The sequence below is a fragment of the Eucalyptus grandis genome, chromosome 2 (genome assembly GCF_016545825.1).
Source record: "Eucalyptus grandis isolate ANBG69807.140 chromosome 2, ASM1654582v1, whole genome shotgun sequence".
Taxonomy (NCBI): domain Eukaryota; kingdom Viridiplantae; phylum Streptophyta; class Magnoliopsida; order Myrtales; family Myrtaceae; genus Eucalyptus; species Eucalyptus grandis.
The window spans coordinates 22,063,881-22,135,969 of NC_052613.1; the positions used below are offsets into that span (position 1 = coordinate 22,063,881).

The window sequence follows — 72,089 nt, forward strand, 5'->3', positions numbered from 1 at the left end:
GAACAATTTGGAACAAAGTTTATTTATAAACTTTTCTTCAGAGTATGCACTTATAACTATGTTCAGAATGTTTGACTTTACTCACCACGAACAAAATTAAATTGATGAACATTTTATGATAATGAGAATTGAAAGTCAAGTGTACACTTTATTTTAAAAAAAATAACAATAAGGAAAATTTTGGTACGAACTTAAAATATTTATTCCGTTCAAAGCAAATATGATCAAGTTTAGAATGTTTGTTTTCACTTAATATGAACAAAATTAAATTGATAAGCATTTCATGAGAATGATAATTTAATACCAAGTTCACATTTTATTAAAAAAAAAACAATTGGAAAAAATTTGGAACAGAAATTTTGTACATAACCAAACGTGTTTCTGTTCTTTTTCTATTCCAGAAACAGAATTTTTTTACGATTACCAAACGTGTTTCTGTTCTTTTTCTATTCCGAAACAGAAATTTTATACGATTCAAACGCGTTTTTGTTGAAATTGTTCCCAGAAGAAACACTTTTTTCTATTTCTGTTTCTGGAACAATTTTTAAACAAAACGCAAACAAACGCGCCCTTATTGTTCTCGGGAACAATTTTTAGAAATAAGTTATTTTCTTTTTTTTTTCTTTTTCCTTTTCTTCTTCTTTGTCGGCTGCTACCCCCAACCGCCACCGACTACTACCGCCTATGATTGCACGACCGTTGCCACTGTCGATGATGCTGCCAACATCGTCGCCCGCCACCATCAATGAAGGCAGTTGGTGGTAACGGGCGGCGACATCTACGGTCATCGTCAACAGTTGGTGGTGACGATAAGGAAGAATAAGAAAAAAAAATTAAAAGAAATTCTACATTACAAATTTTTTTGTAATTCATATCAAACGCATTCCTATTCATTTTCCATATCAAAAATAGAAATTTTGTGTAATTACCGTTCTTTTATTGAAAAATTATTTGGGGAAATAAAAATAGAAAAAGACTATTTCTGAAAAAAAAAAAAATTGTTTCTCGAATAAAAGCATTAGCAAACGAACCTTCCTTCTCTGATTTCTCTCCAATAGCAAACTATTGCCCCTCTGATAGGTTGTGTTGATCTTTCACTGTGTGTCAATAAGAATATTCAGGCAAATGTCAGGGCGAAATGTCATCATCATCAAACTCTTCGCCCCATTCCGTGGGCACAATATCCTTGAAATTTATCCTTGGACTAATTGAATTTGAATAATTCACATAATAATCAAATTTGCCACTTGATTCTCCAAACATACCAGTTTCAGGATCTCCCTCTTCGTATCATTCTTTAAACAACTTCTTTTTGGGTTCTTATCAGGGATATCAACCCTCTCATACACAATTGCTCGAGGAACCTGGACCATCCGCGATTGAACATACCTTGCAGGCGTCTCCAATTTGTGGGACCTAAACCACTTGAGGTGGCATGTCATTCAGGATGATCTGACCCTCTCTTAGTGTTATTAGATTACCTTCTAAAATTAAGTCGAATATCTCATTCAACTTACATACATCAAATGAATATCTTTGGTTATCTTTTGCCTTGGCCATTATAGTTTCCTTGACGGGGCAGGTTTTAAGGTTTGACAAACATAAAGTTTATCGAGCATCACTATAGCAGCAACTATTTCTAGTCAAACTCATTATTAGAATCATCTTCACAATCAAGTTACATTATGTTTATAACCTTTATAGGACTTATTGTCCTTTTCTATTATAAGATTCTTATACTTTGCCACCATCACAATTGACCGGAACAAGTCGTTAAAGTGTTGGCCTTCAAGTCGCTCTCTTTGGTGAGTTGTCTAAAAGATTCTTCCCTTTGTCCTCGGGATGTTAAGCCACTCATCATTGAACGTATTGGCCTCTTGGCCCTTTTTGACAGCTTAGAATTGATCATTTTACCCCGCAATTCAAATAGATTGGTAGATTGGGTTATAAAGACCTTTAGATGTAGAACCTTCCCCTAAATTGGCTTTCTAAACCCCCTTCCCCTCTTTGGGAGATCCTGTATTTTGATGCCCCTTATTCTTGTGGGTGAGCTTGGGTTTAATGAGATGATATCTCTGTTTTGACCCCAAAAAAAAAAAAGTCACTCTCTTGCAGCAAACTTTAACCCATTGAAAGACACCGAGGTAAACTTTCTTTCATCAAGTGATAACAAACATTGATTTCTTTTATTTTTTTTTAATCGGGCAATTTATTGGTCCATAGATTCATTGTTGTACTGCCTGAACTAGCCAATTTGCTACTGTCACTTCAGAGACTATTCTATAGAAATTGGGCATAAGACAGTCTCCTCATCTTATCCCAATTATGAATTAAGTTAGGAGGCAAGTTAGAGGGAGTAACCTTAACTTCATGCAACCATCATGATTAGCATCACCACATTGAGCAAGAAACTTGCCAATGTGCTCTACTGTTGATCAATTGTCGTCACCAATAAACACATTAAAGTCAGTTATCTTATAACCTCCTGGGTACTGGACAGTGTCAACCTAATCTGGTTATGGTTTTTGGTACATGGGCCTGACAACACCTCCATCAAGGCCCATACGTTGCATTACCATGCTGGCCACTTGTTCAATTATGCACTAATCCCTTTTGAGAATCTTGGGCTTGCAAAGCCTGACCATCCTGCCCCCTAAGCAGAGAAGGTGGTCTTGCCTGATTATCCAACCGACAATTGAGGCCCGTATGGTATGGTCCCAAATTCTACGGAATTGCTACACCACCAGGTGGTAGAATTGTATTACCAAATGGTCTCACGTTGTTGGCGCTAGGTACCGATCCTACTAGCCTTTGACTTTCAGCATTTGGCAAAGGCACATTTTTAAATGTTCCGGATTGCCGAATTGTTATTACTTCCACTTGTGTTAGCCTGAACAAGGTTACTTTAATCATTCCCATTAACAAGGCCAACTATATTGGAGTTTGTAGCCGCTGGTGACCTCAGGCCTCTGCTAGATTCTCATCGCTGGCGGCGGAACCATTTGACCTAAATTACCAACGTTATTTAATTGGGTAGAACTTAGAAGAAGTTGAAGGAACACACCCCATCATCGCCCGACTCTATTGCATTGGAAACGGTTGACTTGATGGCCCTGGCCTTGAAGTTATTTCATTCATCACATTAACAATCATAGGCCTAATCACTCCGGCATGGTGATTTACCGCATGGTTGACTATGTCATTCTGTGGTTCCTCGACTACGTCACATAGTTGACTATCGAATTTGGTTCCAACTTCCTCCTCTTTTCATAGGTGAGATTTCTCGAAATGTCAACAATATTCTCCCCTTGGAACGGCTAATAACTCCAATTAAGCAAACCTGTAATTGTTGCATTATGGGGACTATTATCGTCACCAACGAAATTTCTAGGCTCTTGACTCCTAGACCACACCGTTGTGCTTACTCAAATCGAACCACTATGGCCCTACCAACCATGTCAAAAAGACATTACATCGCAGTCAACGAATACATTTCTTCAAAGGTTGGATTTCTATTTTTTCAATGAATCGGATTCTATGGTGATTCGGATAGGAAATAATTTGCGTAACAAGGATCATTAACTCTAAATAAAGGTAAATCTAAAGAATTTGAGGATAAAATTTATAAATCGATGAACTAAAATTGAAAAATTCTGCAAGTGTATATTGATTGTTGGTCCTTATACAAATTTCAATTGTCCTTGAAATTTTTGGTTATCTTCAACTACCTTCTCCATAAGCAGTTACGATCCCTTGAATATCATCCAGCTCAACCATCAAGATAATATTCTTATACGGTCCTCACTTCACATCTTTTATGGTATGATTGACCATTTACCATCATATATCAACAATCGTTTTCGTCAAACGTCGCCTATATGATAGTGTTGGTGGTAACATAACATCAGAGATTGGTGGTTTATCAATTTGCAACTATACTTATCGATTGCTCTATCGACAAGTCAATTACGAACACCACATCGATCTACAAGGACTTGAATTATTCTTATTTTTGAATGTCAGCAACTTTGTCCAAAAATGTGAAACTTGCTTTCTAGTTCTGTTAATTATTATAATCTGTGCTGGTCAAAGAGCACAAAGACCATCATAAGCAAATATATTGATCGAGGAACTGAACCAGACATAGCTTAATATATTCTGATGCAACATTTTACGGACTCATTTTGTCCTCAATTCGAACTCTAGAAAAGAAAGGGGGCCCTCAGGCCAGAGAAGAGCGATGGTCAAGTGTTAACTCCCGATTCAAATTGCGCACAGATTCGCAGATGTCTAATGCAATCTATGACGCCTTGACAATTAAACTTGCTCCTCCAAACCATCACATTGGCAACGGATCGACCAACAGAGAAGTCACAACCTCTTTCATCTTGGTTCCAGCATTAGTGTAGTGATCTGTTTCACCAGTATACATCATGTGCAGGGCTTGTGTAAGATTGAGAATTCGCACGAGGATTGGCATGGGGACAACAGTTGGACGGCACAGCTCTTCATTAATGTCCTTCCATGCATTGGTCACTTGTTTACGGAGTTCCTCCTTAGCCTCTTCCTCAGTAACTCTATATTGTTTCATGAAACACTCCACAGCAGATGCCACATGACCTCTCTCTTTCTCAAACTGTGGAGAAAATCAATTAGATAAAATTTGGAAAAACTAATGTTGTTCGCTGGTATATCTTTTACAAACCTGGTGTCCGGCAATGTCATTCAAGAGCCGACCGATTATTGACGAAGCCTTCACCATCTTGGGGTCGTTGAATAAAAGCCAATCAAAAACATCTTTTGTTACAATATCTCCCATTCCCAGAAATGACCATGCCAATATCGATACAATACCAGAGCTGGGTAATGCAATGGACATGTACTCCTCCATTGTCGGTACATGGTTTTGGTGGAAGCATTTGGCTTCGACGAGATATGCTCTCGCTTGATTTTTCATCTGAGAATTCATTCCCGAATGTAAATCTACGTCAATATTTGAATGTTTAAGTGTTTGGTGGACTAAGATATATAATAGTCTCTCATCCTTATCTAGAAACCCGATGTTTTGTTATAAGTGGACAAAATAAAAATTGTATTTGATTGATGTAGCATCAAATGGCTTACCACTTCTTTTGCATAGAAGAGGCGATATGAACGTCCTTTTTGGGAGAATTCATAGCCAATTTCATCATACAAATCAAGAACTATCTTGTAACACTCTTGCATGTACTCTGGCAATCCATCTTTGGCATCAACATCCCACCTAAGTTCAAGTTGTGACCGAAGTTGACAATCCATCAAATTAGAATAAACAAGTTTGGAATTGGTAAATTGAGAAAAGCATCCAAGCGCAAATAGTACCTTTCAATTGCTTCCGTGAATAGTTCTAATTCTTCCCATGTTCCATAGACATCATAGATGTCATCAATAATGGAACCAACGCTGGACAATTTGGTTAGTATTTCCCTCGCGGCTTCATGCTCTGGCTCGTAATATTCTCCTAACCACCAGACATACATCTCCACGAGCCTATCTCTAGCAAATGGAAACTTCCTTTGTACATCTAAACCCTTCCACCACCTACAGCATACCAACAAATCCTATTTTAGGCAAACATAGCATTGACAAAATTTTGAGTTTATATATAAAAAGAACTTTAGACTGATGATCCAAAGAGATTAATGCTCCTTGTCACTTACAAACGATTTTTTTTTTGATGAGAAATTTAAATTGCATGAATCAATCTATGAAAAATTTGTTTTCTTAGAATATATAGCTACTTCAGACATGTCATCATGAAATTAACCTTGTAAGGTTGCCGAGTTCCTTTCGGTGTTGCTCTTGCACTAAGTTGAAATCAAGCTTAGCCAAGGACAGTAGGACTTCATTATGCGAAGGCTCTTCTTGGTAGAGTGGAATGTAATGCCTCGCCTCTAGCCTTGACATTCCCTTATGGATTGGCTGATTTAGGGCATGACTTACTTTTTTTCCGAGATGAAGGCTTGCTTTCCTTTTATCAACTGATTCAAGGTGAGTTGTAGTAAAGGCAAGTGCATCCTCCAAATTATCATCGCCATGATACCTCAGATGGCAAGCTTCAAATAGACTTAGTAATCCTTGCACGTCGGCAATGAGCGATTTGCCAAAATTCCCATCACCGTCCTTGAACTTGTTAAAGATTTCTGTATGGCCAAATGGGGTGTGGGAAAAGATGCTATCATAAAATGCTATGAAAAACATCTTGTTCAATATTTAGATCAACTAGAAATGATGAAAAATTTACATACTAAACGAAATTAGAAGGAGGGACTATTCACCTTTTAAAGCAAAATTGAAGAACTCGAGATATGAGAATCATATAGAGATAAAGGTTAACAAATGAACAAATCAAAATTAGAGTAAACTAAAAATGTTAATGATGTTTGTTTTTTTTTTAAATATGATCAATAAAATAAATCATTAAACTTTTGTCAGCAATATAATTTTGCCAATTGATCGATCAATGAGAATTGAGCATCACATACCACATGAAACACGGTAACCACGCTGTCTCAACAATCGAAAGAGAAGAGCAACCGTGTCTAGGTCATTGTCGTTATCATCACAGTGATACTCAAAATAACCTTTGCGGATTTGTTCCAGCTCCTTATCTATCTCAAGTTCAAAATGGTAGGTGATTCCTAGGCGTTGGATCTGATCAATCAAGTTCAACTTTTCCGCAGGCTTATACATTGCACTTGTCAACATCTTCCCCACTTCTCCTTTCAATCTCTCAATTCGTTCCTCTGCTATGACATGAGGACGCTACAGCAAATATAAAATTGTAAGTTCAAAACAAATTAGAGGATAATCACTTAAATTTAGTTCAACGGGAACTTCTTCTGTTTCTTTATCAGATGTAGTAGGATGGTGCAAAATAATTCAAGATAATTGCGTTCTATGCTTTTTGTATTTAGAAAACATAATGATCGAAAACATTTCAGAATACAAACCAAGAAAAAGAAAAATTTAAATGCTACCATTGAGTTGGAGTCGGAAGCATATTTGAGAAAGTAATCTCCCCATATGCTTGGATGAAAATTTGCCGATCGGCGTCCTTCAACGCAGCCCGTTTCTTGAGGAAGAGAAGAAGATGGGATTACTGAAAATCGAGCAGACATTTACGTTTCACTATTTTCTAAATGTAGGTGCCTGACGAAATACAGACGAAGAACACAAGAGGAGAGGATAGAGGCTTTTCTGTGAGTGTCTCAGCCTTACTGATGGGGGTATTTATAGGCTGTATGTCATCCTGCGTTTGAGAGAATAATGAACAGAAAAGACAACAGTCTATTTTATTAAAGCCCGCTCTTCCCCCGTTTCTCACGGGTGGGCTACCAAGGTTGAAATAGCTCGTACCTTCAGAGCTAATGCATGTGTCTGATTGTGCACGAACCGAGGCCAGCACTAGCTTCAAATGGCACAAAACAAGTGAAGTTCATTTCGGTAAGAAACTTAGCGATAGTAGTGCCGCCTAAATTAGTTTAATATTTTTAAGGAATATGAGCAATAAGAGTCCTAAAACTTATTATGATAGTATAGTTAAATTCTAAAATTTACAAAATATACAATCAAATTCTAAAACTTATTAAATTGGTGCAATAAAATTATTACATTAACTTTGTCCAAATTGACTAACGGAAAATACAACCGTGATTTTCTTTAATATTTTCTAATTTCTACGTGACGATGACTTGACTAAAACACAAAACATAAAGTTAAAATGACGTTGTTTTAATCTGAATATGATTTTTAATTTATATCCTTATTTTTAAAACCTTTCTGAGGATTGAATTACCTAAAAGATAAATTTCTTGTTCTAATTGCGTCCTACTTTGGTAGTAATTTATTTATAACTCGACTAGGCTCTGATTACAAGTTGATTCGACATGCTTTGCCTTCTCTTCTCTTTTGACTATGGCTAATGTCCGTATCAATTATTTTCGTGATTGCTTCGCCAAAAACCGTCAACAAGTACCTTTCAAGCTAGGGAATGATGATTTCGAGCAAAAAAAGAAACATGAAAAGAGATATGGAATGATTCTTTGTCGGAAAATGTACGGAGAATAAGGGAAAAAAGCTTATTTTATTACAGCACTTTCTTCCGCGTTAATGTTTTCCACGTGTAGGCCACCAAGGTTGACTAGCTTGTGAATGCGACGATGGAACTAGTTCCTGTCAATCCGAGCTAATGCGGGTGATTGTGCACGAAAATGATGATGGTGGAAGTAAACTAAAGAATGAGGCCAGCACCGACTTGGAAAATAGCATAAAACAATTGAAGTTCTGGATCATTTCGCATTAAAAAAATAAAAAAAAGATACTGGCACAGCCATATGATTTCGGAGAGAAAAAAGGATAAAACTTAGGAATACTAGTGCCGCCTAAATTAGCTCAGTATTTTTTTAAAACCTTTCCAAAGATTGAATTAGCTAATTTTTTTCTTGCTCTAATTGTATTTAACTGGGTAGTAAATCATATATAACTCAACTTAACTTGAGTTGGCTCTAATAATTAGTTGGCTCGACATGCTTTGCTTTATCTTCCGTTTTGGTTAGGGTTATTATCTATATCAACTGTTTACGTTATAGTTTCATCAAAAAAAAAAAAAAAAAAAGTCGACAAAGCACCTAACCTATCAAAGTATGGATCAATGAACCAATCAACAAAGGATGTGAAGGGTCCTTTATGTTGGCAGGAAACTTAACTAACAAGAAAATTAAAGGTACTAATTCCGTAAACAATCATGTCTAGTCATGTAAAGATATTGAAAATACAAAGATAAGCCGGAAGGTAAAAGTCAATAACTGGTGTTCATTAGTTAATTGACGGTTCCGTTACAAATGGTTATAAAACAAACCCACTACTCAATAGTCATTGCGTCTCCCCCCTCTAATGCCTAGCCTCATCACTTACTTCTAAAGATTGTGGTTCCACTTCAAGAAAAATTTCAACTACCCATGTTTCCCGGCCCCTATCATTAGGGCTCCTTCCATGACCTATTGGTTATGTTAATATTATAGCTAAATTTGTCGGCTCTATTACTTAGGGTGCATTTGTTTGGCGGAAAGTATTTTCCGATTTCTAGACCTTTACCTTTTTGGTTGGTGAAAAATAACTAGTCAACTGAAAACACTTTCTAGTCAACAAAAATATTCATGCATAAATTTAGGAAAGCAAATTCATAAATCTAAATAAGTGAAAACACATTTTGGAATTGTTCATCTTGAATAGTTTATTTTATTTTATTTTGATATTTTAATTTTAATTTTGCTTTTCTATTTTTTTTTTGTCATTTTCCTTCTTCTTCTTCAGCCAATCATCGGCCACAATTAAGGTTAGCAGCCGGTCACAGGCAAGCTCAGGTCACGCCATTTCCAATGAGCTCGAGCCTTGCCAATTTGGCAAGATTCCAACTCACTAGCCTCAAGCGAGCTCGACCTCATCGACCCGCACCTGTGGCTAATAAACATTAGATTCTTCAAGGAACCCGAATGAAGATTGGGTACTTGTGGAGTAAATGAAGATTTATCATGTACTCAAGATGCTCTACTGCACTGATTTGTAAGTAACTACAGGTACATTCTTTCCTTTTGCATCATACCTTTACATTAGCATTTCCATGCATCATATAAATTGCATTTTAAAATGGAATTTATTTTCCAACAAAAAAATCATTCATGACATGTGCATAATCAAAATTTAGGTCTCAATTTGTTTTTGAAGACAACCTTTACGAGCTCACTTTCAAAGAATGGCAGCTATTGACACCTAAATTTTGGCAATCCAATCATTTATTGCATAGAAAATTCGAGATTGCATAGCCTTTTTTTATTATTGCATTGGACTGGTGACATATAGGTTTGAATTGGTGATTCTAAGCTTTAATTTGACGAATTGGGCTAAGCCCATGAAGAGAGAGAATTAGCCCGAGCCCATTTTTTTTATGATGACCGAAAATTAACTTATGAGGAATGGCGATTTAATATTTTTGATGATATAATGGTGGATTTTTCGTATATCCGTGCAATCTATTCATATATTCTCGATAAGGACAGGCGTAGGAATGAGATATTGCAAGCTCATCTTTGCAAGATTCGGAATCAGGAAAATTCTATTACGATCAAGAACTTTTGGTAATATTCGGTCAATTTTTGGGTTGTTGGATGATCCAATGGAAAAGAATTTTTTGCTGATCCTGTTAATGTAAACGCGCGGCGACCAATTCTCTTGTTTGTGGGGGAAGAAAAGAAATAAAGGAAAGAAAAGGATGCGGATGGGTTACAATTTTTGCATGGTCAAAGGTGGAAGGAAATTGAAAAAGAAATTGTGTCTTGACCATGTAATATGTGATTTTGTTTCTTTCCTTGGTGGGCTCCTTTCCTTTGCATATAAAAGGGGTGCTCTGTTTCGATCGGGAGGGGGGGGCCACACAATTCCATACACGGCCACGTTGAGAATGCATTGAGAGACACACATGAGAAGGGAGGGAGGGGGACCTCTCTCGACCAAGTCGTGAGACTCCCCTGCCGCACAGGACTTGTGCCACTTGCCATTGCGCCTCTGCCATTGTTGTGCCTCACCGCCCGTGACGCTACTTTAAGTAGCCTGCAATTCGCGATGATTAGTTGCTGATCTGACGACGCTGAGCAGCTGCCTCTAGCTACACGTCCCCTATTGCTGCCACTCACCACCCCCATCGTCGTCCGTACTGCCGTGTCTAGTACCCGAGCTATCGCCTTTCACCACTACTGCTCACCCGACTGAACCGCGAGCTACCAACGACACCGCCCCTGCTGTCCAGACGAACCAGACCACCAACAGATACCTTTATCAACGACCTCAGCCTCAACTACTTGCTGTTCAAATTGTGCCATCGATTTTCTTTGCTTTGCGGGTTGAATTGTGCGCCGGCGAACACCGCATCATCGGGGCCGCACAACTCAAAAGGACATTGAGAAAGCCACGAAGTTTCTCCTTTCCTTGGGGTTCGGGCTTCACGGTTCCCAGTTTGGTCCGGTTCCATCCAAAAACCGGGAACCGGACCGAGATGACCCGATTCCCACTTTTCTGGACTATGGACTGAACCGGTTGGTCTTGGAACCGAGAACTGGACTGGACCAACCAGTTCGGTCCGGTTCCAATAAACCATTACTTGTTTTCATTTCATTTAATAAAAGAATAAATGGTAATTACTAGTAAAGTAACGCACGATATTATGATCCAGTCAGATTTTCTTATTCACTTTGTGACCAACAAAGTGACGCGTTGTTAAATTATACACGTCAACTTTGTGGAAACATAAATTAAAATCCTGCATCATACCCTATGTCATTGCACTGTTATGAAACAAAAAAATAAGCTAAAGATCCACACAAATTTGAAATATCAGAGAATTTTTTCTTTCCAAACATACTTCACACACTCATCTTCATTCTCATGAACATAAATGTTATTAGAGAGGCAAACAACAAAGAAAAAATAGAATCTAAACTCAACAAAAATTCAACACACAGTTTGGCCATTGTTCAATACCATCCATTGGCCGTCATAGCTAATCTAGAACAAACCCTCCATGGAATAAAAAACAAAATCAAATTCCAAAATTAACACAAGAGAAATACATTTGACATTAAACTACATCTTGCCGAATCACTCAGTGTTGCATGGCCCGAGAGGAATAGATTCTTTGTTCAAGCAAGCAAAATATGATCAAAGCCGAGAGCCCAAAACTTGCTAATAGTTCTGCAATAAGTATATATGATAACTCAACATTAGTTTTAAAGTAGAATTACTTTTAATTGAACTCAAATAATTAATGAAAAATCTCACCACATATATTTCTTCCACGTGAACTTGCAAACTTTATTTACCGGTAAACTCCGAATGAACATCATTCATATCTAACAAAAAAAAATCTTAAATAAAGTATTCACTTATTAGATATACAAAGAATTACAAGATAAAAAGATACATCGATAACTTATTCCATTCAAATCTTTCCGTATTCTCACTGCACTCTTCAACATTGTAGAAGTTAAAGAACTTCGAAAGCTTTCAAGCACACGACTGGATGTATTGAAAGTCAACTCCGAAGCAACGATTGTTACGAGAATAGATAAAATATCTCGAGCCATCAAAGAAAGGATTTCAAATTTTTGGCTAGTAGTTTTCCACCACATCAATAGGTCAAGATCACGACTTTCTTCACGTTCGGCTTTAAGATACTTATCGAGCACATATAGCTTACCCGTGGACACTTTTTTCTCCTTGCGAAAAAAGATATCAAATGCCTTGTCTAAATTCAAATCCTCAACCAAATCAAGATCATCTTTCTTACCCTCCTCATGGTTATTAGGATCCCAACTACTATCAATATTAATAAAAAAGTTGACGACCCAAATTTCTATCATAAGAATTAAGATAAGATTTTTCATAAAAATAAAACAATCTTTTCAGGGCAATTCTCACCTTATCATACATTTCATCAACTTTTGCACTATCGTCATAGATTAATCTATAATAATACCGCACATAGCTCATCTTTCTTCTCGGATCCAATATCACCGCGATCAACATCATCATATTCACTTTTTCAAAACTCCCATAGTATTTGTCAAACTTCTTATTCATCTTTGCACCAATAACTTCCAAACTATGATCTAAAGCCTTCTTCGCTTGTTTCAAAGTTTTATCTAAAGTTGCTATCTCATTAAAATAATCATTCATAGTGATATATAGAGTCCCGGACATCTTGTTAGAGGTATCATAAAACTTTTTTAAAAATACTAAAAAGATTCTGGCATATTCCCAATTTTCATGTTTAGGAGTGTCATAGTCAAGCTTACTTAAGAAAGAATGATCATCTTCTTCCATCTTTTCAAAAGCTTTTCTGAAATTTAAGGTAGTATCCAACATGAGATAAGTTGAGTTCCACCTATTTGTGACATCAAGACAAACCATGCACCTCATGTGTAAAACATCACCTTCTAAGATCAATAACCTATCTCTTGATAATTTTTCTTTTAAAAAACCAATGGCAACATCATTAGAACTAGCATTATCCACAATGATTGTTGACACTTTTTTCTCTATTCCCCACTCATAAATGCGTTTCCCAATCATTTTCTTGATATCCTTGCCCTTATGACTAGGCATCACCATAAAATTGATTAATTTTTTTGTGCAATTTCCAGTCGTCGTCAATAAAATGTGCGGTGAAATATAAATAATTCAAATTATGGATGGAACTCCATGTATCGGTTGTGAGTTCAATCCTAGGCTTAAGCTTGCCAAAGTAAGTCTTCAATTTTTTTTTCTTACAAAGATATAACTTCATGCAACCTCTAGCCACTGTAAATCATGAGATGTGATGAAAGAGAGGTTGTAACTGATCAATAAAATCACGGAATCTAACACGCTCAACCATCGAAAAAAGGTAGTTCATCCGTTATGATCATTCGAACAAGCATTCGTCTACAACAATTTTGATCGAATTCCCATATTGATAAGACATTTACACTACCATCAGTACTAGTATGCCCCATTGTTATCTCTTGTACTCTACGTGGGGTGAAATTTTTTTGCTTCTTATCTATGTTGCGAGGATGCTCATTGCACATTTTCAAGTGCTTCGACATAGCGAAAGTACCTTCTCGGTTTTGCCCTTATGAAAATGGAGCCAGACTGCTGATGTTCGTTTACCAGAACTAGGAAGACAAGTATTAGATACATTGTTTGTGTTGGATGCCACTTCAAGGTTTTCAATTTCTTCACATTCATGTTTTAGTGAGTCCATCATAGAATTCATATCATCATTTGATTGATCCACTTCCGTTGACATATAAATAGATCGCTTGAATCAAGCAAAACATTATAATGAGCCATCAAACTATCATATTCATTTACAATAATAGGGATACTAAAGATATGATTGCAACCTTACTTCTTAATGTCATGTCCATATTTATCGTATAACTATACCTACCAAAATAGATACTAAAAAGTTAAGCAAGTATTAAGTTGCAACTCAAGCAAGAGCAGATTTTTAACAGCCAAAGTGATACTTTTTCTTAAAAAATGGACCATAGACAGACCAAAAACAAAATTTCATATACTTAAATCGATCAAATAGAGAATGCCAATGAAAAAGGGTTGAATGAACACTCCAAAACTACAACTCTTCCAACACAAACTCACTCGAAAAAGGAAAATTGAAGACTTCCACCAATTCATAACTAGTCAAAGCATACAAGCGATTCCAATCAAAATCCTTGAATCAAAATACCATCCGCAATTCGCATCAACAAACCAGAAAAATCAGACATGACAACATAAACCTTAGTGCCCCTGAACCAAACTCATTCCTGACCATCATATGATTGGTCAAAACCTCAGTGCCCCTAAACAAAACTCATTCCTGACCATCATAAGATTGCCCCCGAATCAATCAATCAATTGGCAATTAAAATTTTCACAACTTGTGGAGAAAGAGAAAATGTACCAATTTTGACGATGGAAAGGCGTTTGAGCGTCGAGCAAGGCTAGAGGCAAGGTCGTGAGAGGGGAAGGTGTCGACGTCGAGGCTTAAGGAACTCGATTGAAGCTAGGCATGAGGCGAGGCTGCAACTTATTGCTACATGCTTCGCACGACCTATCGGCAGACACATTTAGAGACCGAACAACCAAGCAAACTCCAATGAGACTGCCGCACCTATGTCAAGTGAGATCATATTGAAACAAACGCTACAAAAAGACAGCGATCTAAAACCAATGAAAGTGAAGGCAAGAAACACACCTGTGTTAGTCAAGAAGCAAACGTCACTCCAAAGAGCAAAACTACACAAATCTCGGGCAAAGCAAAGGAGGAAGAGAGCCAAGCGTCAGAGTGAGAGAGGTGTTAAGGCGAGGCACTCGCCGAGCATTAGAGCGAGGTGTTGAGGCGAGGAGCTCGAAGAAGGAAGAGAGTTGAGTGTCCAAGCAAGCACGGTGTGAGGCGAGACCTCGTGGATAGGCGCTTAAAGGAGGAAGAGAGCCGAGCGTCTGAGGGAGCGAGGTGTGAGGCGAGACGTTGTGGCAAGGTACTCGAAGGAGAAGAGAGCCGAGCGTCTGAGGAGCGAGGTGTGAGGCGAGACATTGTGACGAGGCACTTAGAGGAAGAGAGCTGAACACCGGAGCGAGTGAGGCGTGAGGTGAGGCGTTGGGGACGAGGCGTCGAGTGAGCAAGAGGGGAGGGGTTATGGTTTTGAGAGGGAAAGGAAAAGTGAGAATTGCCACTGAATTGGATTGCAAAATTTGGGAAAATGGAAGTTGATGTGATGGCTACCGTAGATTAGAGTAGAAACAAAAAAAAAAAAAAAAAAAAAAAGAGGGGTCAGGGTTACAAGAGGGAAAGGGAAAGTGAGAATTGCAAAATTTGGAAAAGAAAACCTCATGTGATGGTTACTGTAGATTAGTTCAGAAACTTAAAGAAAAGGGGAGGGATTAGCTTAGAGTTACGAGAGGAAAAATGAACATGATGGTGATGGGTACTGTAGAATAATTTAGAAACTAATATATATAAATGGTCGGTCCGGTTCTGACCCCGAAACCGGGAACTGGATCCCAAAAATAGGAACTTGAGACTGGACCGAGACCCTCTAGAATCGCTCGAAAACAACCGGTCCAGTCTAGTCCGGCCGATTCTCGGTTCGGGCGATTTCCGTTGCACACCCCTAATGTTCAGTTTGTCCTATTCAGTGGGTTTGATGCCACAAAGTTCCATCCCAATAATAGTCCAATGCTTCAAGCACCCTGCATTAGCAAAGTCAACATCTGTATGGGTCCCTGTTGCTGCGCAAGACCACCTCCTTGACCAACGTTAAGATATTTTGGCGAATTCCTAGTTTCGGATTAACGCACGAGCGATGCAATAGTGGTGATCCAACAAGCTCTCAGTCAAAAACGAGCATAATCTCGATTTTTATTTGCAGGTTTTTGCTGAGTCTTCGTCACGACTAAACCACGTGTAATCGTGTCCCGATGACAAGATCAATACCGTTCGCCACTGCCTTGCCATTGTTGCTGTTCACTGTCGAGGAGCCGACCGGTCCGATTGCGCATAGTTCAAATTTGGAAGCCAATATTTGAATTAGGTAAAAATTTTGTCTAATTTGATTTCCGAATATTTCGTTTCTTTATTTAAAATATCTCGATACACATGATCGATGTTCATGATATATAGTCCTATCCATAATCTCAAGTAGCCTCTTAAATTGTGAAATCTTCCTAATTTCACAACGTGCATACGATTGATAGTCTGATTTAACGCCTGAAATATGACTCGCAATCGCACGAGAAAATCGCCAATCCGATCTCACGCTCGAGATACGATTTGCGATTTTTGTTAAAATTGGCTAATCCGATCTTATGTACAAGATACAATCTGTCAATTTATTAGATGGATATCAATCATATCTTACCTGATTTGCAGTCATATTGTTTGAATTGATTTTGTTTCCAGAAAAGAAAACTCAAAAAAATATATTTGAGTTAGAGTAGGTTCACGTTAGAATATGGCTTCTTTTAGGGTTATTTTGCATGTTTATAATAGGAAATTTTATTTATTTCGAATTTTGGAAATAAAAATCCCCAAAAAACAGTAATTTAGGATGTTATTTTTCCTTTCATTAATTTAAATTGCATGTTTAATTATTGAGTAATTTTAATTTCGAAATTTAATTAAAAATAAAAGAAAACATAAAATATCATGCACATGTCATGTAGAATTAGGTCATCCATTGCACGTCATCTAAATGTGTAAATGTTAGAATAGTTGCATTAATCATTTTCTATCACTAGATTAGGTCTTTTAATAAATGTCGCGTGACATATAGTTCGCATGTTAGGTTGTATATTGCATGTCATTTTAGTTAAAATAATTTTGTACGTCATTGCATTGCATTGCACGTAATTTCTAGGCTTCATTTAAATAAATAAAAATCTTGAAAAAGATTGAGTGATTGCGTGTCAATTAGAAATCATATCTAGCACCGTTGATATGAATTATTATTTAAGATTACAGATGATTTCGTTGCTATGAGGTAAGTCCCATAATTTATTTATTGCTTTATTTTGGTGTTAAATTGGTAGTTTGTGCACCCACATGATCATCTCACATGTTAGGGAAATAAATTAAAATCAACTCAAGCTGCTTGCAAAACATTTTTTCGAAATAAAAGAGAGAGGTACCAAAATGGCATTAGAGAAATCTAGCATAATCAAGTCCCCGAATTCACAATCTCTAGTTCGCAAGAGTAAAGTAAATCTTCCGTTACTTTACTTGGGTTTCTAATCAACTCACTAAAAATAGATTAGTGGCAACTCATAATTGAAAAATCATTTGCATGTTAAAAACTTGAACCTAAGTTGTGAATTAGTATGAGCTTGGGAGAATTCAAGCTAAGTTTAGGCTTAGTAATCCATTAGTCAAACCCTAGGTAGTGCATTCGAGGTTAGGTCGCGACAATACCAGTTTCAGGATCTCCCTCTTTGTATCATTCTTTAAACAACATCTTTTTGGTTTCTTACTGGGGGTATCAATCCCCTCATACACAATTGATCCAGGAACCTAGACCATCCGCGGTGGAACATACCTTGAACACCTCTCCAATTTGTGGTACCTAAACCACTTGAGGTGGCATGTCATTTAGGATGATCTGACCCTTACTTAGTGTCATTATATTATCTTCTAAAATTAAGGATGATCTGACCCTTACATACATCAAATAAATATCTTTTGTTATCTTTTGCCTTGGCCATTACAGTTTCCTTGATGGGGGCAGGTTTTAAGGTTTGACAAACATAAAGTTTATCGAGCATCATTATAGCCACAACTATTTCTAGTCAAACTCATTATCAGAATCATCTTCACAATCAAGTTACATTATGTTTATAACCTTTATAGGACTTCTTGTCCTTTTCTATTATAAGTCTCATATGTTGCCACCATTGCAGGTGACTGTAACAACTTGTTAAAGTGTTGGCCTTCAAGTCACTCTCTTTGGTGAGTTGTCCGAAAGATTCTTTCCTTTGTCCTTGGGATGTTGAGCCACTTATCATTGAACGTATTGACCTCTTATGTCATGCCCCGATCCTCGGGTGCGCGCCCATCCCTAAAACGGTCGATTTATTTGCGACATCCCAGGAAGGTCGCGGACCCATTCTTTTATATACGCATGCGGAAGCTTAATAAAATCCCAGACAATCAAACAATGGGGTAGAAAAGTAGGATCATATATATATTTTCAAACCAAGACGAGTCTTTATAGACAAACCGGTTAATTATAAACTTAGGCTGTTTACAAAATTAACGGTTTATCAAAAAGGGGACTGTCTTAACATCCACTAGTCAGACCCATTTGCCGATTCCTCAGCCTCCACCTTCCGAACTTCAGGACTTCCGGTCCTCCACGATCGTCATCTAGGAACCTGAAATATTTTCCCCAAACCGAGATAAGATTATGTCTCAGCAAGTTCTACCCCCACTAAGACCCAATTAGGAAGCTAATACGCCATAAGGGTTGCCTAAGCACAACACAAGTCAAAGGGCTTACCTTGGCATCAGTTCCTTTCCTGCACATTAGTTTAATTAATAATACCGATAACTGACAAACAATCACATTCCACCAATCGGATCGACTCGCGATCAATCGATTTAATCGATTACATGTCACCACGACCTTCCCGGTCGGTACATTCAATATTATCTATAAAGTCCGACCATAGTCTAGGACTGCTCACCCAAAGCTGATAATAGATAGCATAGCTCGCCCAAAGCTGATAGATATAGTATACTATGTATATGCTCGCCCAAAGCTGATAGATTAGGGCCCCCAAGCCAATTTAGTATACTATATATGCTCGCCCAAAGCTGATAATAAGGTATACTGCTCACCCAAAGCTGACATATCGCCCGTAGGTCAATATAGTATACCGGTATACTGCTCACCCAAAACTAACATATCGCCCGAAGGCCGATATAGTATACCACTCCAACCATATAGTCAATTCATCATTTTTATCATTCACGATAAATAGCCGTGTGTGGTACACAATGGCCTTAGCCAAAATATAATAATTTTAATTAAAAATATCCCACCAATTTCATCAGCCCATTACATATTTTTGGCGCTATAACCGACGCCCCGGTTATTTCTCCATTAATAACCAAAATCATATAATTTAGGAATAAATCCTAAATTCCCAATTAATTCGATTCAGCACAAATTAATGCTCAAATAAATAAACGGATTGCACCACGATAATCAGCATGGAATTTTGGTCGTTGGCCATCTAAATCTTAATTTCCGAAATTTAATTAATTAATTAATTAATTTCGAAAATTAATAATTAATTACAATAAATTCAATTTAGCTCAAATCGGAGCTCAATTAAACAAACGGACTTCACCACGATCATTAGCATAAAATTCCGGTCACCGGCTATCCCGGTCAAAATTTATGGAAAATAATAAATAATTAAATTTATTCCGAAAATTAAATATAATAATATTATATTATAATTATAATAGTACAAATTGAATTAATTATTTAATTTAAAATAATTAATTAAGGCTTAAACAAGATTACTTTAATCCAAACATTTACTTAGCCTTAATTAATTATCCACTAAACTAATCACATCCCTTAATCCACTTAACATTTAAATAAATTAATCTAATCACCTAAACCTACTTAGCTTAATCTAAACATCCCTTAAACCAGATTAATTTACTAAGCGGGGATTAGTGAGTTAAACTCACTCGATTAGTGATCCGAGCGGCTCAAATCGATGGGGACGCCGAGGGGATCGATTCACTCCAAGGCGGGCCTAGCTTCCGGGGTTGGGAAGCCGGCCAAAACGGGCCACGAATCTGCTGCCATACCCATTTTTCTCCTCCCCGTTCGCTGCTGGTTGAGGCCGGAAAAAAGGCAGATCCAAGTTTGGTTGAGGCATGTAAGGGCTTAGATGGACGGAGGAGGCTGAACCGGACCTAGGCGGTGGCGGTAGGAGCTCCGGCGGTGGTCCACAGCAGCTAGGACGAGCTGGACAGCTCGCTGAAACAGAGAGCTGGGTGAGAGGGAGGCCGAGACGAGCGGGGCAGTGGCGAGGCAACGGCGTGTAGCTCGACGGCGAACGGTGGGGGGCAAAGGCGCGAGACGGCGGTCCAGCAGCTAGCTGGCTGCTCCGACGTCCTCAGATCCGCTGGGTCTTCGAGTAAGAACCAGAGATGGAGGAGAGAGACCGCGACAGGAGAGGAAGGGGGAAGACGGAGGGCACGCGGCCAGGGCCGAGCAACGATGGCATGCGGCGACGTGCGGCGGTGGGTTTGGCTCTGGCGGAGGCACGCGACTTCTCCAGCTTCGCTGGTTTGCTCGATTCCATCGAGCAAGAAGAGAAATGGGGAAGAAAGGGTCGACTGGGAAGAAAGAGGGAGGAGAGAGAAGGAAAAGGGGGGCATTCCTTTTCTTTTTCTCTTTATTTAATCTCCCAAAAATTGGCCCACCACTTGATGATGTCATGTTCCACTATCTCCAATTTCTCACAATCTTAGTCCAATGGGTCCAATTTCTTTTTCCGCCGTGGCATAAAATCTCGTACACTTAATTCAATCAATTCTCAATCACACTGAGTCATCCGAGCTGCCTCCTAGGAGATGTGCTTCATACTTCTGTTCAAGGACTTTTCCCCATCAAATGATCCAACTTGCTCCCCAAAGATTCGATAAAAAATGGCCTTACTTTACTTTTCCGCCAAAAATCTCGATTGTAGAAAAATCTTCCGGAGATGAGTCGACGTTCCTAAAATGAATTGTGACTTGACAGAACTCTCAATTTTTGGATTCGGGTTCGATTTCACGGTTAATTTCAATTTGATGCGAATTTAGTGCGTCCTAATCTACCTGGTAGCTTTTAGGAAATTTTCTTGCATTTGACCCGTGGTTGATTATTCTCAAGCCACAAAGTACATATTCAATACATTGGCGACTCTCAATTGTCGTAGAAATCTCAAGGTTTCAAATATAGACATGGGGTATCAAGACGACAGAATAATCAGTTTAGTGCCGATCGACAAGAATTGTGCAATTAGGTGGAATCACCCACACTTAATCACATACCTTTGTCGAGTCAACTTATCTCCGATTTCTAATCGATCTTATTGTGTCGTAATGATCTCTTGTAGATTTGCACGGTCGAGCAATTGTTTCCTGATTGAATTCTCAAGTCTAATGCGTTAAAATTCCTTAACAGTTTCACCTAATAGACTAACTATCCCATGAGTGATCAGTTCAGGGAAAAGAACTATAAATGTATCGATGAAATGCCCAACTATTTCGATCGAAAGCAGAACCTAGATTTCAGGATGTCACATCTTGGCCCTTTGTGAGAGCTTAGAATTGATCATCTACTCCCGCAATTTAAATAGACTGATAGACTAGGTTATAAAGACCTTTTGATGTAGAACCTTCCCCTAAACTGGGTTTCTAAACCCCCTTCCCCTCTTTGGGAGATCCTATCTTCCGATGCCCTTTATTCTTGTGGGTGGGCTCGGGTTTAATGAATGATATCCCTATATCGACCAGAAAGAAAAATAAAAGTCGCTCTCTTGTAGCAAACTTTAACCCATTGAAAGACAATGCGATAAACTTTGTTTCATCAAGTGAGAACAAATATTGATTTCTTAAATTTTTTTAATCGAGCAATTTATTGGTCCATAGATTCATTGTTGTATTGCCTAAACTAGCCAATTTGCTACTGTCACTTCAAAGATTATTCTATAAAAATTGGGCATGAGACAGGCTTTCTATCTTATCTCAATTATGAATTGAGTTAGGAGGCAAGTTAGAGGTAATAACCTTAACTTTATACAACCATCATGATTAGCATCCCCACATTGAGCTAGAAACTTGCTAATGTGCTCTACTGTTGATTGATTGTCTTCACCAATAAACACATTAAAGTCAGGTATCTTATAACCTCCTGGGTACTGGACAGTGTCAACCTAATATGGGTATGGTTTTTGGTACATAGGCGTGATAACACCTCCATCAAGGCCCATACGTTGCATTACCGTACCGGCCTTTGAGTATCTTGGACTTGCAAAGCCTGACCATCCTTCCCACTAAGCAGAGAAGGTGGTGTTGCCTGATTATCAACCGACAATTGAGGCCTATGTGGTATGATCCCAAATTCTATGGAATTGCTACACCACCAGGTGGTAGAATTGTATTACCAAATGGTCTCGCGTTGTTGTTGTTAGGTACCGGTCCTACTAGCCTTTGATTTTCAGTATTTGGCAAAGGCACATTTTTTTAAATGTTCCGGTTTGCCGAATTGTTATTACTTCCACTTGCGTTAGCGTGAACAAGGTTACTTTAATCATTCCCATTAACAAGGCCAACTATATTGGAGTTTTTAGCCGTTGGTGACCTAAGGCCTCTGCTAGATTCTCATCGCTGGCGGTGGAACCATTTGACCTAAATTACCAACGTTATTTAATTGGGTAGAAGAAGTTGAAGGAATATACCCCATCATCGCCCGTCTCCATTGCATTGGAAACGGTTGACTTGATGGCCCTAGCCTTGAAGTTATTTCATTCATCACATTAACAATCATACGCCTAATCACTCCGGCACGGTGATTTACCGCATAGTTGACTATGTCATTCTGTGGTTCCTCGACTATGTCACATAGTTTACCATCGAATTTGATTCCAACTCCCTCCTCTTTTCGTAGGTGAGATTTCTCGAAATGTCAACAATATTCTCCCCATGATTTTGCTTTGCTGCTGCTTGAACGGCTAATAACTCCAATTAAGCAAACCTGTAATTGGTGCATTGTGGGGACTGATTGTCGTCACCAACAAAATTGATAGGCTCTTGACTCCTAGACCATGCCATTGCCCTTACTCAAATCGAACCACTATGGCCCTACCAACCATGTCAAAAAGATATTACATCGCAATTGTATCGTCAACGAATACATTTCTCCAAAGGTTGGATTTCTAGTTTCTTCGATGAATCTGACTCTATGGCGATTCGAACAGGAAATAATTTGTGTAACAAGGATCATTAACTCTAAATAAAGGTAAATCTAAAGAATTTGAGGATAAAATTTATAAATCGATCAACTAAAATTGAAAAATTCTGTAAGTGTTTATTGATTGTTGGTCCTTATACAAATTTCAATTGTCCCTGAAATTCTTGGTTATCTTCAGTTGCAAAACCTTCTCCATAAGCAGTTACGATCCCTTGAATATCATCCAGCTCAACCATCAAGATAATATTCTTATATGGTCCTCACTTCACATCTTTTATGGTATAATTGACCATTTACCATCATATATCAACGATTGTTTTCATCAATCATCGCCTATATGATAGTGTCGGTGGTAACATAACATCAAAGATTGGTAGTTTATCAATTTGTAACTATACTTATCGATTGCTTTATCGACAAGTCAATTACGAACATCACATCGATCTACAAGGACTTGAATTATTTTTATTTTTGAATGTCAGCAACTTTGTCAAAAAATGTGAAACTTGCTTTCTAGTTCTGTTAATTATTATAATCTGTGCTGGTCAAAGAGCACAAAGACCATCATAAGCAAATATATTGATCGAGGAACTGAACCAGACATAGCTCAATTTATTCTAATGCAACATTTTACGGACTCATTTTTTCCTCAATTCGAACTCTAGAAAAGAAAGGGGGCCCTCAGGCCAGAGAAGAGCAATGGTCAAATGTTAACACCCACTTCAAATTGCACACAGAGCAGATTCGCAGATGTCTAATGCTCCCCCAAACCATCACATTGGCAACGGATTGACCAACAGAGAAGTCACATGCTCTTTCATCTTGGTTCCGGCATGAGTGTAGTTATCTATTTCACCATTATACATCATGTGCAGGGCTTGTGTAAGATTGAGAATTCGCACGAGGATTGGCATGGGGACAACAGTTGGACGGCGCAGCTCTTCATTAATGTCCTTCCATGCATCGGTCACTTGTTTACGGAGTTCCTCCTTAGCCTCTTCCTCAGTAACTCTATATTGTTTCATGAAACACTCCACAGCAGATGCCACATGACCTCTCTCTTGCTCAAACTGTGGAGAAAATCAATTAGATAAAATTTGGAAAAACTAATGTTGTTCGCTAGTATATCTTTTACAAACCTGGTGTCCGGCAATGTCATTCAAGAGCCGACAGATTATTGACGAAGCCTTTACCATCTTGGGGTCGTTGAATAAAAGCCAATCAAAAACATCTTTTGTTACAATATCTCCCATTCCCAGAAATGACCATGCCAATATCGATACAAAACCAGAGCTTGGTAATGCAATGGACATGTACTCCTCCATTGTCAGTACGTGGTTTTGGTGGAAGCACTTGGCTTCAACGAAATATGCTCTCACTTGATTTTTCATCTGAGAATTCATTCTCGAATGTAAATCTACGTCAATATTTGAATGTTGAAGTGTTTGGTGGACTAAGATATGTGATAGTCTCTCATCCTTATCTAGAAACCCGATATTTTGTTAAAAGTGGACAAAATAAAAATTGTATTTGATTGATGTAGCATCAAATGGCTTACCACTTCTTTCGCATAGAAGAGGCGATATGAATGTCCTTTCCGCGAGAATTCATAGCCAATTTCATCATACAAATCAAGAACTATCTTGTAACACTCTTGCATGTACTCTGGCAATCCATCTTTGGCATCGACATCCCACCTAAGTTCAAGTTGTGACCGAAGTTGACAATCTATCAAATTAGAATAAACAAGTTTGGAATTGGTAAATTGAGAAAAGCATCCAAGCGCAAATTGTACCTTTGAATTGTTTCCGTGAATAGTTCTAATTCTTCCCATGTTCCATAGACATCATAGATGTCATCAATAATGGAACTAACGCTGGACAATTTGGTTAGTATTTCCCTCGCGGCTTCATGCTCTGGCTCGTAATATTCTCCTAACCACCAGACATACAGCTCCACAAGCCTATCTCTAGCAAATGGAAACTTCCTTTGTACATCTAAACCCTTCCACCACCTATAGCATACCAACAAATCCTATTTAAGGCAAACATAGCATTGACAAAATTTTGAGTTTATATATAAAAAGAACTTTAGACCGATGATCCAACGAGATTAATGCTCCTCGTCACTTACAAACAATTTTTTGTTGATAATAAATTTAAATTGCATGAATCAGTCTATGGAAAGTTTGTGTTCTTAGAATATATAGCTACTTCAGACATGCCATCATGAAATTAACCTTGTAAGGTTGCCAAGTTCCTTTCGGTGTTGCTCTTGTACTAAGTTGAAATCAAGCTTAGCCAAGGACAGTAGGACTTCATTATGTGAAGACTCTTCTTGGTAGAGTGGAATGTAACACCTCATCTCTAGCCTTGACATTCCCTTATGGATTGGCTGATTTAGGGCATGACTTACTTTTTTTTTTTAGATCAAGGCTTGCTTTCCTTTTATCAACTGATTCAAGGTGAGTTGTAGTAAAGGCAAGTGCATCCTCCAAATTATCGTCGCCATGATACCTTAGATGGCAAGCTTCAAATAGACTTAGTAATCCCTGCACGTCAGGGATGAGCGATTTGCCAAAATTCCCATCACCGTCCTTGAACTTGTTAAAGATTTATGTATGGCCAAGTGGGGCATGGGAAAAGATGCTATCATAAAATGCTATGAAAAAATTCTTGTTCAATATTTAGATCAACTAGAAATGATGAAAAATTTACATACTAAACCAAATTAGAAGGAGGGACTATTCACCTTTTAAAGCAAAATTGAAGAACTCGATATATGAGAATCACAGAGATAAATATGAGAATCATATAGAGATAAAGGTTAACGAATGAAGAAATCAAAATTAGAGTAAACTAAAAATGTTAATGATATTTGTTTGTTTAAATATGATCAATAAAATAAATCATTAAACTTTTGTTTGCAATATAATTTTGCCAATTGATTGATCAATGAGAATTGAGCATCACATACCACATGAAACATGGGAACCACGTTGTCTCAACAATCGAAAGAGAAGAGCGATAGTGTCTAGGTCATTGTTGTTATCATCACAATGAAACTCAAAATAACCTCTGCGGATTTGTTCCAGCTCCTTATCTATCTCAAGTTCAAAATGCTAGGCGATTCCTAGGCGTTGGATTTGATCGATCAAGTTCAACTTTTCCGCAGGTTTATACATTGCACTTGTCAACATCTTCCTCACTTCTCCTTTCAATCTGTCGATTCGTTCCTCTGCTATGCCATGAGAACGCTACAACAAATATAAAATTGTAAGTTCAAAACAAATTAGAGGATAATCACTTAAATTTAGTTCAACAGGAACTTCTTCTGTTTCTTTATCAGATGTGGTAGGATGGTGCAAAATAATTCAAGATAATTGCGTTCTATGCTCTTCGTATTTAGAAAACATAACGATCGAAAACTTTTCAAAATACAAACCAAGAAAAAGAATAATTTAAATGCTACCAGTGAGTTGGAGTCGGAAGCATATTTGAGAAAGTAATCTCCCCATATGCTTGGATGAAAATTTGCCGATCGGCGTCCTTCAACGCAGCCCGTTTCTTGAGGAAGAGAAGAAGATGGGATTACTGAAAATCGAGCAGACATTTACGTTTCACTATTTTCTAAATGTAGGTGCCTGACGAAAGACAGACGAAGAACACAAGAGGAGAGGATAGAGGCTTTTCTGTGAGTGTCGCAACCTTGTTGATGGGGGTACTTATAGGCTCTATGTCATCCTACGTTTGAGAGAATAAGGAACAGAAAAGGTAAAATTCTATTTTATTAAAGCACGCTGTTCCCCCGTTATTCGCGGGTACGCCACCACGGTTGAAATAGCTCGTGCCATCAGAGCTAATGCATATGTCTGATTCTGCACGTGTCTGGTTATGCACGAACTGAGGCCGGCACCGGCTTCAAATAGCACAAAACACGTGAAGTTCATTTCGCTAAGAAACTTAGCGATATTATTGCCGCCTAAATAAGCTCAATATTTTTAAGGAATATGTGCAATAAGAGTCCTAAAACTTATTACGATAATACAGTCGAGTCCTAAAATTTACAAAATATACAATCAAATTCTAAAACTTATTAAATTGGTGCAATAAACTTATTTCATTAACTTTGTCTAACTTGACTAATGAAAAATCCAAACATGACTTTCTTTAATATTTTCTCTTTTCTATGTGACGATGACTTGACTAAAACACAAAATATAGAGTTAAAATAACGTCATTTTGATCTAAATATGATTTTTAATTTATATTCCTATTTTTAGAACCTTTCTGAGGATTAAATTAGCTAAAAGATAAATTTCTTGGTCTAATTGTGTCCTACTTTGGTAGCAAATTATTTATAACTCAACTTGGCTCTAATTACAAGTTGATTCGACATGCTTTGCCTTTTCCTCTTTTTTGGCTAAGGCTAATGTCCATATCAGCTATTTTCGTGATTGCTTCGCCAAAAATTGACAACCTTCCAAGATAGGGAATGATGATCCGAGCAAAAAACATGAAAAGAGATATGGAATGATTCTTTGTTGGAAAATGAACCGAGAATAAGAGAAAAAAGTTTATTTTATTAAAGCACTTTCTTCCGCGTTAATTTTTTCCACGTGTAGGCCACCAAGGTTGACTAGCTTGTGAATGCGACGATGGAACTAGTTCCTGTCAATCCGAGCTAATGCGGGTGATTGTGCACGAAAATGATGATGGTGGAAGTAAACTAAAGAATGAGGCCAGCACCGACTTGGAAAATAGCATAAAACAACTGAAGTTCTGGATCATTTCGCATTAAAAAAAAAAAAAAGATACTGGCACAGCCATATGATTTCGGAGAGAAAAAAAGGATAAAACTTAGGAATACTAGTGCCGCCTAAATTAGCTCAATATTTTAAAAACCTTTCCAAAGATTGAATTAGCTAATTTTTTTTCTTGCTCTAATTATATTTAACTGGGTAGTAAGTCATATGTAACTCAACTTGAGTTGGCTCTAATTATTAGTTGGCTTGACATGCTTTGTTTTATTTTCTGTTTTGATTAGGGTTAGTATTTATATTAAGTGTTTACGTGATAGTTTCGCCCAAAACAAAAATGTCAACAAAGCACCTATCAAAGTATGGATCAATGAACCAATCAACAAAGGATGTGAAGGGTCCTTTATGATGGCAAGAAACTTAACTAACAAGAAAATCAAAGGTACTAATTCTGTAGACAATCATGTCTACTCAGGTAAAGATATTGGAAATACAAAGATAAATCGAAAGGTAAAATTGAATAACTGATGTTCATTAATTAATTGATGGTCCTGTTACAAATGGTTATAAAACAAACCCACTATTCAATAGTCATCATGTCTCCCCCCTCTAATGCCTAGCCTCATCACTTACTTTTTAAGATTGTAGTTCCACTTCTAGGAAAATTTCAACTGCCCATGTTTCCTGGCCTCTAACATTAGCGGCTCCTTCCATGACCTAATGGTTATGTTAGTCTTATAGCTAGGTTGATCTTATTCGAGACCATATGAGTAGAGGGAGGTTTTGGAAAAGGTTCAAGGGCTGGCTTCTTTTCTTCACTAATCTTTCTTTGCTTTTCCATTTCTCTAATATGATTTTGAAGAGTAACAATATCCCTTTGATCTTGCCTTGGAGCTTCGTCAATAATTGAAGCAATTGATGTAGCTCTAGAAGGGCCTGTATCTTTTGGAACCGTTTGCCAAGGCTGGGAAAATGGATCTGGAGGAGGAACAAATTGTCCATCCTGTGGGAGCTTGATTTGTCTTCTCAATTTTTCCATTTCAGCCGTTTGGTCTTCCAATTAATGATAAGAGACATATCTTCCAAATTCCATCTACTGAAGTCTATTTTTGGGAATGTCTCAAGCAATTTATGTGTGACCAAAGCCGTTTGATCAACTTCCCGGTCGACATGATCAAGACAAGCTTGGATAGTTGAAAGATTCATGTTAATTGTCTTGAGAACATTATTCTAGGTCAAGACATCTTCTAACTGCCAATTCAGAACAACTTCAATAGTTGTAACTTTCTTTTGCCTTCCATGGTCATCAATATCCCTAGACTTTGGGACCTTAGTGATATGATGGGATCGATTATGAACATTTGTAAATTCTTCTAGTACCGGGAATGGGACACTGGAATTAGACCTTTCCAAAGGTAGAAAGTTTGAGGACTAAAACATATCGATAGATGGAAGGACAAGTGATGGTTCTAGTTTTGGGGAACATGAAGATTGAGGTGTTTTGGGTATTTCAAGAGGAAATGAGTTCTTTTTAACCCATTTGTAGATGGGTTTATAGAAGGGTGAGACAACTGGCTTTTGGGATAAGGTTTCATTTTCAATGGCGATTGAGGAGGTGGAGGAGGTTCACATGATTCAGGGATTTTTGGAGGAGGGTGTGGTCGAGGTGGCCCATATGAGACCATGAATTGATATCTTCTTCCGTCTTCACCAAGAGGTCCAATGGTGGGGTCTCTGTTGTTGGGATACATTACGCGAAAAGACAGGATCTTGCAATTTACGTCAATGCGAAATCACTAGAGAAATAAACGAGAAAAATAAGGATACCAGAAATTTATGTGGTTCGGTTCGAGTATTGGTACCTACGTCCACAGGGAGAGCCAGTAACAAATAATTTACTATAATCGGATAATCAGAGTTTACAATCGTTCAAAACGCTCAAGTGTTTCACATACCTAGATTTAATCCCAAACTCAAAGCTCACTTGGATATAAACTCACGGCACAAAATTATCGAGTATTCAAGCTCAAAACAGAAACGCTCTACGTACCTCGAAAAACAAGAACAACTTCTTTCTTTACTTTCACGTACGTATCTTCGCTTCAGCAAGCGGCGCTCCTTACGGCTTCTCTCTGTGTGTGGCTTGTAGCTTCTCACGAAAAATTTTGATATAAATATGCGTGTGCCCAAACGGTCAAAACTTTGACCTAGGGCCCACCTTCTATTTTTACTTTTAGGCGTCACGCGGGAGACGCTGCATCGGCTTCAATCGTGGAGTGCAGGTGTGTGCCCAGAGTCAACACTTTGACTTGGGCCCCCACCACCAGGTTTCCTTTTTAAAGGAAATTCGTAACTGCAGGGATTCTTTTCCTTTTTTATTTATTTTTTGTCTTGGTTCGCACGTCCCATAGAAAATTTAATTCAAGCGAATCGCGTTTTTGCAAACGTTCAAACTTGAGACATAATTTAACAATTCTCCACATTGGCTCGATATTTGAAGTCAAGTTATAGTGCTCATCATTTACATTACTCTCCAATGCCTCGACGGGCACTCACTCTCCACAGACGCCAATAGAACTCAAGTAGAGCTTGAGCTTCGCCAAAGGAATAGACTTAATCATCATGTCTGCGGGGTTATCTACTGTAGCAATCTTTTTAACAAGAAGAATACTCTTAGCTAAGACATTTCGGATGAAGTGGTATTTGCTATTGATATGCTTTGTTCGCTCATGATAAATTGGATTATACGCCAAATATATCGCACCTTGGTTATCATAGTGTATATCCACACTTTTCTATTCTAACCCAAAGTCCGAGAGCAAATTTTGTAACCATATCACCTCTTTTGCTACAAAAGTTAGTGCAATGTACTCTGCCTTAGTCGAAGACAAGGCAATATGATATTGTAAGGACGCTTTCCAACTAACTGCACCACCCGCTAATATAAACACATACCCTGCTAAAGATCTGCAATCATCCAAGTCACCGGCGTGATCCGAATCCATAAAACTAGTGGTCTCACTACCATTGCTATAACTTCGATATATTATACCAACGTCTGTTGTCCCCTTCAAATATCTGAGGATCCACTTTACAGCTTCCCAATGAGCTTTATCAGAACGCTTCATATAGCGACTAACCATGCTATATCAGGCTTGGTGCACACCATAGCATACATAATACTACCCATGGCACTAGAATAAGGAACACGAGACATATGCTCCTCCTCCTCCTCAATCTGCGGTGATAATTTATCTAAAATTTTAAAGTGCTTCGCTAAAGGTGTACTTACAGATTTTGCCAACTGCATATGAAAACGCGCCACGATCTTCTCAATATATTTCTTCTAAGATAGACGTAAAACTCCTGTAGCCCTGTCACGCAAAATCTCCATACCCAAAATTTTCTTTGCAGCACCTAAATCTTTCATCTCAAATTCAGCATTTAATTGCATCTTCAGCACATTAATATCAAACATATCTTAGCTGCTATCAACATATCATCAACATATAATAGTAGATAAATCAAATAACCATTCTCCAATCTCATATAGTAAACGCAACTATCCATCTGACTTTTTGTATAGTCTTGACTAGTCATGAAAGCATTAAGACGTTTATACCACTGCTTAAGAGATTGTTTTAATCCATACAAAGATTTTTTTGACAAGCAAACATGATATTTCTTACTCGGAATAACAAATCTCTCTTGTTGTCTCATGTAAATCTGCTCCTCTAACTCACCGTGAATAAATGCAGTTTTTACATCTAGTTACTCTAACTCGAGATCTTGCGAAGCAACTAAGGTAAGTAAAACACGAATAGAAATATATCTTACCACAAGAGAGAACACCTCGTTGTAGTCAATGCCTTCACACTGTGTATATCTCTTCGCCACAAGTCTCGCCTTATACCTTGCTGCCTCGACACCGGGAATGCCCTCTTTCCGTTTAAAGACCCATTTACTTCCGACAATCTTTTGGCTCTTGGGTACTTTGATCAGCTCCCGTGTCTAATTTCGATGAAGTGATTCTATTTCTTCAATCATAGCCCCTAGCCACTGCGACGACTCCGAACTAGCCATCGCCTTAGAGTAAGACGAAGGCTCATCTGTCTCCACCTCATCACCTATAGTCAATGCATAAGCAATAGCTGTATAACCATAATGTACCGGTGATTTAATTTGCCTTTTTTTTTTTTTATCTATATGCGGATATAGTCTGTTGCGGCTTTGCTGGTTGTTCACTATCATCGACTTCAAGAACTACGTCTTCATTTGTAGTCTCAACTCCTGTTACTTTCGAGGTCTCTGGAGTCTCCACCTGAAGCTCCACCTCACTTATGACACCATGATTTGTCTTCTCTGCTGGTTGTGTCTCAGAACTCCTCTATTGAAGCATTGTAGTCTCATCGAAGATCACATCTCTGCTAATTAAAAAACCAGGTGATTTGGGATTGGTGCACCACAGTCGGTAGACTTTTACCCCCATGTGCATAACCCAGAAATATGCACTTCTTTGCCCTCGGCTCAAGCTTACCATCACTCGCATGAGCATACGCAGGATATCTGAATATACGTAATCCGAAATAATCAACAGGTTTCCCCGACCATACTTCCTTAGAAGTCTTCCACTCGATAGCAGATGATGGAGATCGATTAACCAGGTAACATGCCATATTCACTACTTCAGCCTAAAATTCCTTGCCAAGTCCTACATGTGAAAGCATGCATCGAGCTCGCTCAAGCAAGGTTCTGTTCTTCCGTTTTGTCATGCCATTCTGCTGTGGTGTCTTAGTTATTGTATAGTGTCTCACAATACTTTCTTTCTCGCAGAACTCAGTAAAATCTTTACCACAAAACTCCATGCCATTATCGGTTCTTAGGCACTTGATTTGTATATCTAATTGGTTTTCAATCAATGCCTTAAATTTCTTAAACCAATCAAACACATCATATTTGTGTTTCAGAAAGTATACCCATACTTTCCTCGAATAGTCATCGATAAATGTCAACATATATCGGGCACCTCCTTTAGAAGGAACCGAAGATGGGCCCCAGACGTCTGAATGAATATATCCAACTAGTCGTTTGGTCAAATGAATAGCTGTAATAAACTTAACTCAGTGTTGCTTCCCATAGATGCAGTGCTCACATAAGTCGAGCTTCCCTGTCTTCTGACCATTCAATAACCCCTTTCACTCAATATCGTCATACATGCTTCACTCATGTGCCTTAAATGCATATGCCATAATTGAGTCAAGTTAGAGTCTGACTCACTGATGAAATTGTAGTAGTTCTAATCACGGTCTCTCCCAGTAGATGATAGAGAGTATTCACTTTCTTTCCTTTCATCATTGTCATAGTACCTCAAGAGATTTTCAGTACTCCACCTTCAGCGATGTACCTACACCCGATGTCATCGAGTGTCCCTAGAGAATAAGGTTCTTCTTGAGCTCCGGTATATGCCTCACATCTGTCAATGTGCGCACCACCCCATTGTGCATCCGAATCCGATTTGTCTCCATCCCCACAGCCTTATAGACTGCATTATTCCTCAAAAGAACCTTGCCACCATCTGCAGCTTGGTAAATATTAAACCAGTTCTTATGAGGTGTCATATGATAAGAACACCCTGAATCTTGCACCCATTCGTCTCCTGACGAAGTAGTAGTCACACATAGAATAGCTTCTACATCACTATTGTTCCTCTCGGCAACGTTTGTCACACTGCTTGTGGCATTCTACCTATCAACTTTATTTCTCCGTTTTAGACAATCTCTCATGATGTGCCCCTCCTCGTGACACTCAAAGCACTTCACGCGTCTCTTGGACTTTTTATGGCATGATTTCGATCTGCTTTTACCTCTGCCGCTACTAGGCCCTCGATGTTGTTCTCTACCCCTGAATCATTAGTGCTTGTGCTACTCCTTGCGCCTGACTGTTATCACGCAACTTTCTCTGCCCACTCCTTAGAAAATAAGGCGGACTTTACCTCTTCTGAGGTAATTGTGTTACGTCCTTACAACAGTGAATCTGTAAAGTGCTCTCATGAATCTAGTAAATAGGCTAACAATATCATGCCCTGCTCTTCATCATCAAGTATCTTACCAATATTCTTCAATTTAACATTAGTTTATTAAATTCATCTAGGTGGGTTCTGATAGATGTACCTTCAGTAGATCTAAATTGAAATATTTTCTTCAACATGTACAAGTGATTGTTCAAACATTTCTTCACATAGAGTGCTTGAAGTTTTGCCTACAATACTGCGGCATCCTTCTCCTCAACAATCTCTATTATGATCTCATCTGACAAATTTAACAAGATTATACTCTTTGCTTTTTCCATTAGCTCTACCCTCTCATAGGCTTTCATTATAATTGGTAACTCATCTTCACCTTCTAGTACTTTGGCCAAATCTTGTGTTATCAATAAAGCCCGCATCTTGATGCTCCATAACGCAAAGTTGTTGCTCCCATTAAACTTCTCGATTTTATATTTCCTCTCAAATATAATTGCAATAACAAAATTTCCAGATAATAATCAGACAAGCAAAAACTCCAAATCACAATCAAGAAATCCAACCCTAAGCTCTGATACCAATTATTGGGATATATTATGCGGAAACGACAGGATCTTGCAATTTACGTCAACATGAAATCACCAGAGAAATAAACGAGAAAAATAAGGACACTAGAAATTTACGTGGTTCGGTTTGAATATCGATACATACGTCCACGGGGAGAGCTAATAGCAAATAATCCACTATAATTGGAGAATCAGAGTTTACAATCGCTCAAAATGCTCAAGTGTTTCCTACATCTAAATTTAATTTCAAACTCAAAACTCACTTGGATATAAACTTACGGCACAAAATTATCGCACATTCAAGCTTAAAACAGAAACGCTCTACGTATCCCAAAAACAAGAACAGCTTCTTTCTTTACTTTCACGTACGTATCTTCACTTCAGCAAGCGGCGCTCCTTACGGCTTCTCTCTGTGTACGGCTTGCAGCTTCTCATGAAAAATTCTGATATAAATATGTGTGTGCCCGAATGGTCAAAACTTTGAGCTAGGGCCCACCTTTATTTTTACTTTTAGGCTTCACATGGGAGACGCTGCATTGGCTTCAATCGTGGAGTGCGTGTGTGCCCAGAGTCAACACTTTGACTCTGGGCCCCCACCACTAGGTTTCCTTTTTTAAGGAAATTCGTAACTGCAGGGATTCTTTTCCTTTTTTTTTCCTGTTGTCTTGGTTCGCACGTCCCATAGAAAATTTAATCCAAGCGAATTGCGTTTTTACAAACGCTCAAACTTGAGACATAATTTAACATATATTAAGGTACCTTTTGTAAAATTTATCTTTTGATCGTTTCTTTCTTATTGATGGTCTATCGTCTTCTTCGTCATTTGGAGGATTTGTGCAAAGGGAGCACTAACAATCTAGATCCCAAAAACAATGTCCTGTCTGGGGATCCTTATAATAATGAATAGGGCGTCCCTCCAAGTCAAAAGATTCAATCATGGATTTTGGATCTAGTTGGCCTTCATCAACTAGAACATGGGCTGCAAAAGGTTGCATCATAAAAATAATAAGAAAAATAGAAGATTTGGACTCTTCCTTTTCCTTACTAAATCTGATGACAACCGTGCCATCTTTCTTCTCAGTGAACTGAGACTCCGTGGATTGGATCAATCTAGAGTTTAGTGGATTTCTTTCATAGTTAATTACCCATGTGTCAGGGAATTAATAGATCTCGAGGGATTTATCTAGGAACATGGATGTAGGAGGTTTGGTCATTATCCACTAAGATGAACAGGGCATCTTCGGAACTAGGGAAGTTGAGGTCAATGGCGTGATTTTGGACCCAATAAACCATTTTGTAATGTAAGGTGGCGGCAATAGAATCTGGAGTTTGAGCTGCTCTAGTAATTTGTAGTCGAACCTTATGGGCTGAGAGAAGTCATGAATCTGAGAGAGCCATACTAAAATTTGGAAACAATGTAACAAACATTGTTCCTACGTTGAGGGTGGTTTGAATGATATTGATACAAGCATGCTGGTGGTCCAAGAAACGGGTGTCTAAAAGCGCCATTCGAGCAACCATGGGTAATCCCTTCATTTCATGAAAGGATAAGCAAGTCTAATGGCACCAAAGTGAAGGTGCATATAGCCTTTCTATATCCACTAGTGTGGAAAGTCAGAAGGTATTTGAAGAGTGACAGAGTGTTCTTGTTGAGTAGTTGGAATAGGTCGCTGGTCGAATTTCAAGAATTGAACATACTCTTTAACTTCTTTAGGAGTATGCTTAATAAGCTACTTAGGGCGCGCATGGTAAAATTTCTGTTTCTCAATTTCTCAATTTCTCTGCGTTCCGGGAACAGGTTTGGAAGAAATCCGTTTGGTAACGCAAATTGATTTCTCTATTTCAAACAGAGATTTCTGTTTCAGAAAATTGTTAGTAGAAATAGAAATTGTTTCTATCCATCCCCTTCTTCCTTCAGCAAATATCGACTCTTCTCTCCTCACTACCGTAGCTTTCCCATTCCTTCTCCTCACCTCAAACCAGAAACCCTAACGACTCCGAAGCTGTTCATCCTCACCGTCGCCGCTCATCTCGCCCTCGCCCTCGCCCTCGCCGCTCATCTCCACCGGCCAATTTGCTCCGGTCGTCCCGTCCGACCCGCCTTGTCCGTCCGTGTCCCCAGTCGCGCTCCAGTCGCCATCGCCCAGTAGCCGTCGTCGTCGCCCAACTCAGTAGCCGTCGCCGTCGCCCATCTCCGTCGCCGTCGCTCAACTCCGGTCGCCGCGCCCATCTCCAGTCGTCGCCCATCTTCGTCCGCGGATCCAGTCGCCCAACTCCACAAAGCTAAGACGGCGCGTCGTTTCGTTCCCTTCTCCTTCACCTGGCAATCTCCGTACCAGCGTTGAATCCATTTTCCATCCTCCATAAGCAGAAGGCAGAAAAGGCAAATGGCGAGCGACGAAGAAGAAGAGAGAGTTCTGGAGGTTCAGCTGGAGCTCCAATTGCAGGAGCAGAGGGACTCCCTTTCTTCGCTCAAGGAAGCCCTTGCCTCCGACCCTGCCAACACCGAGATCCTTGCGGTGCGTGCGCTTCTTCTCTCCTCCCTCGTTCGTCTTCTTGGTTTCGGTTTTTTTTTCCTTTCTGGGCACCGCTTTTGGCCCTTGGAAATTGATGTATTCTGGGTTTTTGAGAGCTTTCTTGATCTGGGTTTGGTTGTTCTTTGGGGAATATGCGTCTTGGGGAGTTGCTTGTTATCTGGGCCTGTTTGTTTTGTGTACTCTATTGCTTTGCTTGTGATGTTTGATTGGTGCTGAGGTCAGTGGAAGCCCCCAAGTTACGATTCTGATCATTTTTTCGATGAGTGCTTGATAAACCCAAGAGCAATCTGGAGAGGTTTCATTACGTCAGAGGTACTGTCGTGTTGGGCATAATTATGATCAGCTTATCTCTAGCTGCGGGTTACGGAGGGAGTATGCATTTTGAGTTATGTCTATATTGGATAAAGATACTCGGTGGCTCTAGTTTCTGTGTGTTGCATCAGTGAATCGTGCGTTAGCAGTCGATGCTTTAAGATGAACTCTATTTGCATGATGAAGTAAATACATGTGTGTAAGGTCCTCATCCATGGAAGGAGGGTGCTGGTGGTATTTATTTATTTATTTTTCCTTTGGGTTCCAATATACTCTACTTCCGCAGGTTCATGAAGAGCTGGTTTCTGCAATAAGAGATGTGGAGGAAGGGCTTTTTCACCTTAAGCGTGCACGTTTGTTACGGGAAGTTGATTCAGTGGTACAGAAGTCAGATTCTGCTGTTGAGGATGTTAAGGTGTAGTCTTTGGATACAAATGATGTTGAAGCTGAGCCTCTGGAGGAGCAAAGGTACTCCATCGGGTCAAAATGTCGATTTCGCCACAGCGATGGTCACTGGTATAATGGTCAGATTGTTGGATTGGAGGGCTCACAGTTGGCCAAAATCTCTTTCCTCACGCCGACAACTGAAAATATGCTGGTCAGTGCAGCTTTCTTTCTTTTCTCCCCCATTACTATAAGCATAGGCTTATGTATTATGTTCCTTTCAAGACAACTGAAGAAAATACGATAAGTAGTTCATGTCACTATTTAAGTCCTTCATTGAGATCCTGATAGTAAAGCTGGTGTATGGAGAAAAGCTGAGCTTGAATCATGGGATGATGAATGTGGTCTTGGACAAGTTGTTTTCCGGGATGATGGAAGCTCTGCAAAGCTTGGCGTTGATTGTATAGCACTATCTGAGTATGCGGAAATCGGTGATGAAGAAGAGAGTGATTTAAGCTCAGAGCAATCTGACTCTAGTGACTATGAAGAAGAGGACCCTCAGGGTCTGGGATTTCTTGAAATCACTGCAAATCAGAGGGGTGTCCAGACGGAAACTGCCATCTTTGCTAAGTGGGGAGCATGTATACATACAGGATACCCCTACTAGCTCGAATTCCTTTCCTAAAGCACCAAATATTCATGCTGATGTTGTTCCAGAAATCTTAATAGTTTCGACACTTCACTTTTTGTAGCTGATGTATAAAGATATCTGGACTAGGACTAAGGACTAGATTGCTTTTGGACAGAGAAGGAAGAGAAAGAGTGTTATGACCTTTTTTGAATTGGGTGTGCCTAAACTGCAACTGATACAGAAATTTTTTTCCTCCTGATGTGATCTATTTGTTAGATATAAACATCATAACCTTTAGAGCCATCTTGTTTGGCACTTACTCATTTTATCGTGATTTTGGCGTTTCACATGTTAGGTTCGTGTTATAGACTGTATACAATTTTGTTGTGGTGCTGCTACTTGATAGGTACGGATCATTAAGGAGTTAATTCCTAACTTGCAAGGTGTGCTATTGAGCTTTTGGCTAAAACAAAGGAAGTGTATTACTGAGTTATAGTGTCCTGATTTGCTTTTTGATATGATCCTACTTTGCCAAAAAATTATAATGAAAACAGTAGCACTAGTTACATGCTTTGAGTTTTGTCTAATACATCCTAACACTCTTTAAATTGACCAGAAATGTGGATGTGAAGTAATCAGTCCTACTTTGAAGTAATACATCTTGAATGAGGAGAATAAATACATTAACTATTTGCATATTAGCATTTGAAACTACCAAATCTTTTATAGTTTGCATATTAGCATTTTTTATACTAATTACTAGATTTTATTTACATTAATTGCTAATGTTTTGAAGTTCTTAACTACTATATCGAATTACCAATATAAATTAAAGTGATTTACCAACTTTTATCAAATTAAATTACCATAACAAGCATCAAGAAAAGTGAGGTAAAAGGATGGGGACAACATGATTCATAGAAATAGAAATTTTTTTCTGTTATCAAACGGATTTTGTTTTGAGAAATAGAAATTTTGAGTCGATTCTCAAACGGGTTTCTTTACTCGAAACTTGTCAGGGGAATAGAAATTGAGAAATTGATTTCGGCCGAAATCAATTTCTGTTTCAGAAATTTTACCATGCGCACCCTTAATAGAACAGATAGGAGAGAAAGAAGATGGTTTAGCAAACGTAGAATACAGATTTATAAGTGAAAGATTAGTCTAAGAGATTTTTTTATCTTCATTAAGGTAAGAAACCTCATAAATATAGTCAATCTTAGAGACATTGTGCCAAGTTTAAGAGAAGGGCTAAGAGAAATGGGAGCATTTATAGTGGAGGGTGTGGAAAGCTCGAAGGATTTAGTCATGGTATGAAGATTCTCCCCCTTTCTCCACTGAATAATCAACTGCAAACTAGAAATGTGCTAAAAATGCCATGGCTTTAATACCAAAATATTTGCCTATTATACAAGTTAGGGAAAATGAAAACAGAATTTGTGGCAAGTATCTTATCCCACATGCATAGCTCTTTCTCAATCTCAGAATAGGGATTGCCTATTAGTCACCAAATTCCTCTTCATTTTTTTCTCATATCATAGAAAATTTTAAAATAGCAGAATCCCGATGCACAAGTTCCGTATTTGTGGCAAGTGTAGAGCATACTATCAGGATTGACAAGAATATTTTTAGTTTCAAATAATCATACCGGGCATAAAGAAAGAGGGAGGAAAGGTTTTATGGATTCATAGCAAACCATACGATTTTATTTCTAGAGAGGGTGCGCTCTCTCTATAAATAAAATCTCTCCAAATTTGTTGGCTCTATTATTTATGGTGCATTTGTTTGGTGGAAAGTGTTTTCCAAGAATTAATTTTCCGGACTTCTACCTTTTTGATTGGTGAAAAATAACTAGTCAACTGAAAACGCTTTCTAGTCAACAAAAGTATTCATGCATAAATTTAAGAAAGTGAATTCATAAATCTAAATGAATGAAAACACATTCTGAAATTGTTCATCTTGAATATTTTAATTTTATTTTAATATTTTAATTTTATTTTAATATTTTAATATTTATTTTACTTTTTATTATTTTTTCTGTTTTCTTTTTTTCATTTTCCTTTTTCTTCTTTGGCCAATTGTTGACTACGGCAAAGGGTGGCAACTACCACAGGTGAGCTCAAGCCTCGCTATTTGTAGTGAGCTTAAGCCTTGCCAATCTAGCAAAACTCCAACGCAATGGCCTCAAGCGAGCTTGACCTTATCGGCCCGCGCTATCACCAATAACCGACCATAGCTAAGGTCGAGTGATCGGCAAAGGACAAGAAAAAAAATAAAAAAAAATTATTAATCGATTTTTTTTTGCTATGAGATTAAGTCATAAGATTAAAATCACTTTCCAAATGATATCCAAACACTATAAAACTCTTTCGGTCACATATCACTAAACAAATTAAAATAATCCACTTTTCTAAAAAATTATTTCCTATTTTTTTCCCTTTATCATGAAAATTTTCCCCAAACAAATGCATCCTTAAATAAGTGCCTTGTTTCTAACCCTTCAAACATCACTTCAAATTCGTCTCCTGTCAACTAAACTTTTTGAGACTAACAATATAACTTACAAGCGGGATTCAATATGTGGTATGAAAGATTTTGAAAAACTTTCAAAGAATATATTAAGAGCATCAAGCAAAGATTATAACAACTATTTGTAGAGAATGTGAAATGAGATGATCATCAGTGTCAATGATGGTTGTGAACAGATGCAACAGACAATGAGCTCAAAGAAATAATCCACACAACAATCTATAGCGGTTTAGCTTTAACACCAAGCCAACATCTACTCTCTAGATAATAGCCCTAATGTAAGCTGGATTCTACTAGTAATCTGCTATGTAAGTACCAATTGGCAAGTGTTGTTCCTCTTAGATGATAGATCACACTATTAGGATATGACAACTGCTCTTGCACTTGTACACTCAAGTGTTTGCGATTGCAAAGCAATACAAAACCTTTATTGGAAAAATCAAATAAAGAACAATGGACCTTTTGGAATCCATACGTCTAAGACCAAGTGCAACAACAATATTAACAGTATTTCTCTTGTCCAACCTTCTTCAGGCTTCACTAATGCTCTTTATATAGAAGTCTTTAGTTAGCCCGTTGGAAACTCTAAAGAAGATTAAGATAGCTGTTTGAGGGTAGGTGGAGACCTATATCAAAATCAGGATTGCCCATACAATCATTTCTTTTGATATACGCAAGTTTCCTAAATTGAGTCTACTGTAGCCATCACTTCATTGATCCTCGGTCTGTGTCAGAAGGTTGTCGATTACTTTTTTATTCTTTTCAGGTTATCTGCTGCAAATTCCGAGCTTGCAGTGGCTTATTATCAATGGTCATATTTGGACGAATACCTCATTATCATCTCTTGCAACTCGATATCAAGAAGAACTTAAAACTCATGATCAGCATGTGCAAATTATCAGCCGGTCAGTTGATGATCTTCAATGACAATATTTATGAAATGACGCGCCATTGCAAGTCCAATGATCCTTTTGACTTTATCATTCTCCAAAGACTTCTAAGAACACTATATTGACTTTAGGTATCTCCAAGTCACCATGAGCTACTTACCATCTTGGCACTTGTTATTCTGATTTTCGCTATCTACTTCCTTGATTGATATCATAGGAAACATTAACATTTGCAAAATTATCGTAGCATCTGTATTTGTCATAGTGGATATTAATACCAAGGATAGTTTTTGAATTATCAAAATTCTATATGGGTGTTTTCCCAATAATCTCTCCTTTTTTTATGATGATAAAACTATACTGCATATGTAGTGATGGATAATTCGTGAAGTATTTGCAAGTAATGTTAAAATTGCTTTTCAAGTAGATATGATGTCACAAATGAATCAATTAAGCATATAGTTGATGTCTCTATATATTTTCAATGATAATAGCAAGACAAGGGATATATTAGTGTTCACCGGGAGAAGTTCCCTCGACAAAAATCTTTTCACCAAAAAGGCAAAGCTTCGGCTTTACTATTTGTAACGAGTCCTGTCTCGCTTCAGAAAAGAAGCAACTAATCTAAACTACTAGCAAAAGTAAAGTGTAGGAAAACAAGACAAAAGTAAAAGTACGATTAAATGTAAAGGTGTGATAAAAGGAAAGATAAAAACTTGAAATTGAGTGATCATTTGTCAATTTGGCAAAAGGTCCCTACATTGACGCCTCTTCTACTAATAATAGTGGTATTTTATAGGTAACTATCTCTTAGCGGTTACCATTTCAATATCTATAAAGTTTTGGAACCTCGGCTCATGATCAGTAACTGTCTTGCCTTGCCAATATACTCGCTGGTGCCGACTCCCATAATTGCTCCCATTCTTATATTGTCGGTTTCGACAAGGCCCCTGTCGCATAATTTGGAACCCCTATTTATCGACTCTTGGCATTTTGGTCCACTCTCTACGGATTCCCGCGTTTTGGGCCCACTTTACTCTTTACGGCTTCCGAAGCCCAGTAATTAATTTGGGTGCCAACAATTAGTGTCAGATCATAATCTTCTAGAGAATTTCACGATAGATGACGTGACTTGGCATTAGTGAATAACCATGAAAATTCATTCGGAAACAAGCATCGAGAGACAACAAATTTTTCAATAGATTTAACTCAATCTAAAGGCTCATTGTTCTCCTTGTCTTGTCCATTCAGATATTTCAAAATATGCAATGATCAAACGTCCAAACGTTAATATGGGCAGCAATCAAAGTCATATAAAATGGAATTATCAAGTCAGATGATTGCATCGAGTATAACAGTAGAAGATAATGAACGGAGACGTAACGCATAAGCAAATTTGCATAGGTCTTTCTATGTTGCGCAAAAGAAGAAGTATTTAAAGCAATAACATTAGCAACAACAATAGCAATAGAGCAGATAATGAATATAGGCAAAACATAATCACCACATCGCATAAATCTCCCCTTTTTGTCATCAGAAAAAGATCGAGACAAATAAAGTAAATATAACAAAGGAGATCCATCATATCAGTAGAACGAGAAAAACAGCAGTCCTACGACCAAAAAAAAGAAAAAAAAAAACTACAAGAGGACAGGACAATGAAACTAGGATCTACGGTCCGCTTTTTCAGGGAAGAGGGAGATAATTTGGCGAGCACAGTTAAAGAGATTAGATGGGATGCTCGATTCTCATGAGGTATCGACCAAGGGCAATGTCAGTATCTCTGATTTCCTTGATCTTCTCATAGAGCATGGCATTGTTTGATACATCCGCGGTTGTATCCTTCAGCAGCGGCCTCCCTGAGATCTTGGGGGGCGCAAGCGGTTGATTGCCTGGTACTACCAGTGGTGCTTTTTTTTTGCTTTCGCTGCATGGCTTTCTGAACTCTTTCCTCTTCAGCCCTTTCGTGGCGGCCTCATCATCACCATGTTTGGTTCAGACAATTTCTGTTGGACAAAACTCCTAGAAATTTTGATCATCCCAAAACTATCATTGGTATAATGTCTACACTAATGGGCAAGCGGTTGATTGCCTTGGTACTACCAGTGGTGCTTTCCTTTTTGCTTTCGCTGCATGGCTTTCTGAACTCCTTCCTCTTCAGCCCTTTCGTGGCGGCCTCATCATCACCATGTTTGGTTCAGACAATTTCTGTTGGACAAAACTCCTAGAAATTTTGATCATCCCAAAACTATCATTGGTATAATGTCTACACTAATAAGTGCATATGTTCATGATGATTTTCTAAAAACTACATGATATCCATAATGTGACCTCATTAGAAAGAGATTGCAAAGTTTATCCTTGAACGACCTATATGTAAACTGCACCAGCTAACTATGATTATTAGATCGTGATGGTGTTTTTTTTAAGGACGAGAATATCGAGTCATTGATGATGTTAGGATAATGTTTATCTGAGGATATATAGCCATTGGTGACTAGAACAGCGCGGCATGATGAACTGAAAATCATTAGAGAACTGAAAATAGCTTTTGTCAAAACTGTTGAGAGTGATCGGCGATGTGATAATAGCGGCATAACTTATTTTAGGAAACCTTAGCGATGTTCACAAAAAAAGATTGTATCGGCAATCTAACTTCAGCATACCAGCTTGTAGAGACTCCTAATGACTACTTGCTTCTCACGACTATCTCCAACATGAGATTAAACGTGCTATGTAAGAAAAGACCATTGAAGCAAAATGGTTGGAAGAAATACATAGAAGAAGTTGAAATTGTTCAACATTATATTTTGAGCAAATAGTATTTCATTCTCTTAAGATCTCCATTGTAGTGTTCTCGTTGCTTTGTAAAAGTGAGAAGGCTAAGTGTACAAGTGTGATAGTAGCATCTAAGTCCTGATAGTATAATATATCATCTGATAGGACCAATATTTATCAGTCGTAACTTATCTTGGTGATTACTAATGCATTTTAGCCCAAGATTTGGCTGCTGGTCTAAAGAGTTGACATAGTTTTAATGATAAAGTCTAACCACTCTAATTTATTGCATGCTTTGTTTGATTTAGCATTATCTTATTCATTGCACATTAGCAACTCTAGACATCATAATAATATGCTTCTCTTGATCTCCAAATACTGTTTGCTAATTTCCACATAATATTCAAATATCGTAGAGACAACCTATTCACCACACCCCCTCTAGGTTGTTTAGTTAGCCTTGACAATTAATATCAGAGCTTACTTGCTTGTTATTTGAAGTGTATTATATATGAGCATAAAGATCTTCATCTATGGCTAACTTTGTTGGTTTCTGTACAAGTGATTCACAATCCCCTAGCAAGCAACCACCATACTTCTTTTTACAATCGAAAGAAGAGGCTTTTTCCCTTTAATGTCCCATTCGACCAAAAGAACTACAACTGTCACAGTTACCAAAGATAATTCCAACTTCAGTGTTCTTATGCAAACAAAGAAACTTACCGCGAGAACTCGAGCATTGAGCAGCATATTTCTTCTATTTTGCAATAAACAAATCAAGATTTCAATGGAAGACTATCAATGCTTCATTGAAAGTGAGTCTCGAGCAAAACTTGCAACTTCTCTCTTTCTCTCCTGGGTAAGTAAATGTTTCAGCGAAGCATAACTTGCAACATTCTTGATGCCTATATCACATGATTTATAATTTTATAGTCTATTTGGAGCACTTTCACGTGCGTTATTCCTCTCCATTACGGGTAGCACCAACTTAAAACTGCTACTGCCCACCATCTCAATGAAGGAATTTATTGAGCATGTTTAATAAATGAAGAGTTTCTTAAGATGGTGATATTGATAATACATATCGCAAAAATGATGTTTAACAACGTGAAATTTTTTATTTTATTTATAAGTCATTAATTCTTCTAAAATTGATTATCGAACAAGTGCTTTTTTTGTCCCATTAGAACCTTAGATATAAGCTAAACAAAAAATGACAACTAAATAAACCCGAATTGACATTGATTCTACATATTATTAAATAGTTATGTAAAAGTATATATAACCTTATTTAGTGTTTGGAGAAATGTTCAGCGGATGTGAAAAATTGGAAGTGAGGAAAGGCAAGGGGAGTAACAAATTTTTTCAGTTGGAAAGAGCGAGTAAATGATTAGTGAAGGTGAGGAAAATGCGCAGCCATATTCGGAAAGGAAGGATTAGGGGCAGGAAGTGAAGGTGTCCAGGAGAGATGAAAATGTATTTGCACGTACTCCTTCCACCCGGGGTGGTAAGATGGAAACGGTGCCGAGCCCGGCCCAAATCATTTGCTTTCTCCTCCAAAGTAGCACTCCGGTCCAAAATTGGAGAAAAACATGTTTTGGTCTGAATAGGTAAAACCTAATAACGCCCCGGCTGGCCGGTTCCCTTTCAAGGAAAGGTCGGAAGGTTTCGTCTCTTCTTAGGGTTGAAAGATCGCTGTTTTCTTCTTCTTCTTTTTTCTTTTTTTGTCATAAAGCCTCGAAGATGAGAGGCCGATAAATGGGCATCATTACATAAGATATCCAACAAAGTTTGTGGAGGGGATGAAACCAAATTCATAGATAAATAATTGATGGAACTTTGAAAGATCGCGGTGTTTCAACACCATATTTTGGTGTCGAATTTGAATCCATCATTGCCTACGCATTTTAGACTTACCCGGGTGCAGTAGGGAGGGTTCTACTGCAACCCACTAGGGGAGTTTACTTGCCGCAACGAGCTCAAGCAAGGATGACACGAGTTCTTCTAGTGGCCATAAGAAAAATAAACCTAATAACACTTCAAATAGAAGCATTTATTGGTCACATTCAGCTAATTTGACCGTCCAAGCCGTTGTGAATGCTACCGTGGACAAATTGGCGCGCTTTCTTTCTCGCAAATCCAATCAATTCCACCTAATTCAACTGTCCACCTTACAACGTGGATAAATTTCTGCCAATGTGGATGCTACCGTGGGCGAATTGGCGGAAAAGTTGGAACTTGGCCTAGTGGGGCTTGCCAGGCTCAAGGCGTAGGCGGTCGCAGACAAAGGAACCGATACGAGGCATCCTTTCGATGAATGCGGAGTACTAAAGCAGAGAACAAACTCGGCATCATCCATGTGCCAGCAAGAAAGGGGCTGGTGAATAGATTCCCCTTGCTGAAGCCATTGCTTTTGCACTTTCCCCTGTTGACCGACACTGCATTAGCAAAACATCCAAGTGCAGAGGATTGTGAATGTCCTTGACATTCATACCTCAATCTCGTGGCAGAGCAGCAGCTTCAGTGCCGAACCTAAGCGCCTCTTGGCGTGACTCAGAGAACCGCATCTTCAAATTGGTCCTCCGGCACTTAAACCGATCGTGTGAAGGAATCACATTCACACGCTCCATATGCGCCGATTCCAGCTAGACACACAATCGGCAAACTTTCAAGATGTGAACTAGCTGAGCACACGTAAAGATCTAACAGTGCTGCGATTGCTGCATTGTCTTGAGCTTCTCCAAGCTCGACTCATTCATATTGCGTCATATGCAGATATTTTTTTTTTTTTTTATTTATCTAATGTCTTAGAAGTAAATTTTTCGTATTTTTACATCACACCAGCAAAGTCGGCAGGCTTAGGGCAAGCATGATAAATTTTTATCCGAAACAAGTTTGAAATAGAAATCCATTTGATAAGGCAATTTGATTTTTCTATTTCTCGGACAGATTTCTATTTCAGAAATAGATATTCCAGAAATAAATTTGAAAAAGAAATCAAAAGCTAAAATTTTTAACTTTTCAGAAATTGAGAAATTGATTTCTGGCAAGAAATCAATTTATGTTCCAGAAATTTTGTCAAGCGCACCCTTAATCTCGCCCTTAATCTCGGTCAAGATATTGGGATTCTTCCGATCCACTGTGAATTTCTTACACATAAGGCAGAGATCCAGTTTCTCATCTACTAGTTTAGTGGTTTCATTCTTCCGGTAAACAGAGCATACTCTCAGGAATCAATGTAAGATCAAATATACTTCCAACTTCATATATTTCACTGAGAAAAACAAATCAAGAGAATCATCATTCTCTCTCTAAAGGCTTTTCCCTGTCAATGTCCTAAGGGGCCAAAAGAACTGGCTGCTATTAAAGGTACCAAAATCATTACAACTTCAATGTTCTCATGCGAACAAACAAACTTGCAGTGAGAACTCCAGCATTGAGCAGCATATAAAGTTTATCTCTCAATGAACAAATCAAGATTTCAAAGGAAGACTTCCATGCTTTATTGAAAGGGAGTATCGAGCACAACTTGCAACTTTCCCCTTTCTTTTTTGGATAAGTAAATGTTTCAGTGAAGCTCAACTGGCAACATTCTTGATGCCTATCTCACATGATTTACTCTATTTGGAGCACTTTCTAGTGAGTTATTCCTCTCCATTCCGGGTAGCATCACCTTAAACTACTACTGCCTACCATCTCACTACTTCAACGGGGCTTCCCAACTTAATGTCAGCTCATTGACCGAAAAAATAAAAATAAATAAACTAAAATCAAAGAGCACCTTTATAATCTGCAGACTGATGATTGATACCAAAGCCCTTCTTATGATCAACAAACAGATGATCAAAACAAAGGCCTTTCTTTCTTCAAGTTGAGACCACACGAATAGAAACCTACATATCGGCACAAAACCAGTCTCCTTCTTGTACAGGGCTATTTCAGTATACATGAAAGTTCACATTTTGCAGGTGAGGAGTTGGAAACATAAACTATGAAGACTATATTCACTATGGAAGAATCAGTACAAGATCAAGTACAAGGAATACGATAGGGAGAGCTATCACAGGAGATTTATAACAACATACAACTTGTCTTGTATAGTATCTTAGAAGTCGAGCTGACAAAAAAGAACATCAACTGAATAACAAATGATGAAATCAATTAAATCTAAGCATCGCGTCCAGAAGCCATCAAGATGAAGAAGCCTTAACTGCTTTAAATGCAGGGTGGAGCAATCCGAGCTCATCTTTCACTTCAAGTGGGTTGCCAGTCTCATTTCTAATCCTCTTAACTCTCCTGCTAGCAAGCGATTTATGCGTGAAGCCATACATTTGCAAAATCTGGTTATCACCAAAGTTAAATGCGCGATCCATCTGCTTCAAGCACCTCTCAACCGGGTAGTCACCAAACTTACCACACGGCTTGCACCCGACAAAGTGAGTCACGAGTGGCCACCGGTGATCGCCCAGGCCAGGATGATAGTTCTCGATCATCTCCTCATATCTATCCACCAAAATCCCCCAATAACCGTGCAAATAGTAAGCGCTCTCCAAGTACACCTTTTCACCCCACTTATCTCTCTGGGTCGCAAGCAGATACACCATAGCAGACTGATCGTCGGCTTCAAAAACCGGCCTATCCTTAAGCTCCCTAGTCAAAATCTTCCCTGCATCTTCCCGAATCTTCCCCTTAGGCCCCATTGGCGCCCAAGCATCAAGAATGTCCAGCGACCACTGACAATTCCTAAGCAAGAAGCTACCAGTATTCAACCCAATCCAGTTCTTCTGATCATACACCATCTCATTCCAACCATGCAGCACAAAGTTAGAGTCCTTGTACCTCTCCCATGGAACCTCAAACGCCATATCGGTGAACATAGCATCACTGTCCATCCACCACAAGAACTCGACCTCCGGATGCGACAACAGCAGCTTCCTAATCAATGGCAATTTAGCCCAAAACCCAGCCATCTCAGCATCTAAGAGCGCCATATTGTAAAAGATCTCGACACCGTGCAACCTACAATAATCTATCTTATTCTTGATCGATTTCAGCAAGTAATGATCACCGACCGGGTTCTCGCACGGCTTCGGAGACGAACCTGTGACGAGCAAAACCCTAGGCTTGTTCGGCCTGATGAAATTGGGGTAATCGGGGTTGTTCTTCAGCCACTCCGCTCTCTGCTCGTCCCAATCGGAAATCCTCGGGCCGAGAGCGTACGGCTTGCTCGGATCCCGCTTCTCCTCCTCGCCTTCGTCGACGAGGATCGTGGATATGTCGAACGTCTCGTAGCTCTTCGTCGACGACGAATCCGACGACGACTCGGACTGACCCGACGACCGGCCGGGGTCGACGGCGACCTCCTCGAGCACGCGGTGGGGCTCCCCGCGCTTCCGCGAGATGAAGTGGTCGCGGAGGTCGTTGAAGTCCTGCTCGGGCGTGCCGAACTTGCCGGCGCCGATGGTGCCGCGCAGGACGACGACGGTCATCACGAGGCAGAGGGCGGTCACCTTGCCGTGCCGCATCGCGCGCCGGATCTGGTACCCCCGGCGAGCCCCCACCCAGTTGTCGAGCATCCTCGCGCGCCCCCGAGATCCGGGATCGAAGCACGGACGGAGGAAAGCGACCGGCGCGACGCCGCGTAAGATCCGGCGGGGAGAAAGAAAGGGGAAGCTTCCGGATCTGGCAAATCGGCAATGGCGTCCGCCAGGAGCAGCTATCGGCCGCCGGCTCGAACCAGAAGAGAGAGAAAGAAGAGAGAGGGAAGCTAGAGAGAGAAAGTTAGAGAGAGAGAGGGAGGGAGTGAGGAGCTGAAGAAGAAGAAGAAGATCGGAGGATGGAGGATTTTACGTGGAAGGAGACAAGGGGAGAGGGATACAGAGGAGAGAGAAAGAGGAGAGAGAAAGAGGGGGCAGGTGCTACCGACAGGGTACAGCGTTTTGTATTTATCGGATTTTTTTTTCTTATTTTTTTTCCTTCTTTTAAGGAAATAAAAAGAGGTGTCATTGTAACTTTCCATTTTCACTGGTTTTATTGCCCTCGCTTTCCTTTTCTTTGTTCCCGATTTTTTATCTATTTTTCGACACCCGTTTCTCTCTCTACTGATATTTTTACGCGTATAAATTGCATTTTCCGCGTCGGATTTAAAATGGAAAAGAAATTAAAAAATATATTATTTCTTTTTAACTGGGTGCGGGCATGATTGAGCGCATTGTCTGCGGTCTGAACTGGCACCAGTTCGACATTTCGTAATCTAAGACAGGGACAATGGGTCGGTGCTCCGATCCGGGTCGCTCCGATCCGGGTAGATCCGAAATCAGCTGTAGGCTTTTTCTTTTTTCCTTTTTTTGTTAGATTTTTCGAGAATTCGTTTCTAGACGGACGTCTGCATCTGCCAAAACGCGTTGCTCTCTCTCTCTCTCTCTCTCTCCCTCTTTTTCTGTTAATTTTTATTTCCCGGAAAGGTCTCCAAAGACACGAAATGCAAAGTCCGGCTCCATAAATTAATCAAGTATTTACAGTCCTTCTAAAGTATTTTTTTAGTAAACAAATATCTTGTAATATGCATTGAATTGGGGTGCGCATATCGGACCAATCGAACCAAGAATCGCTCAGTCCAACCGATTCTAGGCAATTCTTGAGGATATTCATCTAAAAATTTTCGGTCCTGTTCCCAGTTCCAGAGAACCTAACCAAAGCGGATTGATAATGTTTTTTATTTGATAAAAAATAGCAGATAGTCCAGTATTTTTTTGGAGAAAGATTTACCTTTAGAACGTTGAAATTCGGAGGTGAAATTGCCAAGTGATCGATTGCATTGGACTAATCTGGATCGGTTGAAATAAAATAAATGTAGTATGACTAGGTCGCCCGAGTGATTGATAAGTAATCTTTATTAAAATAGAAGTTCATCTTTCTCGGTTTCACATCTACGTTGGCATCGATTAGTCAATATAGTGGTGGAGCACCACCACCGTTGAGTGCTGAAAGAACCCACGTGCATCTCAAAATTTAAATAATAATAATAATAATAATAATAATTATTATTATTATTATTATTATTATTATTATTATTATTATTATTATTATTATTATTATTATTATTATATATTAAGTAGTCTTGTGCTCGAGTAATTGATAACGATTTTCACTTACGTCGGAGGTCCGGATCATGGTCATATGCCTTACGTCATAATCAGAGAAAGTGTCTATGGTTTCAGTTTCATTATCTATACAAGAACCCCTTATTAAAACGAAAGAATAGCTAATAAAAAAAAAGCCGTAAAATTGTACACAAATATGACTTAACCTCCATTTTTGTTTAGCAAAAAAAAAATGATATAAAAAATATTTTCCTAAAAATGATCATTTATATTAATCACAAAAATAAATGAACAATAAAATTTTATTATTCACGAAAATATTTAGATATAAATTATCGATAATAAAAATATTTTTCCTTTACTAGTTATTTAAAGTAATGAAAGTAATCATTCTTAGAAAAATATTTTTTTAAAATTATTTATTTTCCATGAAACCTTAATGGCACATAACTTATATGTGATAACTTTATGGCTCCCCAACTCGATTGATAATATAGGGAAAGAAAATTACACAATAGATGAGGCGGATGAGTATTATTTAAAAGTACGTGAAAAGATTCGACAAAATCTTGAAATAAAGTTGTCGTGAATTTCCATCAATTGTATACTATATTAATGAAACATTTTCGGTGAGTCAAATTCAATCTTCATTAGCATTACAATACACTCATTTGGATAGTAAAGAGTAATCTTATACTTAACGTTAGACAATAACTCAACATTGGGGAGATTTACCAATTTATTTCTAAACCTATTATACCGATGCCAATTTAGTCCTAATTTTTTTAATTTTGTCAATGTAATCCTAAAATTTTGTACAGAATTTCAATATGATATGTCCAACAAATTATAATTGAAAATCTCTGACATGACGATCCATAAGTTATCCATGCAAGCATGTTACGTAGGATAATTAGTGATAATTGGACGTCACGTTTGGCCAAACGAACTATGTTGGAATTTTGCTTAAAATGTAGGACTATATTGACAAGGTAGAAAAGTTAAAACTAATTTGAGATTCATGCAATAGGTTTAGAACTAATTTGTTGATTATCCCCTCAACAATGAATATATTTTGATTAACTATAATTGTAATGCAATAATAGAATTATCCAATATATTCTTTTGACTTGTGGGAGGCAAACAAGAAAAAACAAATTGTAAAAACACCGGACAAGATAGAATGTTGCGGGGACAATATGAAACTTTTTTTGAAAAACTGAGCTCAAGTAGCATTATTTTGAAACGAATCCCATTCTATGTAAAGAAGAGAAACTTCCATGACAAAATCTTACCATTTAAGGAATATATTCTTTTGACAAAAATAAGGAATATATTCTGTAAAAGAAACCGTCTTTAATAATTGAAGTCCGTTAGTATATCATGTTATCTAATTATAAATCAAAAGAATAGTATATTTACTTGCGTGAATATGATGCGACATTCTCATATGTACATTGATAATCAGCACATGAGTTTATCAAAATCGAAGCGTTTATCATGAGCAAATAAGACTTATTTTTATATGTGTATAGCTCGTTTAATCTTGTATGTTGGAACAGTTAAAAATATTTGCATAATATTTGCCTGTGAATAATATAAGGTAATTGATTGTGTTTAAATTGAATAAAGTATTTATATCATTATAGTATGTAATATGCACATGTTCATCACGCACATAGTCTTGGATATGCAATACCAATACCCTAAATTTTAATAATTGACGAGGCAAAATGCGAGAGAATTATAAAAAATCCTAAATTTATTATAATTATGTCAATTTAATCATTAAAATTTTAATTGAGCTAGTTAAGTTTTTAAAACATTTCACATTTTGTCAATTAAGACCATCTAATCAATTTTAGCTAAAAATCACCAATGTGGATTCCGGCTATCTTACGTAATACGGTCGGTATTGACGTAGACATTTTAAGAATTTTTTTTTTTAAATTTTTTCTTTGTGATTAGAATATTAATTAAAATATTCACGTCAGCGTCGACCGTACCATGTATGATGGCCAATGTCCACATTAATGATTTCTAGTTGAAATTGATCAAATAGACTCAATTGGCATAACATGCAAATGTAATATTTAGGACTAAATTGATACAATTGCAACATGTTTGTGGATTTTTTGTAATTTTCTCTGCCAGATGCATGCAAATTCAATAAGTAGAATATTTTAGCCATGATAATTAGTACTTGTCCACGAGATTTATATGTTCGTGCATGCGGTCTTCTTACACCTGTAAGTTTAAGTTTTTGGGTTGCCCATTTTGATTTGGTACCATGCTCAAATATGCCAAGTTTATTTTACATGTGTGAGCCTCCCGTTTTTCAAATTTCACGTGCCATTCTTCATCAGATTTGCACGAGAGCAGATGCTAATGTATTTCACATCGCCTGTCCACCAATGGCCTCTTATCGCCTGTAGTCCTAAACTTTTAGGTTAAGCCTTCTCATCTCAAAATGGGATAGCAGAACGACCTAGCGATACTTGAGTACGCTATAGCCAGTTAGCCACGAGCAAAAGCAGCGGGCCATTATTAAATTGATGAATCTGGTCAGTCCAAGCACGTCTCTAATAAAGAAAGGGCTCATCATGCAGCTGGCGACCTGAATGAGCTCACGTTTTTAGTACCTCGTTGTCCAAGGTAAGACCCCACGTCTAACGTTTGCAAATCATAGCATTTTTATTGGTAACCAAAAGATTTGTACTAGTGGGAATCCTTTATTCATGAAGATGATTGAAGCCAGGGGATTGAATTAATGCTTAAGAAATGTACATGTGCAATAAGAATTAGACCTTCCATTCTTCGTGCCGAGTACAACTAATCTCGTGTTTGGGTAATCTTTACGAGCTTCAACTATGGTCTAATGCTTTGACCCAAAAAAAAAAGGAGGGTAGAACGTGATTTATAATATTAACGGGATATTCCATGAGTTCAAAGTGCGATTAAGTAAGATTGTTTTTTTGTCGTAATAATAGATTATGTACAATAGTGTAATGATGAAAGGGACAATGGCATAAATGGTCTTTGAATATGTGACATGGTCCATAAACTTTTATTTTGTTCGATGTGATTTTATGAACTTGAACAATGTGCAATATGATCCTTAAACTTTTAATTTATTTAATATTGTCCTTGAACATGTGGTACATTTCATTTTAGTCCTTCAACTATTTGAAAATGTTTACTATCGACATTTCATTAGTTCAAGGTCGGGATGACATAAGATATTTTTCTTATGATTTAGAGATTAGATTGAATATGTACCTAAATTTTAATAACCATATTAAACAATTTAAAAGTTCATGGATGATAATGTACATTGGGGTAAAGTTCAAGAATTATATTGAACAAATTATAGTTTGAGAAACTACATTACATATTGGGCTAAAGTTTAGAAATCATTCATGTTATTTTCCAACAATGAAAAGAAATTCAGTAAAAGGGAGAAACAGAGAGAGTTGAGTTATTTTAGGAAACTGATCTAAACTCTTTCAAAATGACGTACAATGATTTAAATATATAGTAAATGAGAGATTCGCAAGATAATACAATTAGTTGTTGACCAATTTCCATTTCCGTTCGCCAATTGTTTGGGAATATCCGGTTATAATTAATCTTCTAACAAGTATGGGCAATGTTATTTTTCAGTTTTCTTTAAGATAGAGATGTATAGGAAACTATAAGTGTTGAATTTTAAGGAAAAGTTTGTCGTTTCTTGATGAAAAGCTTGTACTAGATGTAAATTTTTCAAACAACTGGGAAGATTAATTTTTTGTCCATTAAATTTATACTCCACATCATAGCATTACCATGTTCAATAAAATGAGAATGCGCTTCCGATTTGTAATACCCATATTTTCGATGTGATCTCATAAATTGTGATCAATCCAATTTATGACATTAACAACACAGGTATCGCAAATAAGACCTGAAGAATTCTCCAAAAAAGCATATCGTCCATTGAAAAATAAAGATAGGAGTCTTTTCAACAAAAGAAATGTGGTACTCTTGCAATATCCTAAAATTTTACACCTCATGACTCATGGATGTCGATCCGAGGTTTCGTGTGATTATGATAAGAGGTGCATGAGTACATGATTGGATGAGATACGAATTGAAAGTTTGACCACTTAAGACTGTAATAAAAATCATTCGGAAATTTCGCGAGCGACCCGGATATTTTAGGAAATTGCACTTTATTCCCAAAAACAATAATTGCATGAACATACGCTGGGTGACATGCCAAGTTGGAAATGCTGTCTCCCGTCAATTTCTGCGTCTTCATTGGTTTCGCTATCAAAGAAACGGAAGAAAAAGAAAAGAAACAAAACCAGGAAAAAAAAAAAAAACCAAAAAAAAGGGAAGAAGACCGGAGCTGCCACTTCTTCAATGATTATTGCAGAAAGAAAGAAGAGGTCTTCAAAGTTTTTGAAGTCTGACTTTATTGAAGTCTGGTTCTTTGAAGAACAAATCTAATTAATTAGCCTCTATGGTCGCAGAGTGGTACTACTCTATTATACGTTCCTATTTGACTTTTAAGGTTGGAAGTTTATGTTCTAGTTTGGGGTGCTTTGGCCATGAAAACAAGGAAAAAAAATTATTTAGGCATGATTGAGCAGTTCGCCGTAGGTTTTTTTAGAGGGACCATCCATCTTAGGGTGGATCCAATCATGATCTAAAATCTGAAATTTATCTGATTGAAAAATCAATTTTAGATTTTCGGAATTGAGAACCCAACCAATGTACTTTAGGATTGGCATGGAATTGAACCCTTCACCTCCGCTAGAGAACCAATTCTATTCTTTATTTCTTGGATTTTATATTCAGTTTTTTTTGTTATTCTTTTTTTTTAACAGTTTGTACAATCATGATTTGCAGTTACATAATCGTAACATATATACAGAGAGGGATTCGAGAAATTGACCGAAAAGAGAGCACCATCCCTGAGGGAAAGCCAGCAAATTGAATTGGTCGACAAAATTGATCTAGGCTGGTTCAGTTACTAAGTTGAACCGGGTCCGATGCTCATCTCTATTTTTGCAAAAAGTAAATACACAAATGAAGCTCACATTTTAGACAGTGAAGTCCAACATTTTTCCAGTTTAATTTGTACTCTTGGTATATTTAACTTAGGATCGATCAACCCAATACATGTTTTGCAAAGTATCGGGTTTAGAGATTCACAGGTATCATAAGAGATATTTAAATTAATTAACGAGCACCATGGGCACTAAATTCAAACGTGAATGAGCCTATCCGTCCAAGTTACCTGAACAAGAACTTGAAGCACTCGAGGAATTCATGCTAATTGAGTTGGGTAGAGACTTCAAATGAATGAAAGGAATACGAGAGAACCGGGTCAAGTAGAACCGATTCAACTCGGCACAAACCGACACTAAATTGCAGATTTGACATTATGGTGTAGACAAACTATTCATATTTTACTATTCCTGGCTGAAACATATAAGCGGGACATGCAACATGTCCTGTCTCAGGTCTATTTTTCTAGACATGTCAATCAACAATGATTGTTACTAAAATGAGTCAGGTATCTAGTTTATGGAACCAAGAATCCGCTTACATAGTCTTGGCACAGCCTTAGATTGGATCAGCCGGTTTGATTTGGTTCCAAAGTCATTGATTTCTTCTTCTTTTTTTGGTTTTTCCTACAAGTGGAAGTTTCCTAGCAATAAAAAAAATAGTAATTTATTATGTCAATCCAATCTAGCCAATCTGGTTCCTTACATGGAATCAAGAATTGAACCGATCCTCCCTAAAATCACCTAAAATCGATCGGTTTAGTCCGATCCTGTTCCAGATTGGTTTAGGATTGATCCACATCCCTAATGTCAACCTCATCCCCGGAGAGGGAGCATTGGACCTACTCATGTGACGTCAATGGGGCCCCAAAATACATGGGCCGGACAAATGTGCCACTAATTTCTTTCTTCTTCCCCTTCCCCCCCCCAAAAAAAAGGAGCTCACTTCATCTATAAAAAGGGTCAAAGCATATAAGAAAGTCAAACCATCTTAAGAGAAAAATCTCAATTAAGAGTTCAATTAGATATTCTTAGTCCGGCTCGCACGTTAGAGTGGGTATCAAAGTATCAAACATTATATATCTATCATATTTATATACGCACAGCTTCTTTCTACATATAATTTCAAAGTTTAAGGTTTGATATTCTAACATTTATTTGTCTTGAAGAAAACTTAAATTTTGGAAAATATTTAAAAAAAATAATCACTCATATTTCTTACAAAAATGAATCAATAAAAAATATTTTCATCGTTCATTAAAATGTTTAGATATTAATTATCATCAACAATGAAAACATCTTAAATTTGCTAATCATTCTAAGCGAAATAATCAATTATTTTTAGGATAATTTATATAAAATATTTCAAGTTTTTTGAGAAATAAACAGACTTGAAAGATATTGAATAGCAAAAGATGTAGTGATGCTTCGGCTCAATAATTGATTCCCACGAGCAAAAGCACATGAAGGGTTGGGGGGCCGTGCCATTATTGCATCGATGAATCTGGTCATTCCATGCACGTCTCCAATAAAGAAACCGCTAATCATGCACCCGGTGACCTGAATAAGCTCACGTCTTACTACCTTATTTTCCTAGGTGAGACCCCACCACATAATGTCTATTGATCAAAACCATGGGATTGAATTACTGCTGAAGATACGTACACGTGCCTCTAGATTAGACAAGCAGAACAAGAGTGTTCATGTAATGTCCTAAAATTTTATGCCTAGCGACTCCTTGACACAGAATTGGGATCTTGGGTGATTGAGTACGTGATTGAATAAGATACGAATTAAGTGTGGCCATGTAGGACGTCAATATATTCATTGGGAAATTTTGTGAGTGATTCGGATACCTTAGAAATTGCATTTGGGCCCCAATTATATAAAATTGTTGCTATCCTACGAGTAAAGAGGAAAAATCATGGGTCATGTTAGTTCCCAAAACAATAATTGCATGAAAATTCGTTGGCACGGCCAAGTGTGGGATGGTGTCTTTTGGGAAAATTTACTAAAAAAGTGAGAAACTTATTATATGGATAACAATTTAATTTATTCTTTTAATTTGACTTGTTTAATTCTAAAATTTTGACGATTCGTCAATGTAGTCTTTCCGTCTAATTCTAACAAGGTGTCGGCTAAGGTGGACAATTTTTGCAATCTGTTGCAGTTAAAAAGCTCATGGTTGGACCTTAGGTAGGGTTGACTGGTCCACCTCATGGTGTGCACCAATTGGCTCGTCCCTTCTACCGGCAATATGCTCCTAGCCTTAACTAGCCGAGTCGTGCCTCCGGTACTGCTACTTTGAAGAAATTAGAGTGCTCAAAGCAAGCCTATGCTTTGTATACATTAGCATGGAATAACATCATAGAATTCCAGTCCTATTGTGTTGGCCTTCGGGATCGGAGTAATGATTAACAGGGACAGTCGGAGGCATTTGTATTTCATAGTCAGAAGTGAAATTTTTTGATTTATGAAAGACAAACAATTGTGAAAGTAACTGTTCACTTGTGGTCTCTAGGTGGCGGGTAAGGGAATTTTCACGAGAGGTCCCGATCGTTCGGCCATCCGTTGGGCGTGATTTTTGGTGGGAAGCCTCACCTCTCCCCCCCTCAAATCCTCACCGAAGCGTTTTGATGGGCATGGCTTAAATCGTGAGATCCCTTGGTTCGTTGCTAGGGTTTTGGTGCGGAATTGGGGCCATCTCTGTTCTAGAAGGGAGCGGATCGATCCAGCCATCCATTGGCCGCGTCCTTCGGGGGTAAGCTTCGCATCCCTCCCTCTAAGAGTTCTTTTGAAGCTCAGCTCCCGCCATGGCCCGTATAGCTGGTTCTTGTTGATCGGATTAGGGTTCTGGTGCGGTCTCTGGGTTTTCGTAGTGGTAATATGGCTTCGACGAGTAAGGACCCTTTGGGTCGAGAGAAGGGCAAGCCTTAGGCTTCCAATGCCCGTAGTCGCAACCGAGGGAGGTATGCCTCTCGAGGCCGAGATGGGAGACGTCCCAATGTCCTGAATCGTGGTAGATCCAAAGCTACTCAAGCCCGTTCATGGGTGAATGTTGCAGGCCTGTCTGCTGAAGGTTATGAGTTAGACTTTGCCCCGCCTATTTCAGTTGGGAAGAAATCGATTGTTCGGCTTTCGATAATGCGAAATTCATTTGGAGACCCGAAATGGAATTGTTGTCGGGTTGGTTTTTATGTGGGGAAGAATGTACCATTTAAGATCACGAGAGATGGCCTTAAAACAGGCATGGGGATCGCATTCGCGGCGGAAGTCTTGGCCAATGATGATGGGTTCTATTTCTTCATTGTTCGGATGCTGAATTCAAGAAGAAAATTCTGGCCGAGAGGCCATGTAATGTGGCTAGAATCCCTCTTGTGCTTAAGCAATGTCACCACACCATGGAGCTGAAGAAGGACCTCCAATCGTCGGTTCCGGTCTGGATTCGGCTTAAGAACATTCCATTTGCCTACTGGTCGGCTCCAAGTATCAGCGAAATAGCGAGTGCAGTAGGGAGGCCCCTGTACGTGGATCCCTTAACTGAGAAAATGAAACGCCTATCCTTTGCTAGAGTTTGCGTTGAGATATCGGCAAAATTGGAGAGATGCGAGGAAGTAGAAGTATGGGTGGATGACAAATCTTTCTCGGTTTCTGTTCTCTATGAATGGAGACCCAATTCGTGTGCCAAATGCTCTGCGTTTGGACATAACTGCTTAGCAAAAGAGGAGCTGAAGCAACCTTTGGCTACTGATGTTGTAAAGCCGTCTACTGCTAATGCAGATCCTCTTATCTCTTCTGCTTCAGAGGATGGCTGGAAACAGGTCACGAATAGGAAGAAAAACCAGAATACAAGCCAGAAGGAGAAGGGCGAAGTAGCACCACCAATCTCGGCCTTAAAGGCTAAGGCAATAGAAGATCCATCTTCTCAAAATGCATCTGAAGATCTGAGGATTCAGAAGCAAGGAATTGAAACCGACTCAATGGCTCTAGTAGTCTCTAATCAAAATGATCTTTGCCGCAGCGACTCTATCTTCGGAGGAAGAATCGAGGATGATGCATGTGCGGGCACGTGGGTGGTGGGGATCCGGTTCCTGCGGTTTACCCCGATGATCCTCATCTTGGAACTAAGGTCCCTCCCAATTAGAAGAATGCTCCTAAGGCTACTGCATTGGCTACTCCCTCTAGTGCTCCGAAGGGGTCGAATAGAAGGAGGCCTTTTCGACGTCGGTAAGATAGCCTTTCTCTCTGTTTTTTGAATATGAATTTTGGTGTGTGGAATATCAGGGGCCTCGGTGACCCCGTTAAACAAGCCGAAGTTAGAAATTTTGTCAGGTCCAATAATCTCTGCTGTGTTGGAATTATTGAGACTAAGATCTCCTCTCTTTGCTTCTATTTCGGTGGCTTGACATTATTACCGGGATGGAGTTGGGTTAATAACTATAACCATTCCCATAAGGGAGAATTTGGGTGGGGTGGAACCCCGGGGATGTCGATTTTTTGGTTAATCTTTGTGTCGGCTGCAAGCCATCCACGGTAGGCTGCTTTGGTTGGTTTCGGGCAAAGTTCTGTTTTTGTCGGTTGTCTATGCTGAACATCGATTTAATTCTAGACGACCGTTATGGGAAGATCTTATTCAAACAAGTGGTACTCTCTCATCTGTGCCTTGGATTGTGGCTGGAGATTTTAACGCCATCCGAGACCCTTCGGATAGAGTTGGAGGCACTAATGCATGGATCCCGGCTTTTGATGAATTCGTGATTGTCTAGTTCAAGCCAGTCGGATGATCTGCGTTTCACGGGGTTTAGATACACATGGTCTACCTCATCGGGAATCAATAGAAAACAGAGGAAAATAGACAGGGTGCTAGTAAATGGTTGCTGGAACTCGGTTTTCTCCTTTTCGGAAGCCGCTTTCTTACCGCCAGGTATTTCGGATCATACGCCTATGGTTATTAAGGTTATGCCGACCCCTAGGTCTTCCAAGCCATTCAAGTTCTTTAATTTTTGGATGTCCCACCCTGAGTTCTCTAGAATGGTTATGGAAGTTTGGGATTCTCAGTTCCACGGTTCGCCAATGTTTATCCTATATGCAAAGCTTCGCCTCCTTAAGTGCAAGCTAAAGCAGATCAACAAGGAATCGTTTTCTGATCTCTCAATGAGAACTGCAGAGGCTAGACGGGCCCTTTAAGCTACCCAGGATGCTTTGCAAGCGGATCTGCTCAGCTCTTCTCTTGTTGTTACAGAAAAGCAACAGCTTCAAGCATTTGCAGAGCTTCGTCTCCAGGAGGAATCTTTCTACTAGCAAAAATCTAGAGTGCGTTGGTTAAAAGATGGAGACCTCAACACTAGATTCTTCCACCAAATGGTGAATAAGCATCATCTCCAAAACAGAATTATATCGGTGACCAGTGGAGATACCACTACCTCGGATCCTTCAGAAGTTCAGAAGATGTTTGTTGATCATTTCCAGAATCTTCTTGCTGCATCACCTACCTCCGGATGCCCTGTAAAGGAGGAGATCCAGGCGGTGCTCAATCACTTGCTGGTAGAGGAGCAGGTTCGTTTTCTATCCTCTCCTATTTCGGATGATGAAATCAGGAATACTCTATTCTCTCTTGCAACTGGAAAAGCCCCTGGGCCCGACGGTTTTAATGTGGAATTCTTCAAACGCTCCTGGGATATTGTTGGTGCTTCGGTTATCATGGCGTTAAGGATTTCTTTGTAACGGGTGAGCTGTTAAAGCAAATCAATACCACCATTATTGCCACGGTGCCCAAGATCCCTAATGCCTCGACTGTCCATGACTTCGGAGGCCAATTGCATGCTGCAATACCATATATAAATGTATAACCAAGCTCATTGCTAACCGCTTGGCTCGTGTGTTACCCTCCATTGTTAGCTTGCCCCAAAATGCATTTGTTAAGGGGAGACATATTAGTGATAACATCTTACTTGCTCAGGAGCTTTTTAGTGGATTTCATCATGATCCTTACCGAGCCAAATGCGTAATTAAGGTCAATTTTACAAAGGCCTACGATACTGATGCGGGAATTCATAGAAGTCTGTCTTCAAGCTTTTGGGTTCCCTCAGATTTTTGTTGATCGTATTATGATTTGTATTAGATCCCCTAAGTTCTCTATATGCTTAAATGGGGAGCTTCACGGATTCTTTGCTAGCGGGAGAGGTATCCGACAAGGCGATCCGATGTCTCCCTATATATTCACGCTTGTGATGGAGGTATTTACTGGATTATTGGATAGGCGAACAAGCCGGCCCGAGTTTGGCTTCTTTTGGAGGTGCAAGTCGACTAAGCTGTCCCACCTATTCTTTGCTGATGATGTCCTCTTATTTTCTGAAGCCACCTTGGCTTCGGTTGGACTGTTGAAAGACGGAATTGAATCCTTCTCCAACTAGAGTGGATTGGTTCCGAATCTAAACAAAAGCGAAGTATTTCTCTCAGGTGGATCGTCTGGTCTTCGGAATGACATCTTAAGTATGCTCGGATTCCAGGTTGGTTCTCTTCCATTCCGTTATCTTAGTGTTCCTGTTATATCCAAAAGATTAGGGAAGGCGGATTGTGTTACATTGGTTAATGCGATAACGGCTCGTGTCCAATCTTGGACCCATAGATTCTTGTCTTTTGCTGGTAGACTTCAGCTCATCAAATCCGTGCTCTATTCCATTCAAGTCTTCTGGGCGAGTGTATTCTTTCGCCATGTCTTCATTACGAGGATCCTTCGGCAATTTCTATGGAAAGGACCGATGATGGGACTGGGTGGGGCCAAAGTAGCTTGGAGTGATGTATGCCTCCCAAGAGAGGAGGGAGGGCTTGGGATTCGGACTTTGAGAGAGAATAACTTGGCCCTCATGCTCAAGCATATTTGGAAGCTCTTCTCAGATAAGGAATCTCTTTGGTGTAAGTGGATTCATTCTACCTTTTTAAATCGGAAGAATTTCTGGATTACACATATTCCCACTTGTTGTTCTTGGGCTTGGAAAAAGCTTCTTCGCCTTAGAGGTAGTTATCAACAGCATTTTAGAGGGAAGATAGGTAATGGTAAAGCTGTATCGTTCTGGTTTGACCCGTGGCATCCTAATGGTCCGCTCAACCTTCTATTTTCTAACCAAGAGATCTATCGGTCCGGTATTTCCTGCACTGCCTCGGTTGCTGATGCTTTCTCCACACCTCTTGGGTGGTATGTTATTAATATAATGGCTAATTGGTGGGATCCCTTACCTAAGTTCAACCAGCAAGAGGACCATTTCCAATGGATACGGCATCCTTCGGGGCGATTCTCGACAACGTCTGCATGGGACATTTTCAGACCCAAAGGAAATATGGTGTCGTGGTCCTCGTTTGTATGGAGTTCATCTATGCCACCGAGATACCGAGACCCACTTGTGGCTTATTTCTCGTAATAGGTTGCCAACTCGATTCTGCTCCTCTCATTTGCTTCGATTCCGGAGCTACTTGTCCGTTTTGCTCAAGCGAGACCCGACTCGGTTGATCATCTCTTCTTTGCATGCCGAATTCCAGGTAATCTCGCCTCCTTCTGGGCAGCAAAGTTCAATGTCTTCTGGCGCAACAAATCGTGGCGTGAGAACCTTCATTGGGCCTCCTCTCGTTTTTCGGATCGGGACTTCTACCACATTTTGGCTCGGTTTAGTTTTGGTGCTCTTTGTTATATCATATGGAAAGAACGCAACAACATCATCTTAGGAATCGAGACTCTTTCTATCCCGCGATGAAGATGCATCTTGGCAAGGCTATTAAAGACAAAGCGATGACCTTCAAGCATGTCATGGATACCCAACGAGAAGAAATTGCGGCGGAGCTAGGACTTGAGTCCTTCTATCTTTGATTGATGGAGGGTTGGTCGGTCTTAGTTTAGCCTTTGTCTGTTTGGGTTTCCTCTTCGGTCTTTGTTCTTGTTGTTGTTCATTGGATCCAAGGCACCCCTACACTCTTCTTGACTTGAGTCTCGTGAGTGTCTATTTTGTTGGTGCACAGTATCCCCCCTTGTATATTTTCTGCAAAATCTATTCATATCTTACCTTTACCAAAAAAAAAAAAAAAAAAACAATTGTGAAAGTAACCACCGACCAAGGTGGCGTGGATGGTAGGGCCTTGGACCTCCTCGATGGAGGCCAAGGTTCGAATCCCCTACGAAGCAGGGAGGCAGTCTTAGCTACTACATGGTGACTTAAGCGTGACGTCGGGGTGGTGGTTTCCCCGCTAGCGTCGCCGGGGGGTTTACGGCGCACTGCCGGTGCAAGCTGGTTCCTCTTGAATAAAAAAAAAAAAAAAATTGTGAAAGTAATATGGGTTTGGCCATTTCGGAATTCGCCTGGTACTGTTCACGGTTTTCTCTCTAGCTGGCCGATCGCTGCACTGTAGCTCGCGATTTTGCAAGTGATGCGTTCGCCTGTTTTGGCCGGCGGTTGAGGCTAATTTTTGGTGACAAGAGGCGCCTTTCCCTGCTCCATCAACCCCTCCGATCCATTTCCTGGTACGTTCCCTCTTCGTCGGTGGTATTGGGATCGATGGATTAGGGTTTCTGGGTTTTCTGGCTTTCTGTTGTGCGATTCTGCTGTAATGGTTGATGATTCGGTGAAGAACCGAACGAATAATGAGGGAATGAGCACTCGGCCTTCCCCTTCCCTTAGGATGGAACGACCCCCATCGGTTGCCCCTTCGGTGAATGCTGGAAACCATAATGCTCGTCATGCTCCTTCTGGACTTGCAAATTCACGAATTCCTCTTTCGTCTGTTAGAGGAAGGCCGAACAGTAGGGGACGATCTAAGACTAAGCAATCCTCTTCTAGAGGCGTCTCCAAGAATCCTATCACTCGTTCTTGGGCTGCAGTGGTGAGTGCGGCTAACAAGGGTTACGACCTGGAGTATTCGCGCCCGCAGATTATTGATGGCAAACCTGTCGTTTTCATGGACGAATCGGATAAACAGGCAGCTGATCCTAAACTATTCGACTGCCTTGTTGGATACTTCATCGGTAAAAAACTACCGTTTAAGGTTGTTGAGGAGTCCCTCAAAAGGGCATGGGGTCATGCGTTGCTTGAAGTTCGTCAAACGGTAAAGGAGTTTATCTCCTTCGGATTGCCGATAAGGATTTTAGGAGGAAAATATTGGAGGGCGGTCATATGACAGTGGCCAGAATTCCGTTTGTCCTGCAGCAATGGCAACCGGGCGTCGAGCTAAAAAAGGATGCCCATATGTCTGTTCCAGTCTGGGTAAGATTGAGAAATCTTCCCCTTGCCTATTGGTCGGCTCAATCGATTGGCAAAGTGGTGAGCACCATTGGTAAGCCATTGTATGTGGATCAGAGAACATAAAACATGTCTATGTTGGCATTTGCGCGTGTGTGTGTTGAAATTTCGGCACAACAACCTTTTTATGAAACTATAGATCTTTCCACAGATGGTGAAATTGATGTAGTTGAAGTAGAATTCGAATGGAGGCCTCCGGTCTGCCTTAAATGTGGTATTTTCGGTCACACCTGCAAGGATACTGTTTCTGTTCCTGCTGCTGGTGTTTCTCGGTTTGGAGCATTTGCAGATACTGTTAATACAGATACCTCTAAGGATGCACCTCAATCTACTCCATTGTTGGCCAAAGGCAAAGGAGTGGCTTTACCGCCATCATCTTCACAGGATGGAGATATTCCACTCGGACTCCAAGCGAACCGAGCTGCTGCAGAACCTTCAGGGGTGGCGAATGATCAAAGAACCCTGCTATGTGGTGAGACGAGTGCTCCTCAGGTGGACCCTTCTCGACCGGCTCAATCTTTGGCTGATCACCATTCCATTGCTGAGTCCTCACCTGAGAATATGGAATGGAAGAAGCGAGTTAAGCGAAAAATAAGAAGAAAAGAAGAAAGCAAGCTCGAAGAGAAGTGGCGAGGCCGAGGCCGCTAAAAAGGATGGAAATGATAAGGCTTCTTTTGGCCTTTCACCTCTTACGGAGGAAGGGCAGGCCTTGAAACGAGACTCTACCTCTCATTCGGAAACTCCACGGAGTATGCAACAAGCCCTTGTAAGCGTTGATCCTCTTTCCTCAACTGAATCTCCTACTGTTGATTCGTCCTTGGTTATGGAGGACAGTTCTGAAGACATATGCAACCCAAGCGCTAATGAGGACTCCTCTGATGACGATCTGCCTATTACTGCCAAGCCTGGAGTGAAGAAGCCGCCCCTCCAACGAAATGCTAATCTTCAGGACAAATTCCTCCAGCTTTTGGATGAGACCCCGCTTCCTAGAGGCGCTAAAAAGGCCTCTACGGCCTCCAAGACCTCCAAAAGGAGGTAAGTCCTTCCTTCGTTTGTTTTTTGGATGTTTTTTGGATTCTAGAACATCAGAGGTATTCTTGATCCTTTAAGGCGGGCCGAGCTTAGGCGTTTTATAGCAATAAATAAGCTGTGCCTCGTCGGTGTGCTAGAAACTAAAGTTCCGAAAGACTCTTTTGAATCGATCTCTTCCACTTTGGTTAGGGGGTGGAAGTGGATTGCGAATTACAATTGCTCCCCTCGGGGAAGAATCTGGGTTGGGTGGAATCCTGACCTTGTCTCGTTTTGCCCTATTTCTATTTCCGACCAAGTTATTCATGGCTCTATCACCTGTATTACCTCTGGTCTCTCTTGTTCTGTTTCTGCTGTTTATGGAGAGCACTCCTTTATCCGTCGAAGACCGCTTTGGGATGATTTACAGCGCTATAATGAGATATTTCAGGATGTCCCTTGGTTAGTTGCGGGAGATTTTAATGCGATAAAAGATACGTCGGACCGTGTTGGTTGTGCTACCAATTAGATTCCTTATTTTGATGAATTTGCCCAATGCTTGGAGCAAACTGAGTTACTGGATCTTAGATATGTCGGGCTTCATTACACCTGGTCCACTTCAGCTGGAAACTTGAAGAAGCTAAGGAAGATAGATTGTGTTCTAGTTAACAATGAGTGGAACCTTCGATTCTCATTCTCGGAGGCCTCTTTTTTAACTCTAGGCATCTCGGACCATACACCAATAATGGTCAAAGTCTTGCAACCGCCCCGCAAAAGAAAACCGTTCAAGTACTTTGAATGTTGGGAGCATCATCCGGATTTTAAATCCGTTGTGCAGCAGGTCTGGAATACCCCGGTTTCTGGTGTTCCTATGTTTCAGCTAGTCGCCAAGCTTAAAATGCTTAAGGCCCGCCTCAGGATTCTTAATCAGGAATCGTTCTCAGACATCTCTTGTAGGACGGAGGAGGCGAGACTGGCCCTATCTGCGCTCCACGCTCAGCTCCAAGCGGATCCTACCGATCTGCAACTTGTGGATAGGGAGAGATCGTGCCGCCAGGACTTCTTTGAATTGAGAAAACAAGAGGAGTCTTTTTATCGACATAAGTCGAGGATTACCTGGCTAAAAGAAGGGGATAAGAACACCAAATTCTTTCACCACTCGGTGAAAAGGAGGCAGCTTATCAATAGAATCCTCACGGTCAAAGACTCGGCCGGATTTAACATTACTGACCCCATGCGGGTTCCTCAGGTGTTCATCAACTATTTTTCTTTCTTATTGTCTCCTCATGAGACCGTAGCTAAGCCGACCATTGAACAACTACAAGCGGTTATTCGTCGACCTCTGCTTGAGGATCAAATCCGTGCTCTCAATGATCCGGTCTCTAATGCCGATATCAAAGATACGGTCTTCTCTCTAGCGAAGGGCAAGGCCCCCGGGCCGGATGGGTTCTTCGTTGAATTCTTTAAATCTAACTGGGAAATTGTTGGACCATTGGTGGTGTTGGCTGTTCGGGACTTCTTTCAAACCGGGAGGCTCCTCAAAGAGGTAAACGCTACGATCCTAGCACTTATTCCCAAGATTCCGAATGCTCTTCTTTGTCTCGGACTTCGGACCGATTGCATGCTTTGTAACACTATTTACAAAGTGATTACAAAGATTTTAGCTAACCGTATAGCGATGGTCCTAAATGATCTGGTCAATCAATCTCAAAATGCTTTTGTCAAGGGAAGGAGAATTAGGGACAATATCCTCCTTGCCCAGGAGTTGTTTGCGGGATTTCATCTCCGGCCATATTTACCGAAGTGTGCGGTCAAGGTTGATTTCCATAAGGCCTATGACACTGTCGATTGGCATTTCTTAGAAAATGTTCTTCTAGCTTTCAGATTTCCTGAAGAATTTGTCCGCTTGGTAATGGCCTGTGTCCGATCGCCATATTACTCTATAGCCATTAATGGCGATCTCCATGGGTTCTTTCCGGGAGGGCGTGGCCTTAGGCAAGGGGATCCTATGTCCCCTTACCTGTTCACTCTGGTTATGGAAATATTCTCCGGTATTCTGGTGTCTCGCACGGCAAATCATAATTTCAAGTATTACTGGAGATGTAAATCGGTTCAACTCTCTCATTTGTTTTTCGCCGATGATGTTTTCCTCTTTTCTCAAGCGGACTGGTCTTCGGTGTCCATGCTCAAGAGAGGGCTTGATATCTTCTCCTCCTGGAGTGGTCTGTTCCCTAATAAAAGTAAGAGTGAGATCTTCATATCGGGGGGTGACTTGTCCATTCGCAATAAAATTCTTTGGGCTTTTGACTTTCAAGAGGGAAAGCTCCCTGTTTGCTACTTGGGTGTTCCCATCATATCTTCTAGGTTGAGCAAAGCGGACTGCATTGCTTTGACGGACCGTATCACATCTAGAATCCAGTCCTGGGCACATCGCTTCCTCTCCTTTGCAGGTAGATTGCAACTTGTGCGGTCGGTTCTTCACTCCATCCAAGCTTTCTGGACGAGTGTGTTTACCCTCCCATCTTCGGTCCTAGCCAATGTTGAACGTATTATGAGGCAATTTCTTTGGAAAGGAACGGCCCTTGGTCGTGGTGGAGCCAAGGTTGCATGGGAGGAAGTGTGTCGGCCAAAATCTGAAGGTGGTCTTGGAATTCGGAATCTCAAAGACTGTAATAAAGCGTCTATGCTTAAATTCATATGGATCCTCTTCGCCGATAGAGAGTCCTTGTGGTGCCGGTGGATCCACTCGGTCTTCTTACCTAAAAGAAATTTCTGGAATGCTTTGCAGCCGGGGACTTGCTCTTGGTCCTGGAAAAAGATTCTCCAACTAAGAGGTCAGTTTTGAACATCCTTTAGATGAAAAATTGGAAATGGTTTTTCGGTGTCTTTATGGCATGATTTTTGGTTGCCCTGTGGTCCTTTGGATGTGTTTGTGCCTCTATCTTTTAGATCTAACCTCCACATTCCTGAGCATGCTATGGTTGCCGATTTATTTACTCCTAACGGTCTCTCGACAAGGGAATTCCTTGCTAGATGGGGCATATCCTTGCCGGTGTTGTCCGCATGCAATGATCAGTTCATCTGGTGTGAGCATTCGTCTGGAGCCTTCTCGGTCTCATCGGCTTGGAATCTCATCAGATCCAAGAAGCCTCTTGTTGATTGGGCGCCTCTGATTTGGGACAATGATATTGCCCCCCGCCACCAGTTTATTCTCTGGCTTATTGTAAAGAAACGTCTTCCCACACAGGTTATGCTCCTATCTTATGGACGAATTGACTTTCATGTCTGTGCCTTTTGTAGTGAAATACCTGATTCTATAGACCATCTGTACTTCGGGTGTCGCACCTCGGCTTCCTTGGCTTTCTTTTGGGCCACTAGGTGTAATCTACCTTGGAGGAATAGATGTTGGGATGAAGTGCTCTCCTGGGCCAAGAAATTTCTTTCCGGTAAGAGCTTTTACCACAAAATAGCTCGGTTCTCCTTCGGAGCTCTTTGTTATCTTATATGGAAGAAAAGGAATGCTATGATCTTCCGTGGTGAATCTTTGGTTCTTCCGGCTCTTAAAAACCATCTAATTAAGGTGGTCAGGGACAAAGTTATCACCTTCAAGAATGTCCAACCCTCTCCGAGGAATAAGCGACTTCAAAGGGGGTGGGGCTTTGATCCGGCGGTCTTCTCCACCAATTCGGACGCTCCTTCAAATTTTGGCTGACTGTCTTTATCTCCGTTCTTAGCCTTTTAGGTTGAGTGTTGGAGGTTCGGTGGCCTCTTTTGTAGGTTCTTCCTTCTCTCTTTCCGTGTATCTCTTGTTGTCTTGTAGCCTTGTGCTTTTCTTCGGTTCTTGTAGCCTTGTGCCTTTTCATCGGATCCCCCTCACTTTGTTTCCTTGATCAGAGTGTGGGTTTTGGATCCGATCTGTTGTAATTTGTCCAAGCTCTTAATATAATTACCTTTTACCAAAAAAAAAAAAAAAAACAATTGTGAAAGTAATGGGTTTGGCCATTTTACAATTCTCGGTACACTGTTCACGGAATGCTCTTTATCGGGCGATTTCCGCACTGTTCCTGCTCATCCGTTCGCTAGTGGTTCCGCGTGAGTTGACCGTCGGTTGGGCTCGATCTTCCGCGCCAAGAAGCGCCTCTTCAGCTCTTCAAACCCTGCTGCATTTTAGCCTGGTACGTTTTCTTTCCGGGGGATTCTTGCTGTGCGATGGATTAGGGTTTCTCTGGTTCTGTCGCTCGGTTATGCTGTTATGGAGCCGGTTGTTGTTCGGGGTCATTCAGGTGATGAAGGGCCGAGTAAGCGAACATATTCCCCTCCTGTTATGGCTGGTCCCTCGGCTAATGTTAATCCGCGCAATGATCAGTCTCGTAAACCCCGATTCCTTCGTCTGGAGCTGCGGGTTCGCGACAGCAGTCGGGTCCTGCACGAAGTCGTGGAATCAGTAGGGGCCGGTCTAGATCAAAGAGGAATACCTCTAGGGGTGTCTTGATTAAGCCTCATGTCCACACTTGGGCAGCTGTTGCGAGTGGTGCTACCAGGGGTTATGATCTTGAACATACTCCTAAGCATTATGACATTAATCATGTTATTCACATGGATGAATCTGACTTAGAGGCTACGGATCCTAAGCTTTATGATTGCCTGGTGGGGTATTTCATAGGAAAGAAACTTCCGTTCAAGGTTGTAGATGAGTCGCTTAAGAGAGCGTGGGGGCCTGCATTGCTGGAAGTAATGTCCAATGGCAGGGGATTGTTCTTGTTGCGGATTGCTGACCCAGAATTTAGGAGGAAAATCCTAGAGGGAGGGACTGTTACGGTGGCCAGAATTCCCCTGATGTTGCAGCAATGGAAGCCGGGGATTGAGTTGAACAAAGAGTCCCTCCAATCGGTGCCGGTCTGGGTTAGGTTGAGGAATCTTCCATGCTCGTTCTGGTCTGCTCACTCTATTAGCAAGGTAGCCAATGCTCTCGGGAAGCCGCTCTATGTGGACCAGAGGACTGAGCAGATGGCCATGCTTACCTTTGCTCGTGTATGTGTCGAAATCACAGTGCAGCAACCTATCCATGAGTTTCTTCAACTAGAACTTATGGGAAAACTGGTTGTTGTGGACGTC

General features: G+C 39.6%; 3 protein-coding genes, 1 long non-coding RNA gene and 1 pseudogene across 4 annotated transcripts; 1 reads left to right on the forward strand and 4 right to left on the reverse strand.

The window, feature by feature from the left end:
• Positions 1–4,339: 4,339 nt before the first annotated feature.
• On the reverse strand, positions 4,340–12,792 carry LOC104434742 ((-)-germacrene D synthase). Its single transcript, XM_039306873.1, has 7 exons — positions 12,511–12,792; positions 6,525–6,804; positions 5,807–6,182; positions 5,362–5,580; positions 5,125–5,263; positions 4,706–4,957; positions 4,340–4,636 (listed from the first exon to the last, which is right to left on the reverse strand). The coding sequence occupies exons 1-7, from the start codon at positions 12,790–12,792 to the stop codon at positions 4,340–4,342; spliced, it is 1,845 nt and encodes a 614-aa protein (XP_039162807.1).
• A 5,526-nt stretch (positions 12,793–18,318) lies between these two features.
• On the reverse strand, positions 18,319–20,523 carry LOC120290933. Its single transcript, XR_005548728.1, has 2 exons — positions 19,841–20,523; positions 18,319–18,507 (listed from the first exon to the last, which is right to left on the reverse strand). It is a non-coding gene; the product is annotated as an uncharacterized LOC120290933 (long non-coding RNA).
• A 3,367-nt stretch (positions 20,524–23,890) lies between these two features.
• LOC104434741 ((-)-germacrene D synthase) lies at positions 23,891–25,496 on the reverse strand. The gene is made up of 5 exons (XM_039306874.1): positions 25,357–25,496; positions 24,913–25,131; positions 24,676–24,814; positions 24,311–24,508; positions 23,891–24,187 (listed from the first exon to the last, which is right to left on the reverse strand). The coding sequence occupies exons 1-5, from the start codon at positions 25,494–25,496 to the stop codon at positions 23,891–23,893; spliced, it is 993 nt and encodes a 330-aa protein (XP_039162808.1).
• Positions 25,497–36,686: 11,190 nt separating this feature from the next.
• On the forward strand, positions 36,687–38,658 carry LOC120290274 (annotated as a pseudogene).
• Positions 38,659–48,365: 9,707 nt separating this feature from the next.
• Positions 48,366–50,415, reverse strand: LOC104426188 (xyloglucan 6-xylosyltransferase 2). Its single transcript, XM_010039153.3, has one exon. It carries the CDS (start codon positions 50,099–50,101, stop codon positions 48,716–48,718), a length of 1,386 nt encoding a protein of 461 aa, XP_010037455.2. The 5' UTR covers positions 50,102–50,415; the 3' UTR covers positions 48,366–48,715.
• Positions 50,416–72,089: the final 21,674 nt, after the last annotated feature.

Coding starts and splice junctions, on each gene's coding strand:
- LOC104434742 (XM_039306873.1), bottom strand. CDS start 12,792: ATGTCCGGGACTCTATATATCACTATGAATGATTATTTTAATGAGATA. Junction 6,183..6,524: donor TGGTTACCGTGTTTCATGTG/GTATGTGATGCT, acceptor TTGGCCATACAG/AAATCTTTAACAAGTTCAAG. Junction 4,958..5,124: donor TCTTCTATGCAAAAGAAGTG/GTAAGCCATTTG, acceptor ATGAATTCTCAG/ATGAAAAATCAAGCGAGAGC.
- LOC104434741 (XM_039306874.1), bottom strand. CDS start 25,496: ATGTCAAGGCTAGAGATGAGGTGTTACATTCCACTCTACCAAGAAGAG. Junction 25,132..25,356: donor GAACTTGGCAACCTTACAAG/GTTAATTTCATG, acceptor GGTATGCTATAG/GTGGTGGAAGGGTTTAGATG. Junction 24,188..24,310: donor TATTCAACGACCCCAAGATG/GTAAAGGCTTCG, acceptor TTTTCTCCACAG/TTTGAGCAAGAGAGAGGTCA.
- LOC104426188 (XM_010039153.3), bottom strand. CDS start 50,101: ATGCTCGACAACTGGGTGGGGGCTCGCCGGGGGTACCAGATCCGGCGC.